Source organism: Trachypithecus francoisi, unplaced genomic scaffold (genome assembly GCF_009764315.1).
Source record: "Trachypithecus francoisi isolate TF-2019V2 unplaced genomic scaffold, Tfra_2.0 Lachesis_group6, whole genome shotgun sequence".
Taxonomy (NCBI): domain Eukaryota; kingdom Metazoa; phylum Chordata; class Mammalia; order Primates; family Cercopithecidae; genus Trachypithecus; species Trachypithecus francoisi.
This window is the reverse complement of record NW_022681471.1, coordinates 27,534,777-27,603,506: the sequence shown is the minus strand read 5'-3', so window position 1 is coordinate 27,603,506 and position 68,730 is coordinate 27,534,777. Positions and strand designations below refer to the sequence as shown.

At 52.8% G+C, this 68,730-nt stretch overlaps 4 protein-coding genes and 1 long non-coding RNA gene across 13 annotated transcripts in view; 4 read left to right on the top strand and 1 right to left on the bottom strand.

The window, feature by feature from the left end:
• The window catches only part of HAUS7 (HAUS augmin like complex subunit 7), a gene marked incomplete at its 5' end in the record, with an annotated part of 18,973 nt that extends 9,698 nt beyond the window's left edge, over positions 1-9,275 (top strand). The window contains 6 exon segments of the mRNA XM_033202014.1: positions 588-679; positions 1,162-1,320; positions 1,449-1,548; positions 2,022-2,246; positions 3,104-3,218; positions 9,031-9,275. Of these exon segments, the coding sequence (XP_033057905.1) occupies positions 588-679; positions 1,162-1,320; positions 1,449-1,548; positions 2,022-2,246; positions 3,104-3,218; positions 9,031-9,101 (762 nt within the window).
• A 466-nt stretch (positions 9,276-9,741) lies between these two features.
• Positions 9,742-12,358, top strand: TREX2 (three prime repair exonuclease 2). Of its 2 annotated transcripts, none has more exons than XM_033200921.1 (2): positions 9,742-10,588; positions 11,369-12,358. In XM_033200921.1, the coding sequence occupies exon 2, from the start codon at positions 11,403-11,405 to the stop codon at positions 12,111-12,113; it is 711 nt and encodes a 236-aa protein (XP_033056812.1). In that variant the 5' UTR covers positions 9,742-10,588; positions 11,369-11,402; the 3' UTR covers positions 12,114-12,358. The 2 variants fall into 2 exon arrangements, with proteins under 2 accessions (XP_033056812.1, XP_033056811.1); XM_033200920.1 differs by having other exon boundaries at positions 9,742-10,823.
• A 1,964-nt stretch (positions 12,359-14,322) lies between these two features.
• Positions 14,323-20,114, top strand: LOC117077269. Its single transcript, XR_004434718.1, has 3 exons — positions 14,323-15,468; positions 18,342-18,530; positions 20,066-20,114. It is a non-coding gene; the product is annotated as an uncharacterized LOC117077269 (long non-coding RNA).
• Positions 20,115-31,991: 11,877 nt separating this feature from the next.
• On the bottom strand, positions 31,992-46,781 carry ZFP92 (ZFP92 zinc finger protein). Of its 8 annotated transcripts, none has more exons than XM_033201232.1 (6): positions 46,222-46,781; positions 40,150-42,786; positions 39,983-40,033; positions 39,541-39,667; positions 38,015-38,119; positions 31,992-37,703 (listed from the first exon to the last, which is right to left on the bottom strand). In XM_033201232.1, the coding sequence occupies exons 3-6, from the start codon at positions 40,013-40,015 to the stop codon at positions 36,718-36,720; spliced, it is 1,251 nt and encodes a 416-aa protein (XP_033057123.1). In that variant the 5' UTR covers positions 40,016-40,033; positions 40,150-42,786; positions 46,222-46,781; the 3' UTR covers positions 31,992-36,717. The 8 variants fall into 8 exon arrangements, with proteins under 8 accessions (XP_033057123.1, XP_033057119.1, XP_033057120.1 ...); XM_033201228.1 differs by having other exon boundaries at positions 39,983-42,786; positions 46,222-46,270; positions 46,504-46,781; XM_033201229.1 differs by having other exon boundaries at positions 39,983-40,446; positions 46,222-46,270; positions 46,504-46,781.
• A 10,103-nt stretch (positions 46,782-56,884) lies between these two features.
• Positions 56,885-61,381, top strand: LOC117077427 (paraneoplastic antigen Ma6E-like). Its single transcript, XM_033201117.1, has 3 exons — positions 56,885-57,015; positions 59,233-60,138; positions 60,208-61,381. Exons 2-3 carry the CDS (start codon positions 59,304-59,306, stop codon positions 61,296-61,298), a joined length of 1,926 nt encoding a protein of 641 aa, XP_033057008.1. The 5' UTR covers positions 56,885-57,015; positions 59,233-59,303; the 3' UTR covers positions 61,299-61,381.
• The last annotated feature ends 7,349 nt before the right edge of the window (positions 61,382-68,730 follow it).

Here is a 68,730-nt window from a genome sequence, read left to right as displayed (position 1 = left end):
CCTGTGCTCCTCAATCTTCCTCAGTTGGATGTCATGGTGATGCCCAGTCTCTATGCTATTAGCAGTGTTGCCAGTTTTACCTTATCATTGCCCCCGCCTGCCATACACTGTTCTGAGGAATGCACCAGAACGGACTGGCTCAGCCAGCCGCTGGAAAGCAGGCTACCGCTCAGCCCCATCCTGTCAGCTTCATCTGTTCCCAGCAGGGACGGCAATCCTTGGAGGAGAACAGGCCTTGTCCTGGAGATGTCCCTGTGGACTGTGTTCTGTCACAGCAGATCCTGCTGTGGGCTGCCCGCCCACCCAGCAAGCCATGCTGTCAGCTGCACGACAGACACACGCTCTCATAGGTTTCTGCAGTGCTTGGCCCATTCCGGCATGGGGTCCCAGCATCAGTACAGCCCAAGGCAGGGAGCACTTGCTAGTCCAAGACATTGCCGGGCAGGCACAGAGTCGTTGATGGGCCAGAGCCCTCCTTTCCACTGGCTCCTGGCAGGGGTGGCATGTGGGGGCAGGGGCCCTGGGGGCAGCTGGTCTTGGCCTGGCTTAGGCGGAGCCACTGAATGCCCGCGGCCTTCCTTGCCCAGGGCTGTGCCTGCGCGCAGAAGCAGCTGCACCTCATGGACCAGTTGCTTGATGCCATCCGGAACCTGACCGTTGGCTGCTCCAGTCGCTCGAGGTAAAGGTGTGGATGGCCCAGGTGGGCAGTATTCACGGGCTTCTCTTGGTCCTAGTTCTAGAGCTTTTAGGGGCCGAGGTGTCACTCCCCCTCTGATGCTGGCTGAGGTGGGACACCCTCCTTGGGAATCTGGCTGGCCAGTCGGGCCAGGCGGAGTACAGGCAAGGGGTGGCTGTGTCCCAAGGGTGCTGGCTGCTGCCCAAGGCCCTGGGGGTGCGTGTGAAGGTGGGATGTGGGACTCAGAGCAGCGGGCCAGGCACAGAGGAGAGTGAGCACCTAGGGTGCCCCATGGGTGGGTGGGTAGGCGGACAAAAATGGAGGAGCCAGGGCAGACAGATGGGGCAGGATTCTGCGCAGTGGGGCTGGTCCTGGCCTCTGTGCCTAGTCCCGATGGGCCTCTGGGGCCTTCCCTGTGGGGCTGAGGGCCTGCTGGGCCAGTGCTCTGGCCTGTGACGGTGTGGCCCTGGGGGCTGCCTTTGCAGCCTGATGGAGCACTTCGAGGACACCAGGGAGAAGAACGAGGCCTTGCTGGGGGAGCTCTTCTCCAGCCCCCACCTGCAGATGCTCCTGAATCCAGAGTGCGACCCATGGCCCCTGGACATGCAGTCCCTCCTCAACAAGCAGAGTGATGACTGGCAGTGGTATGTGCTCCTGGAGGCCTTGGCAGCAGCACCCTGGCCTGCTATCCCAGCCCCAGGCCGCTTGGTTCTGTTACTGCAGGCAACCCTGGCAGCGGTGAGTTGCAGGTGTCCCCTTTCTCTCCCTGCAGGGCCAGTGCCTCTGCCAAGTCCGAGGAGGAGGAGAAGCTGGCGGAGCTGGCCAGGCAGCTGCAGGAGAGTGCTGCCAGGTTGCATGCGCTTAGAACAGAGGTAAGGGTGCTAGCTCCTGGGAGAGGAAAGCTTGGAGGCAAAGCCCTGCTTTGTGGCCTCCTTCAGCATGGGAGGCTTAAGTGAGGTTGCTTGTGCACTGGGCCTGACATGTTCTAGAATACTGTGGTGCTCATTCCGTGGGGAGGTGAGACGTGGGTGCTGTGGCTGGGGGAAGGGATCAGCCTCGGGTATTGGGCGGTGCCCACGCCTGAGCACATTGCCATGTGCCTTGCCGCACGTGGTCCTCCTGGCAGCCCTTGACCTGGCCTCTGTTTGATTGTGGAGGAGACCGGGGCCCACGGGAGAGTGAGTGACGGGGCTGAGGCTTGAGTTGCTCGGTACGGTTTCCCCGTCTCCCTGTTTCTGGAAGCTTTTCTTCCTTGCCCTGATTGTGCAGTGTCTGAGGTGAGGGCTGATGGCAGCCTGGCTGGCAGGCAGGGCAGCCTCGAGGGACTCTGCCTCTGGCTTTGCAGTACTTTGCACAACACGAGCAAGGGGCCGCTGCGGGCACAGCCGATGTCAGCACCCTAGACCAGAAGCTGCGTCTGGTCACCTCCGACTTCCACCAGCTAATCTTGGCTTTCCTCCAAGTCTATGACAACGAGCTGGGCGAGTGCTGCCAGCGCCCAGGCCCTGACCTTCATCCGTGTGGCCCCATCATCCAGGCCACGCACCAGAATCTGACTTCCTACAGCCAAGTAAGGGTCCCTTCCCTCCCCTCTAACTGCCCCTCCCCTGTTCACTCAGAGCTTATATCCTGCTTGGGCTCAGGGGCCTCAGCAGTCCCTGACAAGGGACCACAGGGCAGGACCAGGGGCTGAGAGGAGCTGGGCTGGGCTGGGCTCCCTGCGGGCCAGTGGCGTGGCAGGGCTCTGGGCCCCTCAGTGGGCTGGGGCAGGTGCTGCTTCTGGTCCGTGGACCTGCCCATCTCAGTGCCTGCCTGTCTGCCCATGAGCCTGCTCAGACAGGACGGGAGGAAGCAGGCTCATCAATGTTTGCTTGTTTTGTTGTTCCACATGTGAGATCCCCAGAGGCCAACCTAAAAAGCCGGCTTTAGTTATAATGACTACAGTTGTTATATGCGCAACTCTGCCCTTGGCTCAAGGATTCCGTGATGTTTATTTTGTTTTTTTAACTGAGAAGCTCCAAGCCTTCCAACCTCTAACTGGCTGGTCCTGTGAGACTCCTCGATCCGGGATGGTGAGGCCACAGGCCTCTCCTGTCCATTTTTCTTGGGACATTTATTTTCCCACCTTGCCAGTTGCTGGGGCTGGGAGGACATGCAGTGCTGGCTGGCGTGTCCCTAGGCATCGAGGGTTGCTAGAGTGACATGATAGTGTGGCATCCCCGCTGGGCCAGGAAGAGGGGACTCAGGTCTGAGAACTCTGATTGGTGACTTTCCTGCTGGGAGTTCTGTCCCTTACCCTTGGCTGTCTTTTGGGTGAGTGCCACCTGATCGTTGTGAACGGGGGTGGGAAGTAGGAGATGCCATCGCTAGGTGAGACTAGCAGCATTTAGTGCCCGCTCGCTCGCTTGCTCCCTCCCTCCCCCCCAGCTGCTGCAAGTGGTCGTGGCAGTTGCTGACACCTCTGCGAAAACCGTGGAGACGGTGAAGAAGCAGCAAGGCGAGCAGATCTGCTGGGGCGGCAGCAGCTCCGTCATGAGTCTAGGTATGTGGCCACCCTCCTGGTCCTCTGCCTGGGGCTGCCCCATGTGCAGGCTCCCTTTTCTGTGCTCCACTAACCTGGAGGAGCATTTGGGGACCGGCCCCTTCTTTTGTTTTTCATTTTCTAGTGCATGTTTTCCTTCACTTGAAAAAATGCTTTCAGTGGATTATCAAATGGAAACACTCATCGTAGAAAATTGGGGTAACCCAGTAATAGAAAATATGAAGTAAATGATAGCAAATGCCTGAATGGAATAGTATTTGACAATTAAAAATGTTACTTGGGCCAGGCGTGGTGGCTCATGCCTGTAATCCCAGCACTTTGGGAAGCGGAGGACGATGGACCATTTTGAGCCTAGGAGTTTCAGATCAGCCTGGGCAACATGGCAAAACTGCGTTTCTACTAAAGTACAGAAACTAGCTGGGCATGGTGGCATGCACCTGCAGTCTCAGCTACTTGGGAGGCTGAGGTGGGAGGGTCACTTGAGCCCACGAGAGGGAAGTTGCAGTGAGCCGAGATCACGCCACTGTACCTGGGTGACAAACTCTGTCTTTAAAAAAAAAAAAGTTAAGGAAAATGGGAAAATACTTATAATGAGGGCCATCTTCCCAGAGTTGATTTTTGCATATAGAGTGAGGTGTGGGGGTCCAGTTTCCTTGTATCCTATATGGATACGCATTTGTTGCAGCACCATTGACTGGAAATCACTCTTTCTTTCATTGATCTACAATACCATCACTCTTGTTAATTATTAAGTATCCATACATTATGTGTGGTTTCTGGGTTCTTATCTGTTCTGTTCTATTCCTTTTTTTTTTTTTTTTGCTATCCCTGCACTAATACCACATTTCAGGGGGCTAGAAAAAAAATAAACAGCAAAATAAACCCAAAGAAAGAAGGTAAAGCCAGTTTTCTACCTCTTCTAATTTATTTTTTAAATAACAGATCTACTGATTCAAATTCATATAACATAAAATCTGTCCTTTTAAAAGTGTACAATTTCATGGTCTTTAGGATATTCACAGAGTTGTGTAACCATCCTCTCATCACTATCTGAGTCCAGAACATTTTTATCACTCCCAAAAGAAACCCCACATGATTAGCAGCCAACCCCCATCCCTCCCTAGCCTCAACTCTTGGCAACCAGTGTCATAGAGATGCTGTCTGTCTCTTTGGATTTGCCTGTGCTGGACATTTCCTATAAATGGAATAACAATGTGTGGCCTTTTGTGTTTGGTGTCTTTCACTGAGCATAAAGTTTTATAAAGGTTATCCACATAGTTCATTCCTTTTCATGGTTGAATGATATTTGATTGTGTGGATATACTACATTTTGTTGTAGTTGGTAGACGTGGGTTTCTACTTTTTGGCTATGTACATTGTAAGTCTTTGTGTGAACATATTTTTCTTTTTCTTTTTCTTTCTTTTTTTTTGGAGACGGAGTCTTGCTCTGTCACCCAGGCTGGAGTGCAGTGGTGCAATCTCAGCTCACTGCAACCTCCACCTACTGGGTTGAAGTGATTCTGCCTCAGCCTCCCGAGTAGCTGGGATTACAGGCACCCACCACCACGCCTGACTAATTTTTGTATTTCTAAGTAGAGATGGGGTTTTGCCATGTTGGCTAGGCTGGTCTCAAACTGCTGACCTCAGGTCATCCATCTGTGTTGGCCTCCCAAAGTACTGGGATTATAGGCATGAGCCACCGCGCCCAGCCTCTTTAACTCTGTTTTTTAAAGTTGTTTTTTAAGTGGTTGCCTTTAGAATTACAGTTAGCACCCTAACTGAAAACAGTCTAGTACCAAATTAATTTCAATAGTATACAAAAACTTTTTCCTGTTAAAGCAAAATATGTTAGTGTTAGGTATTTTTGGTTATACCATTTTAATTCCCTTGTTTCTTTAACACTTTTTTTAAAGGTTATTTTTAAGCGGTTACCCTTTGAATTGCATTTAGCATCCTAACTGAAAACAGTATATTACCAAACTAATTTCAATTGTATACACTTTGCTCATTAGAATGAAGCTATATTAAATGTGTACATTTGTACACATTTTCATATTTATCAATGTTGTTACCTTTATTGGAGTTCTTTATTTCCTCATGTGAATTTGTGTTACTGTCTAGTGTCCTTTCATGTCAGCCTGGAGGCCTACCTTTAGTATTTCCTATAGGGAAGGCTCAGTAGTGATGAACTCCCTCATTTTTTTATCTGGGAATGTCTTCATTTCTCCTTCATCTTTGAAGGATAGTTTTGCTGGATATAGAATTCTTTTGTACTTTGAATGTGTCATTTCAGTGTCCTCTGGCTGCCAAAGCTTCTGATGTAAAGCCAGCTGGTGTATGATGAGTCTCTTCACTTTCTTTTCAAAATTCTGTTGGTCCCTGGCTTTGGACACTTTGATTATAATGTGTCTTCGTGTGAATCACTGTGAATTTATTACATTGGGAGCTTTCATCAACACTCAGCCAGGCAGTTGACAGCTGTTTCTCCTTCACGTCTTGCTTGCTCAGAACCTCAAGGTCAGCCAGAGGTGAGAGCTCAGGGCCTTCTCAGGTCTCTCTCTCTGGGATTTTCACAGCCCGGCACACGCACATGGTCTTCCAGATTCCAAGGACTGTGCCAGAGCTTTGCAGAGCCTTTGTGGACCTCTGATTCTCCAGCCCCTCCTTCTGAGCTTCTTGTTTAGTCTCTTGTTTGCCCCGGCTATTATGCACTGCCTCAGGCAGCAGCAGCTAAAGCATTTGCTGTAAATGTTTTCCACTGTTGCACCCCCAATTAGTGGTTTCAGGTCCATAGCCTCTGAGCCCTCGTTTTGGAGACTGTCTTTGAATGAACCCTCCAGCCAACTGTCTCCTCGGAGAGCCAGGCTTCTCACTGCTCTTAGCCTCGGCACATATCTGCCCCATGTATGCCAGGCCCTGAGGAGTCTCTTCTTGCCGATTGAACTGCAACAGAACCCTCCACTTTAAAATTTATTATAGCGTTTATCCTAATCACCACTGTCACTATGACTCTCTCCCCAGTTTTTATAATTGCTGTTAGTAAACTGCTTATAATCTATGCCATCATTCTTATGATGATAATTGGTATTCTTAACAGTGTGCCATCTCACCTGTGACTGTGGCACCATAGGACTGGTGGCAGGTCTTGCCTTTCAGAAAAGCCCTTTATAGCGTCTTGGCTAAGATCAAGTGTAGTGTCTGTTCTTACCAGAAAGGCACCCTTTGCATCCAGGCTGTGTGAACTGGGCAGTGCGTTGTGTACAGGGAAGTGTCTGTTCACCCTCGAGCCCCAGCCACCTCGGGGCTCTGGAGAGACGCCAGGGGAGTGGGCCCAGGGCGGGCATCGGCCTCTTTTGGGGCTTTCAACTCAGCTCTCATCAGTTCAGCATCCTGATTTGGTTTGAGATGAATTCTTAGTGTCTGGACACATCAGAGAAAGGGTCAGCATCAAATCCACGCCAAAGGCCACTCGGGACAGTTCTTTACTTGTCCCGTTTCCCATCTGACCCCTTGAGGGCCCTGGTCTCAATGGCCCTCCTCCCATTGTGGAAGGCCTGTTTCTGTGCTGTTTCCCCTCCCAGCAATCTGTATGCCCGCAGCCAGGCTCTGTTGGAGGTGTGGCACCACCTATGAAGTGAGGAGCAGCCAGTGTGACTTCTGGGCTCTTGCCGGGGGCGTGGCCTGTTGTGAGTTGGGAGGGCCTTGGCACTGTGGTTCAGCACCACCCACCAGGAGTCGCCCCCCAGGCTTCCTGAAACCTCACTGCCATGAAAACATCAATGTATTTGGAAACCAAAGCAATATTGTCAGTGCAAGAATGGGGCAGGAGAGTTGAGGGTACCAACAATGGAGAGATGCCACCGACCCTGGAAGTGGTGACGGGCTCAGCAGGCGAGGAAGGCGGCAGCCGAGAGGACAGCCCAAGGGGCAGTGGGGTGCCGGGGATGGGGCAGTGGTGAGCAGATGGAAGCAGAGGGCACAGGTGAAGCAGGTCTGGAGAGGGCCACCTGCATGGGGTGGTGGCCCCGGCGAGACCCTAGCCTGTTCTTCTGTGAAGAAAATGATGGAAATGAATAAGCAAACCAGCTCCCAAGCTGCTGGCCCGGCCCCCACAGAGCCTGAGCGGCTCCTAGCTCGGCTCTTGATGTGGCTGATGTGGCTGACGGCAGCCCGGATGAAGCCTACCTTTTCGCAGCCTCTGAGGGTCCATGGGGCAAGAGGTGACTCCTGCCTCACCTCTGTGGAACTCCTCCAAACTGTCCTCCGGAGAGATACCCCACAGGCAATGGCTCCACCACAGCGGACCAGGTGGAGTGGCAGCTACCCAGATCCTCTCCCCAGCCGCGGTGGCTCGAAAAGCAGCCCCATGCAGGAGAGAAGGAAGCCCTGGATGAGCAGGAAATCTGACCCAAAGGACTTTCCGACACTATTGAATACACTCAGTGCGACATTCAGACGTGCCTGGACAGCTGTGAAAACCCAGCCACAAGGAGACTAGAAACGAAATGAGGCTGGGATCTCTAAGAAGAGAGAAAAGAGACAGAAAAACCAGCACAAAGATCAGCGTCGTGCAGGCCCCAGCCAGGCACAGGGTCTCCAGCACAGGGGGCAGGGGAGATGGAGGGCAGGGCTCCGGAGGAGGCGGGCACACAGAACAAGCCAGGTGAGTGCAGGTGCTGAGCACAGGGCAGGTGGGACCCACCTCCTGCCATCTGGAGTACAGGGGCCAAGGGCTGGGGCCAAAGCTTCGGGAGAGACGACCTGTGGCCTCAGGAGCAGCCAGGATGCCTTACAAGCACTGAGGGCCCTGCACACCCGGCCTTGGGCTCTGGACCCTGCCAAGCTCTGCACCAAGAGTGAGGGCAGAGCAGGAAGGCTGGGATGGAGGTCTAGACGATTTGATAAGGGCAGATGCCACATGAGGGACACAGTCTGGAGCCTAGGAAAACAGTCTGGAGCGGTGCGCATTGCGGCAGGAAGCCCTTTAGCTGGGACGCCACTGGAAGCTGATGGCTAGTGGAGAGGGTCCTGGGGCAATTCCGGGCGGGCTGAGCACATTCCCCAGCTCAGTGTCACCCGGAGGCACACCCCATGATTCCTGAGCTTCAGAGTCACCCTTGGATGGGCAGAGGATGACAAATTCAGGGTTCACAGCACCTAACGTCAATGCTAATGACCTCAACATGTAAAAGGCAAAGTGCAGCTGACAGTGGGGCCATGGATGGGGAGTGGACAGGCAGGGCAGGTGAGGGGCTGTGTCGTCCTCCTCTGTCTGCTGGGGGAGGGGGATGATGGCCATGGTCTAGGGTTGGCGACTGAGAGGCAGATGTGGTTACGGCAGATAAGGTGCAGTGCAGTCACCACGCTCGCCACCCGATTGGGCAGCCAAGGCCTTAGGGCTGTCTGTGTGATTGGCTTTGTTGTGTGTGCAGTTATCCGTCTGGTTAATACTGAACGTGCCACTGAAGTCAGGACAGTCCCTGCCTCCTCACTGTGTGCCATATGCTGCCCCTGGGACTTGGGGGGCAAGGGGCAGGTGGGCGGGGGCACAGCTGGGTCAGCAGACCCTGGCCTGGGTCTCGGAACTGTGCTGCGGTTGGTGTGACCCAGCCCAGGGCTCTCAAGCTGCTGGCCTGGCCCCCACAGAGCTTGAGCAGCTCCCAGTTTGGCAGTGCCTGTCCCTTCCCTGCCGTCCTGGTGGTAGCTGGGGCTCAAGGAGGATCAGCTGAGGACATGTGCCTTGGGCAGCGGGCAGGAGGCACCTCGCCTCTTGCACCAGGCTCGCTTTCCTGTTGGTTTCTTTCCTCTGCAGCTACCAAGATGAATGAACTAATGGAGAAATACAAAGTCTTCAGTGATGGCCCACGCAAAAGCACAGGATAGTGGGGGCAGGAAGCCCTCTCCCAAGATCGAGTTGGCCGAGGATGGATGATTGTGGCAGCAGAAGCCATTGCAGCCCCAAGTTGTGCTCTAGGCAGGGACCTTTGGCCCCTTTGGGGACAGAGAGACAAGATGGGCGGTTTGATTTGGACACAAAGAAAGCCTCGTTTCTAAGCAGCCTCCTTCAGCCTGCTTTCTGCTTCTGCAGCTCCGCGTCTCTCTTCTCCCCCCAGCCTGAGCTGCTCAGGTGGCCCAGGTCTGGGCAGGCTGGCCAAGGCCTTCCTCTCATCTTGGCGGGCCTGGGCTGTGTCCTCTTCCTGTGGCTTCACTCCTCCCTGCTGTTGCCAGCCACTTGCAAGCAGAGACCCCACTGCCGCCTCCCCTGGCTGGCCTCAGGGTCCTGTGTGAGACGCACCCCTCAGCCGCCCTCCTTGAGTGCTCCTGGATCCCACACGGGGTACCTGTTTCCTGCTCCTCCCTGGCTGGGCACTCAGCTCTGGGCTGGGGAATTCAGCCTGACTGGTTGTCCAGGAAGACGCTATCTGGGTTTCCCAGGGTGACCCAGTATCTCCCTGAGGAGTGTGCCTGTCACAGCTGCCTCCCTCCCTGCGAGCACTGGAACAGGCACAACTAGTGGGGCCTCTGCCTCTTTGGGGCCATTGTTGCACCTGCTGCTGCCCCCCCACTCTGCTCCTTCCTGGTACCATCTCCTTTGCTTCCCCAAGGTCCCCGTGGGCACACAAGGCAAGGAGGCCAGAAGGAGCCAGGTGCCAGACCCCCTCCATCCCAGTTGCCTGAGGCATCCCCCAGCCACCGCTGTAAGAGGTGGGAGGCCAGGCAGGCCTGTGGTCACCACGGTCCAGGTGCACCACCTGATTTACAGGCCAAGGGACTCCTCTTGGTCACCTCTCTGTGCCCCCAGCATGGGGCTGGCCCTGCAGTGCACCCACCACCAGGGTTTACTCCAGAATGGAGTCTTCAGGGCACCACTCCTCCCAGGACCGGGAAGGACCTGGTGCCTTTTGCCTGGAGTGGGGTGGGCAGGGTGGGTCCCCGAGACGGGGGTCTGCAGGACTGGGCTTCGCTCCTCCTGTCGTCCCCGGTGCTCCCGGCCCACCCCTAACGTTGCTTGTCTCTGCACAGCTCCCAGGCCAGGCTCATCTCCCTTCCCCAGCAGCCGCAGTGGGAAATGAGCCAGCAAGCTGTGTGAGCCGGGGTGCGCGATGCGTGGGCAGCCCCGAGGCTGCCCATCCCTAGGTTTTGGGGGAGCACCCCATTCCCCTTTGGAGGCTGAGCACGGCATGTGAGCGGCACCTGATCTCCAGTGACAGGGGAGACTGAGGCCTGGCAGAGAGGACCTGCTGCTGCCTTTGTGTGACTGGCCCCAGGCCTGTCAGGCCTGGCAGCCACAGCCTGGCTGGGTGGAGGTGACTGCCTTCTGCACCACTCTGGCTTCCTCTCTGTGCCTGTGAAGAGCTCCTGGAGTCTGCGTGCGTCCCGGGGCCTGCTTCCTAATCTGTAAACACGGGGTGTGTGTCCCAGTGGCTGTGAGCTAGCAAGGGGGCGGAGAGCAAGCCGGCTGCGCAGGTCCTGCAGCCCCAGGCCTCATTGTTGGCCAACAGGCAGCTGGGGGCGGGCCGCGGCTGCTGATTAAAGGCCGCCTGGAGCAGCCTATGTGGCGACAGGTGCCCAGAAGCCCAGGAAGCCGGTCAGTGCCCGCCCCAGGTAAGCTGGTGCGGTGGGGTTGGCAAGGACAGTCGCCCCAGGAACCTGGGGGCAAGCAGGCAGAGGCCAGCTCGGGGCCAACACCTGTGTGCCAGGGACAAGGCCGGGGAGGTCGAGCCCAGGGCGAGCTGGGCGCACTGCATGGGCTCTTTTGGGTGGCTGCTTGCCTGCTTCCCCGCAGCTGGTTCCAGGGCTGGAGACCCAGCGTGCTATGCCCCAGGTTCCCAGCCAAGGCATTCCGGTGAAGGGGCTGGACCCCGCTGAGGCGTGGTCCCTGAGCTGCCTCTGCCTCTCCCAATCCCTGCTGGGGACTGTGGCTGGAGGCAGGCAGTAGAGCGCTCGGAGGCCTGCCTTTTCTGTTCGGTAGGGTGGCAGGAGTGGGGCTGATGCTCCCAGAGCCAGAGGTCACAGGCGCTGTGGTTGGGGGTGGCAGGAAGTGAGCCCCAGAAGGGTCAGAGCTTTGGCTAGGGGGAGGGTGGTACACAGCAGGGCCCGGGCGAACCCCTCTGTCCAGTCCTCAGAGTTTGTGCCTCTCGCTCTGGCAGTTTGAGGCCTGGCTATCACCGTGGGAACATCACCATGTCCGAGGCACCCCGGGCTGAGACCTTTGTCTTCCTGGACCTGGAAGCTACTGGGCTCCCCAGCATGGAGCCCGAGATTGCTGAACTGTCCCTCTTTGCTGTCCACCGCTCCTCCCTGGAGAACCTGGAGCGCGACGAATCTGGTGCCCCAGTACTGCCCCGGGTCCTGGACAAGCTCACGCTGTGCATGTGCCCAGAGCGCCCTTTCACCACCAAGGCCAGCGAGATCACTGGCCTGAGCAGCGAGGGCCTGGCGCGGTGCCGGAAGGCTGGCTTTGATGGTGCGGTGGTGCGGACGCTACAGGCCTTCCTGAGTCGCCAGGCAGGGCCCATCTGCCTTGTGGCCCACAATGGCTTTGATTATGATTTTCCCCTGCTGTGTGCCGAGCTGCGGCGCCTGGGTGCCCGCCTGCCCCGGGACACTGTCTGCCTGGACACACTGCCGGCCCTGCGGGGCCTGGACCGTGCCCACAGCCACGGCACCCGGGCCCGAGGCCGCCAGGGTTACAGCCTTGGCAGCCTCTTCCACCGCTACTTCCAGGCAGAGCCAAGCGCGGCCCACTCAGCGGAGGGCGACGTGCACACTCTGCTCCTGATCTTCCTGCACCGTGCCACAGAGCTGCTCGCCTGGGCGGATGAGCAGGCCCGTGGGTGGGCCCACATCGAGCCCATGTACTTGCCGCCCGATGACCCCAGCCTGGAGGCCTGAGCACCAGGGCCACCTCCTGTGCCACAGGCAGCGCCAGTCTCCACCGTTCAGCCGGCCTCTACCACCCCCGGCTCCTCCTATCTGGGCAGCCTCAGGTCCGTGCACCTGCCAGGCCTTCCCTGGCTGCCTGACCAGCCACAGAGCCCTGGATTCCTCTCCAGACCCCGCTTCCAGGGCCGTGCTCTCCCGGCCAGCCTGTATGCCCAGCAGAGTTTGCTGTTTCCCAATAAACTGCCAACTGCTCACCCTCTGACTCACTGGCCAGATACTAGGGGCTGGACTCCCTCGACCCCTGCTGCTCAGGGCCAGGCGGTGAGCCATGCCAGGGGCCAGCACAAGACCTCCAGGGCCGCCTCCCTATGGCCTCTTCCCGCGATGAGGTCTGCGGGTGGCTGGGTGGGGAGACGTCAAGCTCTGGTTTGGTGTGAGGGCTGATGGGTTGCGGCTGTGGGCTGAGTGCGGCTGTGGGCTGCATTGTCATCCCAGAGGCCCAAAGAAGCCATGAGTAGGGACTTAAGCCCACAGAGCCGGCCACCTGCCTGGGCACAAAGCTCAGCTGTAGTGCTCACCCGCCGTGGGACCTGGAGTCTCTGTCCCTGCTCTGTGGAGTGGTAACAGGGTAAAGTGTTAAGAAACGGTGCTGGGGAAAAGGGAGGTGCCCCCACATGCGGGCCTGCACATGTACATGCTGAGGGCTCTGAGGGTGCATGGAGCAGAGGTGGGGTGGCTGGTGCTGTGAGGGTGACACTGGAAGGGAGCCTATCTTGCACCCCGTGTCCCCCTAGGGCCAGGAGGCCGCTCGGTGGGAGGGCAGCTTCTGCCCACCACACTGCGCTTTGGGTTCCCTGCTAACCTACTTCAGGGGCCCCACCCTGAGGCACTCCCAGTCTTGTGGGGAGGCCTCATGGGTGGGGAGAGACCTGTCACCAACGCTGGGTCAGGTAAGAAGGGGTGGGGTGGCCATGCCTGAGAGTGACTCACACGAGCAAAGCCTGAGCCTCCAGCCAGCTGGACAATCCGGGAAGCCCTAAGTAGGTCAGAATGACTGGAGCCACTGCAGCGTGCACGGTGGTAGGATGGTGAGGCCAGAGCACAGGCAGTGACCACCTCAGACCTTCCTTGTGGCCCGGGCCAGGCCTGACCCAGAGGGCAGCAGGGAACCGTGGAGGGTCATGAGCAGGAGAGGGGCAAAGTCTGGTGTAGGATTCTGCCATATGCTGCTTGGGCTGCGTGCCGAGCCGTTCGCGAGTTGCTGTGAAGAAATACTTGAGGCTGGGTCATTTACAAAGACAGCGGGTTTGTTTTGGCTCAGCAGCGCCGGCGTCTGTTACTGGTGGGGCCTCAGGAAGCTTCCACTTATGGCAGAAGGCAAAGGGGGAGCAAGAGAGAGGCAGGGAGGTGAACTCACAGTGAGAATTCAACTCCTTGCGGAGGTGAGGACAGCACCAAGCCATTCATGAGGGATCCAACCCCATGACCCAAACGCCTCCCACCAAGGCCCCACCTCCAACATTGGGGGTTGCATTTCAACCTGAGATTTGGAGGTGACGAACGTCCAAACCACATCAGGTCGCTGCGTGGAGAATGGGCCGGAGAGGAGAGTGATGGCAAGCAGGCAGAAGCAGAGCGTGGAGGGCTTTGGTGGAGGGAGGGAGAGCCATGGGCCTGGCCAAGGACAGTGGCAGCGGGGAAGGGGAGGGGCACAGTCTGGGGAAGCCCCACAGGGGCTAGTTTGGGAATGTGGTTTGTAACCAGAAGATCTTGTCACAGCCAAGCTTCCCGAGGACAGCATCCACCTGGGAGAGTGTCACAAGGCCTAGGCTGGCCCTACAGAAGCTGGAGTAGGGGACACTGGGGGACACTGAGCTCCCAGATCTGCTGGTGCCCAGACAGGGCCTGCTTCTGTTTATCTGACTGGTCAGGCTCCAGCTGGGCAGCTGAATCCAGCAGGTGGTACCCTTAAAACCCTGGCCTGTTGGGCGCAGTGGCTCACGCCTATAATCCCAGCACTTTGGGAGGCCAAGGCAGGCGGATTGCTTGAGCCCAGGAGTTTGAGACTGACCTGGGCAACATAGCAAGAACCTATCTCTACAAAGATTAAAAAGAAAAATTAGGAGTGGAGGCACACATCTGTAGTCCCAGCTACTCAGGAGGTCGAGGGCCAGTGGATCACTTGAGCCTGTGAAGGTGAGGCTGCAGTGAGCCATGATGGCACCACTGCACTCCAGCCTGGGCGACAGTGAGACCCCCCTCCAGATCAAAAAACAAGAGAAAAACCCCAGTCTTGCCACTGACTTGGTAGGTAGGTGACACCAGGTGGGGCCCTTCTCATTGGGCATGCTAGAAGAGTCTCAATCCCGGGATGGGACAGGCTGGCAGGTGACAGCCTGATTTTGGCTGCTGCCGCCTCTGTGGAGGGATCTCTGGTTTTGGGCCCTCTCACCTGTCTTGAGCTGAGATGCCTCTCTCTCATCACTCTGGGCTCCCCTGGCCTCACGGTGGCCTGGCCTCAGGTGCCCTCCCTGAGTCCATGTTGAGACTGGCTAGGCCAGGCGTCTTGCGTACCATGCTTCACAGACAGGCTGTGACCTGCCTCTCTGCTGCCTCAAAGCAGCAATGGGCTTATAAATGGTTAACAACCAGCTTTCCAGGAAAGGAAATGTACACGTATGTATGTAGGCATGGATCTCTTTCCCTTCCTCCTCTGTCTCTTTCTCTGTATACACACAGGCACATGCATACATATACATGAACACACAATTTACAAATAATAAAATCCACAATATATAAAAAATGCAACAAAATGTACAATATACTCCTCACTGTAAATTGCACATGGCCAATCGATACTCACAAAATACCTTCATTGACTTTTACTGAGTTCTTGTATCTGTAGCCAGTACTTGATTGCAACGGATGGACGGGTGGTTCCCACATGTATGTTGGCTGATGTTTTCATTTATTTTAATAAGATCAACTCGAAGCAGCTAAGATGAGCAACTTCTTTGCTTAACTGGATGATAGTTTTCAAATACCAGAAATGTTTCTTTTTCTTTTTTTTTCTATTTGTAATGTAATGACCACAGACCCAGCGTTCTTCAGTTTAATCTGCAATGTTAGCATTTCCTTCATCGCTTTCTAAAGTCTAGGCAATCAACAAAGCAGTAATACATCAAGTCCTGGCATGCCGTGGCATGCCGAGCTCTGTGGTGTAATACTTCCACTTGGCCAGTCTTGAGCTACCAACATGAAGTCACTGAAAGTGACCTTGGGAAGAGATTCCAGGATTTCCACCACACACATCTGACAGATGGCAACACACAGCAACAGTAAAGCATGCTCAAATCATGAAGACGTGAGTTTTGAGTATCTCCTTTGTTTTTCATATAATTTGTCAGTTTACATAATTTAACTTTTAATAATGATAGTGTTTGTTTAGCTCTGAAAATTCCTGGACGTTTAACATCTATTAGAATGGGTAAAACAAAAACTACTGACCACACCAAGTGTTGGTTTAACACAGAGGAGATGTGGAGCACCGGGGGTACCTGTGTATTTCTGGTGGGAAGGGAAAATGGGGCAGCCACTTGGGAAAACACTTCGGCAGTGTCTGAAAACGTTAAACATGCACCTGCCACATCAGCCAACAATTCCACTCCAAGATATTTACCCAAGACAAAGGGGTTGATGTAACCATACAAAGACTCATACTCCAATGTTCACAGCAGCTTTTTCATAATAGCCCCAAACAGGAAACAGCCCAAATGTTCATCAGGTGAGTGGTTGGACAAGCCGCAGTGCATCCACACCACGGAATACTACTCAGCAGGGAGAAGTGAGCTCCCAATGTGCGAGCTCATTTTCGTGGGACTCATGGTGATGCTGCAGAGCCAACAGTGAACCGACTCCACTGCTCCAGCTCGCCCCTGGCCAGCTGCCTGCCCCTCGTCAAGCTGCGTCACTGACTGATGAGCCACATCAGGCCACCAGGGGTGTCTGCCAGTGGGGAGACAGTGGTGATCACAGAAGTGTGCCTGGGGGACATGTGACATAAGCCTATTGAAAATCGAATTCACTATGGAGAGGGATGAATACTAAAATCAAAGGCCATAGCATTTCCAGCTTGTCTTTGTGCAGAAGACAATGAATGTGAGGAGCACACTGAAAGCCGCAGCAGAAGGTTGGGGAGTGCCACGGGAACACAGCAGGATGTCTGCATTTCTTGTAAATGATATCTGCCCCTGCAAAGAATTCAAGCAGCATTGATGAGTGTCAGCTGCAGAGGTTTCATGTAGGGGACCTCCAGAAACAGTATCAGCATTGTGGGGACACTGCTTTCCTGCAGCTCAGCTTGTGAACACACCTCCCACTCACAGATGTGCACACACACACTTGCACGCATGCAGACACACTTGCACATACACCCTCACACATACACATATGCACACACACTTGTGCATACACGTGTGTGCACACACCTGCACACACTTGCACACACCTGTGAACACACACGTATACATCTGCACACTTGCACACTCACATTACCACGTGTGCACACCTGCGCACACACATATACCCACACACTCACACTCTTGCACACACCCACACACTTGTCCACACACACATACACTCACAACCACACTCAACCACTCACACATCTGAGCACATACACCCCCAAACACTTGTGGACACACACACACATGGACACATGCGCACACCTGCACACATACTTGCACACATTCGTACACCCACACACACTCGCACACACTAGCACACTCACCTGCACACAGTTGCACACACAACCACACGCATGCACATACACTTGCACATACACTCAGACACTCTCGCACACTTGTACACACTGTCAATCCATTCTAGACTTGTATTGCCATTTAATGTCTCTGGAGCATCAACCTCTTCTAAGGGATTCAGCTGGGACAAGGACCTGGGAAGTATGACTTGCATTTTGTCTTAGTCCCTATGGGCTACTATAACAGAAATACTTTAGACTGGGTGGCTTATAAACAACAAACAGTTATTGCTCACAGTTCTGGAGTCTCGGAAGGTCATGATCAAGGCACCAGCAGGTTCAGAGTCTGGCGAGGGCTGGTTCCTCAAATTGTGGAAAGGACTAGCTGGCTCACAGGGTCTCCTGTAAGGGCACTAATCTCATTCATGGTGGTGCAGCCCTCGTGACCTACTCACCTTCTAAATGCCCCACCTCCTACTACTGTCACCTTGGTTATTCAGTTTTAACATGAATTTTGGGGGTACACATGCAAGTCCCCACTCCCCCACCACATACACATGCACCCCCCACACACATCACATACCCCCACCCCCACAATCTATACATGCACACACACACATTTACACTTGTACCACACACACTCCTGTGACACATACATGCCACTCCCACACATTCACTTATGATTTGGCATAAGTGGGATCTCACTAGGTGATGCGTTTAAAAAATCATAAACACCTTGGTGGTTTAGGAGTCTTCATAGTCAATTCCCTCTAGGGTTTTAAGTGGATTGACATAATTCTTTTCATTTGTTCAGTCTCTGTAGTGATGTCTCCTCTCTCATTTCCTCATCATGTATAGTTTTCTTGTTCCTCAACAAGGATTGTAAGAGATTTATACATTTCATTGGTCTTTTTCAAATAAAAAAATAGATTTTGACTCATGTTTTCCTCCCTTTTTAATTTTCTGCTTCATTCATATTAGTTTTTTCTTTATTAATTCCATTTGTCTATTTTCTTTTGGTTTAGTTTTCATTCTTTGTTTTTAATTTCCTGAGATAAAAACTAACCTTTGCCATCTTCCTTCTTGAACAACTAAGGCACTCAAAGGCTGCAATTTCCTTCTAAATGTAGATTATTTTTTGGAATCAAAATCATGTCCTTTAATTGCCTTTTATACTTGCTATCATGCTGAACATAAATTATTTTAAGTTGCAGCATAGACATGAATCCATTTACAGCACGGCATTTCAATCAAAATACTGAGGAAGACAGCGTATGTTTGTCTGTGTATATATTTTGTGCATGGATTTTTTTTTAATCTTTAAAATTTATCCAGTATATCTTTTGGTTTTTGTAGTAAAATTGGTGTGTTATTATTGATATCAGCAATATCTTCCATGATAGAAAAGTTAAGGTTTTATGAAGTTTTGAAAACTTTTCAAAAATAAATTTAATACAGTTTCTGATAATTTCTTTAAGATTTCAGAAAGTCAAGAGTGTACAGATGTTGATTCTCAGGACCTTCATTTACCTGGCCCATCACCGAAGAGGCAGAAATGGAAGACCAGGCTGAGGGAGGCTGGGGAGAGGGGTATCCGGAGGCTCAAGAGGAAGACGATGAAGAAGATGCCGAGGAAGAATGAGAAACTGAGGTGACGGCAGCTGGCAGTGAGTGTGGGTTTCTTACTTTACAGACACACCCTGTGGCATTCTTTTTGATATGGGAACTAACTTGTAAGAGACACGCAGTTTCTCCATAGGTTTTCTAAAAGGATCTGATGGTCTGAATTTGCACTGGCTGACACATGAGGGAGCTCTTACAATGGCGCTAGTGCCACTTTTATGCTTTTGGAGTGCACGTTCAGGGCTGAAAAGCTCTGGAAGCAGGCATGTCAGTTCCTGCTCCATGCAGCCTCATGCGTTAAATGACACCCACGGGTCACTGGATAAGGTCATTCAAAATATATCCTCTGGGGGTATCCAGTTGTCCATCAGCTTGGCAGATCTCTGCGTGGTGAGGAAGAGAGCTGTTTTCTATGCCTGTTAGGAGAGCCAAATTGTTTTCTATGTGTAAAACTTTTAAAATTACAAATACCATCCACTGACTACATTCCTATTTCAATAGGGAGCAGCAGTATATGTGGGCATAGCATTGGCTGGGTGAATACAATTTCATACTTTCATATTCCAAAGCTACAGATAGTTTTTATTTTTATTTTTATTTTTTATTTTTTGAGACAGAGTCTCGCTCTGTCGCCTGGGCTGGAGTGCAGCGGCCGGATCTCAGCTCACGGCAAGCTCCGCCTCCCGGGTTCACGCCATTCTCCTGCCTCAGCCTCCCATAGCTGGGACTTCAGGCGCCCGCCACCGCGCCCGGCTAGTTTTTTGTATTTTTTAGTAGAGACGGGGTTTCACCGTGTTAGCCAGGATGGTCTCGAACTCCTGACCTCGTGATCCGCCCGTCTCGGCCTCCCAAAGTGCTGGGATTACAGGCTTGAGCCACCGCGCCCGGCCTACAGATAGTTTTTAAAGGTAATTATATGTTTAAAGAGAAGTGTCCAATCTTTTTTTTTTTTTTTTTTTTTTTTTGAGATGGAGTTTCGCTCTGGTCACCCAGGCTGGAATGCAATGGCACAATCTTGACTCACTGTAACCTTTGCCTCCTGGGTTCAAGCGATTCTCTTGCCTCAGCCTCCCGAGTAGCTGGGATTACAGGTGCATGCCACCATGCCCAGCTAATTTTTGTAGTTTTAGTAGAGACAGGGTTTTGCCATGTTAGCCAGGCTGGTGTCCACCTGACCTCAGGTGATCCACCCACCTTGGCCTCCCAAAGTGCTGGGATTACAGGCATGAGCCACCGCGCCCAGCCGAATCTTTTAAAACTTTGATGTATTAGTATCTTTTGAGTGATATGGGTATTTCAAGTTAAAGTGTGTATTCAATCTGTACCCTAAACATTATGGCCAGTGATGTATTTGGTGTTGAAATTGTATCTGTCAATAAGCTTGACACTTTATTATCGCTAAATGCAGATTTTACCGTGTCCTATAAGTTTGCTATTAAGCATTCTTCTTTGCTTTGCTTTAGGGATAGACTGTAATTTTGCTTTCCATTCCCTTCTTGATTTCATGCTTATATAGTGCAGTTTATCTTAATTTCTGAGTAATTATGATTTCATGATTTTTTTCTTTTTTTTGAGACAGGGTCTCATTGTCACCCAGGCTGGAGTGCACTGTTGCGATCTTGGCTCACTGCGACTTCTGCCTCCCGGGCTCAAAGGATCTTTCCACCTCAGCCTCCCAAGTAGCGGGGACTACAGGCATGCGCCACCACAGCCTGCCAATTTTTGTTATTTATTGTAGAGATGGGGTTTTGCCATGTTGCCCTCTGGTCTTGAATTCCTGAGCTCAAGTGATCAACCCTCCTCGGCCTCCCAAAGGGCTGGGATTACAGGCATGAGCTACCACACCCAGCCAATCATGTTTTGTTGTGTATTTTAGTTCTATTGGATAATAATCTGAGGATGTGTTGCTTAAAATATCACCTTTTCGAATTAAGGTAGTTTGGGGGCTGCTTGAGTTCTCTAGGGATGCCACAGCAAAGTTCCATAAGCTAGGGGCTTCAACAGCAGAAATGGACTGTTTCTCAGTTCTGGAGGCCAGAAGTCAGAGATGGAGGTGTTGGCAGGGCAGGGTTCCTCCTGGGGGCTGTGAGGGAGAATCTATTCCAGGTCTTTCCCCAGCTTCCAGGACTTTGCTGGCCATCTTTGGTGTTCCTTGATTTGTGGCAGCCTCTCCCCAATCTCTGCTTCATCTTCACACAGCCCTCTTTCTCCCTGCATAGAAGGTGCTGTGTCCACATTTCTTCTTTTTATAATGACACAGTCATATTGGATTATAGCCCACCCTAATGACCTCATTTTAACTTCATATCTTTTTTTAGGGGGGAGACACAATTCAACGGATAACAGAGGCTGAATACATAAATAATTGTAAAAAGTGTTACAGACTCTGAAACATGCATCTCCTTCAGAGATGCAGGCTTTTCTATATATCTCTAAAATCTGGTTGACAATTGTACTATTCAATTTCCTTTACATTTTTACTTTTTTGTTGACTATATCTGTCTGATTTAATGACAATATATTACAACATTCCATTGTAATTACATTTTCTTGAAGTCTTCCTTCATGTCTAGTCATTTTTCTTTATGCATTTAGTTGCTGTGTGTTTGTGCTTACTGCATTATGACTGTATTAGAGCTCTAACACACATATATACACGACACATATATACTGATGAATACATGATACATATTATAGCCAGGCACTGTGGCTCATGCCTGTAATCCCAGCACTTTGGGAGGCTGAGGCAGGCAGATCACTTGAGGCTAGGAGTTCGAGACCAGCCTGGTCAACATGGTGAAACCCTGACTCTACTAAACATAACAAAAATTGGCCGGGTGTGGTGGTGAGCCTGGGCGACAGAGCAAGACTCGGTCTCAAAAAAAAAAAAAAATCCAAAAAACCACACCAAAAATACACATTATATCCATGCCATGTATATAATATATATCATATCGTGTGCATGTGCGCGCGCGTGTGTGTGTGTGTGTGCGTGTGTGTGTGTGTGTGTGGAGAGAGAGAGAGATTTTAAGGAATCAGCTCACGTGACATGGAGGTTGGCAAGTCACTGGAGACTCAGGGAAGACTTTAGTTTGAGTCCAAAGGCTCGAGTTGGAGGCAGAATTCCTTCCTCTTTGGGTGACCTCAGTCATTTTCTCTTAAGTCCTTCAACTGATTGGATGAAGCCCACCCACAGCATGGAGAACAATCTGCTGTACTCACTCTTCTCATTTAGATGCTAATTTTATTTAAAAACACCCTCACCACCACCTCTAGACTGGTGTTTGACCAAAACTGGGTACTGTAGACTGGCCAGGTTGATGCATAAACCTTCCCAGTCACTACTGCATGGTCTGGTCTTTGTTCTCTGGAATTTTCTTTGTGCAGAACCCCCACGAATCTGTACTTGATCCTTACAGACAGCCCAGTCAGCCCCTCTGTCATCACTCGTTTCAACTGCACACTTTGCAAGGGTGGCTGCCCACCACCTCCTCTCTGAGGCCTCTGTTCTGTTGCAGGGGTTGTTTAGTCTTGCAGCTTTGCAGTGAGCAGATGTTTGCAGAATGTAACCGACTCAAGTCTGGCCACTTGCTGTTTGGAGACCAGAATACAAGAAGCAAGGTGCGGTGAAAGCAGCTTTTTTTGTTTTTTTTTCAGAATCTCGCTCTGTCCCCCAGGCTGGAGCGCAGCGGCACAATCTTGGCTCACTGCAACCTCCGCCTCCTGGGTTCAGGCAATTCTCCTTCCTCAGCCTCCTGAGTAGCTGGGATTATAGGCACGCACTACCATGCCTGGCTAATTTTTGTATTTTTTGTAGAGACAGGGTTTTGCCATGTTGGATAGGCTGGCCTCAAACTCCTGACCTCAAGTGATCCACCCACCTTGGCCTCCCAAAGTCCTGCGATTACAGGCGTGAGCCACCACTCCTGGCCGAAAGCAGCTTTTACTCGAGTGCTAGCAGGTGGGAGAATGGCCAGGCTGGCCAGGCTCAAGCCTCAAAGGAACCATCTCAAGCTTTATGCAGGCGAGAGGGGTAAAAGGGAGCCTGGAATGGGAGACATGCAGGTGGGGCACTGGGCACAAGGTCTGTGTGCCTTGCTTCCTTGGCTATCTTGAGTCATGGTCCACCAGGAGCACGGGCCAGCATCATCTCTACAATGGCCAGGTTGTAGACTGACCACCTGGAGTTTCACAGCTGGATTTCCATGCTCGGTTTTTCTCAAGATTAGCCCCCTGGCACTACTAAGTAAGCACAAAATTAGGTAAGTGAGCAGTGCAAGGGAGTGTCTGGTGGAAAGGGAGGGAAACAAGGAGTTTCAAAGTATTTAAGGCTGAAAGCAAGAAAGGAAAGAAGTTTCAAAATGCATTTTGAAGCTAACCTGGTTGGTCATAAGGATTCTTACTTTCCTTCCCTGCTGGGTGAGTGGTGTTTGGGATGAGGATCTGCGGGCTACCAGAGTTGCACAGGGAAGCTGGTCCACTCGGATCCGTTTCTGCTATTGCTAGTTCTTTCTGTTTGGAAGCTTCTGAGATGCTCCTGTTGTCCTGGGAGTTTGGGAGTGTTTGCCAGGCAAAGCCCAGTTCCCTGACAATCGGGTCTGGAGTGGAGCTCAGCTAGCTCTCCTGAGGTGGAGATGGGCTTTGGCCTCCTCTGGGAGGCCTTCTTCAGTCAAGGGCTGACCTGTGTGTCCTCTGCCCCTGCTCCTCACTTCTTGTTTGCTGGCCAGCATCCTCCCAATTTCCATCTTCTTGTTTCTAGCTGGATTTGTAGAAGCAGCAGCAACCCCTTAAGTGGTGTGAGGTGTGACAGTCGCCACAGTCCCAGCGGAAGCCCCAGCCTCCTGGGTTGTCAGTTACCCAGGTACCTCCACAGGCCCAGCTCATCCCGGGTGGCTGGATGCCAGTCCTCACCCCGGGCCCGGGATCCATGGCCTCCACTCAGCCCCTCCCACCTCTGGATCCTGGGCGCTCCATCCCTGCATGTACTGGGAAGACTGGAGGTCCTGCCAGCCCGGGGAGCCCTCTCCACAATGGGGGAAAGAAGGCAAAGGTGAGCTCAGCTGCAATGGGCATCACAGGCCGGGAAGGAAACCTCATCCTTTGCGCAGTGCACGTCAGCTACCCTTTGATCTAGTCAGGCAGATGCCATCTCAAGATGCCCTGCTGCACGTTCCCATCCATCGTGAGTGCACCCGGTCAGCAGTGTGGCCATTCTGCGCTAGTGAGTTACCTGTATCCAAAGGAAAATGAAAGCTTTCTCTTGGCAGTTAGGGCTTGGAGCTGGGACCTAGGCTAAGCTCCCAGGAAGGCAGGGAGCTAGGGGTGCTAGCTTTATGTTTGCATTTCAAAGAGATGTGTCCGGGGGCCCTGCAGACACACCTCCCTGGGCCCTAAGCCTAGCGGGAGCTGTATTGAAAAGGTTTACAAAGTCTCCTTCCAACCTGGAAATCCGGCACGTGCAGCATTCCCTCTCCTGCCGGGAACTGGAAGCTCTGCAAAAGAACCCTTGGCCTTTCCCAGGTCCCCTGGGGCAGAGAGAGGACTCAGCATTTGTGGTCCCCTCCCTCAAGGTCCAGGGCTGAAAGGGACCCAAGCCGTCGGGAGGGGGCCTCAGCTAGTGATGACAGCCTGGGTGCCAGGCCTCACCCCCAACGCCCAACTCTGTGACTGGCAGAAATGACCTCACAACCTGGCCTCAGTTTCCTCATCTGTAAAATGGAAACAATACAGTGATCCTGGGAGGGTGGGTCATGCCCGGGGGCCGGTACATAGCACAGGTACAGTGCATGTCAGCTACGGTGACAGCTCCTGTTGTGTCTGAGCCCGTGCACCTCTTGTCATGCCCTCTGAGCCCTATATGACTGTCCCTGGCCCTGCCACCCTCATCCCTCCCCACTGCTCCTGGGAGGCCCACTGGGCTCCAGCCACACAGGCCTCAAATACACCAAGCCTGTTCCTGCCTGTGCTGGGTTGAAGGCAGCCCCCAAAAGATGTGTTCGTGTCCTAATCTCTGCCCCCTGTTAGTGGGACCTTATTTGGAGAAAGGGTCTTGCAGAAGTAATTACATTAAAGATCTTGAGACAGGGTCATCCTGGATTACCCGGGTGTGCCCTAAACCCATTGACAAGTGTCCTTAGGAGAGACGCAGAGTGGAGGCACACAGTGGGAAGACGAGGCCACTTGAAGACTGAGCCCGGGGTTGTGGCGATGCAGCCAAAACCCAGGGAAGTCTGGGGCCACCAGCAGCTGGAAAAGGCAGGGAGGGGTCCTCTGGCTCTACAACAATAAGAGTAAATTTCTGGTGTTTTAAGCCACCTGGTTTGTGGTTCCTGTCTCTCTCTTCCCTCCCTCCCTCTTTCCCTCCCTCCTCCCTCCCTTCCCTCCCTCCTCCCTCCCTCCCCAACTTCCTTCCTCTCTCTCTCCCTCTCTCCTTTCTTTCTTTCTTTCTTTTTGGATGGAGTCTTGCTCTGTTGCCCAGGCTGGAGTGCAATGGCGCGATCTCGGCTCACTGCAACCTCTGCCTCTTGGGTTCAAGGGATTGTCCTGCCTCAGCCTCCTGAGTAGCTGGGACTTACAGGCACGCACCACCATGCCCGGCTAATTTTTGTATTTTTAGTAGAGAGGGGTTTTTGCCACGTTGGCCAGGCTGGTCTGAAACTCCTGACCTCAAGTGATCCTCCAGCCTTGGCCTCCCAAAGTTCTGGGATTACAGGCGTGAGTCACCCTGTCTGGCCCAGTTTGTGGCACTTTGTTACGGCAGGAAACCAACACAGGAAACGAACCCACTGCCTCAGGGCCCTTGCATTGGCTGTGTCTCCACCTGGACTGCGTTGCTTCTAACATCCACCTCAACTGGGTCTCTGCTTGAGTGTCCCCTGCCCCAAGAGAGACCCTGTCTGACCACTGCCTCCCTTCTACCCACACAGAAGGCAGCCCTCCAGTCACACTTTCTCTCCTTCCTCTTGGTGTGTGTCCCTTCATTGGGAAAAAGGCCAGCTCTGAGGGCAGGACTTGGTCTTGCTCACTGCTCCCCAGCACCAGCCAGGGGCTGGCATGGAGCAGTACCCCAGTGTGGATTCGCTGAATGAGAGGATGGATGGAGGCTCTTTCATCTTCATCACAATGGGGAGCTGTGGGTCCCCTCCATCTTTTTTTTTTTTTTGAGATGGAGTCTCACTCTGTTGCCTAGGCTGGAGTGCAGTAGCGTGATCTTGGCTCACTGAAACCTCCGTCTCCTGGGTTCAAGCGATTCTCCTGCCTCAGCTTCCCAAATAGCTGGGACTACAGGCATGCACCACCATGCCCGGCTAATTTTTGCATTTTTAGTACAGACGGGGTTTTGTCATGTTGGCCAGGCTGGTCTTGAACTCCTGACCTCAGGCAATTTGCCCGCCTCAGTCTCCCAAAGTGCTGGGATTACAGACGTAAGCCACCACACCTGGCCCCCTCGGTCTTACAGAAAGGAAACGAAGGTGCATGGCATCCGGAGTGACCAATGGTGGGCAAGGGATGGAAGAAAGTACAGGTGGCAGGGCTCCTGAGAGTCTCACCAGCTGAGAACCTAGATGGTGCAGGGGCGGGGAGGGGGATGACCAAACACTTTCCCAATTCCAAGGCAGGATTTAACCTTTGGCTTCTTTCCTTTTGTACAACCTTTTCCAGAAAATCAAATGATTTTTATCTTTGGTTATGGCCAACTTATGGGCATCATCTCTCCAAATGGGTAAAGTTAGGAAAATGGTAAAGGCGACTGGATTCCCTCTAGTTTGGGGGCAGAGTTCACACAGCTGCTCTCCCTGGTTAACTGGAGTGAGCAGTAATGCTGGAGTCCCGGAACTTGGGCACGAATCTGTCGCCGCTTGCTAGTGGTGATCTCCAGACAATTCCTTCCATCTTTAAGCCTCAGTTTCCACATCTGTAAATGGTAATCAGGATGCGACCAGTGGGAGGGGCTTGAGCAAGGCTGGCCTCCTCCCCCTCGCCCCCAGCCTTCCAGGGTTCAGGTATAAAGAGCTGAGGGCCCTCAGGTTGATACCTAGGTGTGGGCAGGGCTGAGCTCCCTCCAGAGGCTCTAGGGGAGGGTCCTTCTGCCTCTTCCAGCTTCTGGTGGCCCCGGGTGTTCCTTGGCTCCTGGCCTCATCACTCCTATCCCTGTCTCTGTCTTCACATGGTCTTCTCCCTGTGTATCTGTTCCTTTGCATGGCATTCTCCTCTCTTTGTAAGGACGGCAGTCATATTGGATTAGGGGTGCACCCTACTCTGGTATGACCTTATTTTAAATATTTACATCAACAATGACCCTATTTCCAAATATGGTCACATTCTGAGGTACTGGGGGTTAGGACTTCAACCTACTTTTTTGGGGATATAATTTGACTTATAACACCACCCAATCTGCATCCTAACCTTTTTCTCTGGGGATAAGACCCCCAACTTTGTTCAAGGCATCAGTGGGCTCAGCCCCAGGTGATAAATCCATCCCATCCCCAACTTTCTCAGCCTCTCTTGAGGTTAGGGGTGGCCACATGATCTAGTTCTGGCTCCTGAGATCTAACTGGAAGTCTGCCAGGCTAGTTTCTGGGAAAATTGTTGCTTCCTTGATAAAAGGGGACAGAGTGTCTGTCTTTGCCTCTTCCTCCTTCTGTCTAATGCATATGTGATGGCTGGAGCTTCAGCAGCCATTTTGTGATCACACAGCAAAGCCAAGCAAATCAGAAAGATGCTGGGTACTGCCAAAAGCTCTGCTGCTGAACCGATGCCAGAAAGCTATCCCAGAGTCCTTAGGTGAGAAAACAAAGCTTCTAATTATTTAATCCACCATAGTCAGGTTTTCTACTACTTGTGGCCACTTTCCTAACTGATACGCTGTGTTATTTCTTCCTCCATCCCATTTCCATAACCAGAGGAGACCCTGTGATCTGAATGTTCAGTCACGGCAGTCAAGCTGCTCTCCTCCTCACCTGTGCCCTCCTCTTTCCTCCTTTGTCATTCTCTACCTCCTCTTACCTTGTTCTCATGTAACCAGCTAGAATATGGAAGGAAAATACATTATATAGTAGGTGAGGAATATTTTCATCAAAAAAATGAAAAAAAATTAATTCTTACTTTCTTATTTTGATTTGATTTGAGCCCTCACAGCTCTGGAGGCTAAAAAGTCTAATGTCAACGTGCCAGTAGATCTGGTTCTTGGTGAGGTTCTGTCAGAAGCCTTTTCCAGAAAATGGTACTTAAAAATTCTTGGAGCCTGGGCAACATAATGAGACCCCATCTCTACAAAAAATAATTAAAAAATTAGCCAGGTGGCCGGGCAAGGTGGCTCATTCCTGTAATCCCAAGAACTTTGGGAGGCTGAGGTGGGCAGATCACATGAGGTGTGGAGTTTGAGACCAGCTGATCAACATGGTGAAATCCCGTCTCTACTAAAAATACAAAATTAGCCAGGTGTGGTGGCAGGCACCTGTAGTCCCAGCTACACGGGAGGCTGAGGCAGGAGAATTGCTTGAACCCAGGAGGTGGAGGTTGCAATGAGCCAAGATCGCGCCACTGGACTCCAGCCTGGGCGACAGAGTGAGACTCATCTAAAAAAAAAAAAAAAAATTAGCCAGGTGTGGTGGCACATGCCTGTAGTCCCAGCTATTTAGGAGGTGAAGGTAGAGGCAGGAGGATCGCTTGAGCCAGGAGGGCAAGACTGCAGTGAGCCATGACTGAACCACTGCACTCCAGTCTAGGCAACAGAGCAAGACTCTATTTCCAAAAAAAAAAAAAAATTGGACACAGCTAAAAAATCTTGGACACACAGACACACATAATATAAAACACAACTCTGGGCTGGGCACAGTGGCTCACACCTGTAATCCCAGCACTTTGGGAGGCCGAGGCAGGCGGATCACGAGGTCAGGAGATCGAGACCATTCTGGCTAACATGGTGGAACCCTGTCTCTACTAAAAAAAAAAAAAAATACAAAAATTAGCTGGGCATGGCGATGTGTGCCTGTAATCCCAGCTACTCAGGAGGCTGATGCAGGAGAATTGCTTGAACCTGGGAGGTGGAGGTTGTAGTGAGCCAAGATCGCCTCACTGCACTCCAGCCTGGTGACAAAGCCAGACTCTGTCAAAAAAACCCACAAAAACACAAAAACACAGCACAACAAAACAAAACTCTGGCCAGGTGTGGTGGCTCATGTCTTTAATCCCAGCACTCTGGGAGGCTAAGGCGGACAGATCACCTGAGGCCAGGAGTTCGAGACCAGCCTGGCCAACATGGCAAAACCTCGTCTCTACTAAAAATACAAAAATTAGCTGGATGTGGTGGCATGAACCTGTAATCCCAGCTACTCAAGAGACTGAGGTATGAGAATCGCTCAAACCCAGGAGGTGGAGGTTGCAGTGAACCAAGATCGCATGACTGCACTCCAGCCTCCAGGGATAGAGCGAGACTCTGTCTCCAAAACAAACAAAGAAACAAACGGACAAAGAAACAAAAAAATAGCTCTGTCTTATATTATGGCTGAGGCTGCAGTCAAATATGGGCTGGGCTAAACAAAAACATCATAGGAACAAACAAATACACCTAATTCTGTCATCCTCATTCTCATATCGCAGCACACAGTTAACTGTTCAGTCTATATATCTGTTAGATAAATGAATGACTAAATGAGAATGCAGGGTTACTAGGAATGGTTGAAACAATACCCATAAACTCAATAACCATATGTAGGGATCTACTAATTATTTAATCCACTCTAGTAGGTTCTCTAGCAACCCATATCCGAGGTCTAGACATTGAAACTACAACCCATTGTTGAGAGAAATTAAGAAGGCTCCCAACATGGAGAGATACACCATGTTCACAGATTGAAAGGCTCAATATTGTTAAAGATATCGATCCTCCCTCAAATGGTTTACAGATTCAATGCAATCCGTCAAAACCCCAGTAGGCTTTTTCCCCCCATAGAAATTGGCAGGGTATTCTAAAACTCATGTGAAAGTGTGACAAACTTTGAATAGACAAAACAATTTTGAAAATGAAGAACAGCAATGGAGAACTCACAGTACATGATTTCAAGACGTGTTACAAAGCTACAGTAGTCAAGAGAGTGTGGCATTGGCATCAAGATAGACATTGTCTCAAATTGCTTGGGCTGCTATAGCAAAATACCACAGACTGGGTGGCTTAAACAACAGACATTTATTTCTCACAGTTCTGGAGGCTAAAAGTCGAAGGACAAGGTGCCAGCAGATTTGGTTCTTGGTAATAGTTCTCTTTGGCTTGGACACAGCTGCCTTCTTGCTATATCCTCACACACAGTGGAGAAAGGAAGCCCTAGTGTCTCTTCCTCTTGTTGTTGGGAACCAATCCCATCATGAGGGTCCCACCCTCATGACCTCATCTAAACCTAATCAGCTCCCAAAGGCCCCACCTCCTAATGCCATGTGATATGGTTTGGCTGTGTTCCCACCCAAATTTCATCTGAATTGTGGCTCCCACGATTTCCATGAGTCACATGAGGGTCCCAGTGGGAGGTAATTGAATCACGGGGGCGGGTCTTTCCTGTGCTGTTCTCGTGATAGTAAGTCTCACAAGATCTGATGGTTTTATAATGGGCAGTTCCCCTGCACAAGTTCTCTCTTCCCTGCCACCATGTAAGATGTGACTTTGCTCCTCCTTGCCTCCCACCATGATTGTGAAGCCTCCCTCACCACGTGGCCCTGAGAGTCAATTAAACTTCTTTTTCTTTATAAATTACCCAGTCTCGATATGTCTTTATTAGCAGCATGAAAATGGATTAATACACCATCCCACTGGGGATCAGGGCTTTCACATATGAATTTTCAGGGGACACAAACATTCAGTCCATAGTGCTGACTGATGAGGTACCATGAAGAGTCCAGAAATAGACTCACACACATGTGGCCAACTGATTTTCCACAAAGGGGCTAAGGTAACTCAACTGGAGAAAAGATAATCTTTTCAACAAATGGTGCTAGAAAAACTGGGTATCCATATATAAAAAAGCGAATTGTGAATTTGCCTCACACCATACATAAAATGGATCATAGACCTAAATGTAAGAGTTAAGATTATACAACTTCTATAAGGAAATACGTCTATGTTCTTTTCTTTTCTTTTTTCTTTTTCTTTTCTTTTTTTTTTTTTTTTGAGACGGAGTCTTGCTCTGTCGCCCAGGCTGGAGTGCAGTGGCCGGATCTCAGCTCACTGCAAGCTCCGCCTCCCGGGTTTACGCCATTCTCCTGCCTCAGCCTCCCGAGTAGCTGGGACTACAGGCGCCCGCCACCTCGCCCGGCTAGTTTTTTGTATTTTTAGTAGAGACGGGGTTTCACCATGTTAGCCAGGATGGTCTCGATCTCCTGACCTCGTGATCTGCCCGTCTCGGCCTCCCAAAGTGCTGGGATTACAGGCTTGAGCCACCGCGCCCGGCCACGTCTATGTTTTTATAAGAAGACACTGGATAAAGTCTTAGTGACTTGAGTTTTGCAAAGATTTCTTAACTATGACACAAAAAGCACAAACTATAAAATTTAAAAGTCCATACCTTAGACTCCAGCAACATAATGCAACTTCTGCTCTTTAAAATGCACTGTTATGCAAATGGAAAGGCAAGCCAGAGTTTGGAAGAAAAATATTGCAAAATACATATCTGACAAAGGACTTGTGTCTAGAGCTCTTACAACTTAATAAGAAGACAAACATTCTCTTTTAAAAATGGGCAAAAGACTTGAACAAATACTTCCTCAAAGAAGACATATGAATGGCCAATGGCACATGAAAAGATGCTCAACATCATTAGTTATCAGGGAAATGCAAATCAAAACCACAATGAAATACCACACCACACCCACTGGGATGGCTATAATGAAAAGACAGACAGTAACAAGTGTTAGTGTATTAGTCCGTCCTTGCATTGTTATGAAGAAATACCTGAGATTGGGTAATTTATAAAGAAAAGAGGTTTAATTGGCTCACGGTTTTTCAGGCTGTACAGGAAGCATGGTAGCATCTGCTTCTGGGGAAGCCTCAGGGGCTTTTACTCATGGTGGAATGCAAAGCAGGAGCAGGCACATCGTGCTGCCAGACCAGAAGCAAGAGAGAGAAGGGGGAGGTGCCACACATCTTTAAAGGACCATCTCTCGTGAGAACTCAATCACTGTCATGAGGACAACACCAAGAGGATGGTACTAAACTATTGGTGAGAACCCTGTCCCCATGATCCAGTAACCTCCCACCAGGCCCCACCTTCAACATTGGAGATTATAATTCAACATGAGATTTGGGCGGGGTCACAGATCAAAACTTTATCAGTTGGTGAGGATATGGAGAAATTGAAACGCTTGTACGCTGCTGGTGGGGACATAAAATGGTGCAGCTGCTGTGGAAAAGCTTGGCGGTTCCTCCCACAGTTAAACACAGAGTTACCACATGACCCAGCAATTCCACTCCTAGCCGTATATCCAAGAGAAATGAAAACATATGTCTACGCAGAAACTGGTACACAAATGTTCACAGTAGCTTTATTTGTCATGGCCAAAACCTGGTAACAACCCAAATGTCCATCAACAGGCATTCAGCAGGTATTGTGGTCCACCCATACAATGGGATCCTACCAACAATGAAAATATGAAGTATTGACATGCACAAAAACATCTGACGAAAAAGTAATTGTGCTGAGTGAAAGAGGCCAGACGTACACTGTATGAGTCCATTTCTATGGAATTCTAGAAAATGGAAATTAATCTATAGTGACAGCAAGCCAAGCAGTGGCAGTTCGGATGGGGGACAGTGAGGAGCAGGAAAGAGGGGTTGCTGGGGGTGCAAGGCCACTTTTGGGAGTGGTGGATCAATTCACTGTCTCGATTATGGGGGAGGTTTCATGGGTGTACACACATGCCCCAAACCCTCCAACTGTACACTTTAAAGACGTGCAGTTTCTTGTATACCCGCTATACCTTCATAATGCTGTCAAAGAAAGATTAAACCATCACTGACCTTCAGGTCTGCAGCAGGCCTCCATTTCCCACATGAATATTCCCCGCGAAGGATCTCGTTTGGTCTTCCTGAACACAAAAGGAGGGCACTGCGCTCCTCTCAAAAGTCCAAGGACTTCAATTAAAGGTGTTTAAGAATCTGCAGAGCAGCTGTCCAGAACTCCTGGAGGACCCCCGTTTTGTGAAGACAGTGACAGGTGCACTGGGGTTGGCATCAGATGGAACCAGCTGCAAGTTCCATGGCAAGTGGGAGCCCCTGAGACACGTGGCTGGGGCCCTTGTGTCAAAGCTGTCCCCTCTCACGCTGCCTCAGCCTCATCATGCCCCCAGCCCAACACCTCATGGGCACCACAACCATCCGGACGACTACAGTTATAAAATCTGTGGTGGTCAGTGTGTAAATTCAAACCCTGTGGTAGTCACAATTTACATTAACTTCCCTTTGTCATTCTTAGAATAATTCTTTCATGTTTTGGAAAATTGCTCCTCATCAGGAGCCTATTAGAGCCCAGACTTTTGTATATGGCATCCCAGACTCACCACACTCTGGTTCTAACTGACCTTTTAGCTCATACATGTCCTACCAAAACCTCTCTGCCCTTCTAAGCTTCCCTGAACACACCTCATACCTTCCCTTCTTCCCTGCCTGTCCCAACCCAAGTACTTCCCAGCCAAGGACTCCCTTCCTTTCCCTCTACCTCCACTTCTGTCTCCAGAGCTGCCCTTGCAACTACACTGGTAAGTAAGTGTGGGAGCTGTCATGTTGCCTGAAGTCTGGTAACAGAAACGACTGGAAAGAACACACAGCTGTGTTCTCAGGAGACTGATGTGGCACTTTGCTGGGGAACACAGGGGATTAGGTCCAGCCTCCCTTCCCTCTGGTCTCAGAGTCATGGTGTCTGAGTGGCCTCGGGTGGCTGCCAGTGGTACCAGTCAGAGAAGCCTGCGCTCCTGGGCTGACCCGAGGCAGTTCACCCACAAGGCCTTTCTGTGTCACCTTCACAGGGACCCCCCAAGGAACACCCAAGGCCCGGCTCTGGCCATTTCCCACAATCCCAGGCTTACAGCCTTTCCTATAACCTTGAACCCAATGTCTTCCCATGTAGTTTAAACCCTCAGAATAGCCCCTCTACACTAGAGGGCTCATTTCCAGGCCAATGCTCACAGACCTTCCTTACTTGCAACCAAAGTAAATGAGAACAATTCCATTTCACAACGAATCCAGCCAGGACAAGTTACTAGTTACATGGAGACACTGCCAGAGCATTTATGCGGCTCTTGAAGCATTCACAGTTTCAAAGGGCAAAAAGCCCAAAGGCAAAGGGGATCCAGGTTGGCATCCAGGAAAGTTCCTGGGTGGCGGGCTGGAGGAAGCCTTGGAAAACAGGCCAGACTTTCCCGATAGTTTAAGCTTTTACATTCTAGCTGTCCATCACAAAGCAAACATGGGTTACCCTCCCAGTTCCCCACATAGCGAGAGGGAGGGAGCCCAATTTCAAGGCACCATTGAAGGAAAAACACAAATGTCCTTTTCGGACATTCTGACTTTAATTCCATGTGAAACCCGTTCAGTTCACGTGGCATACCTAACTGCCACACCCAAAAGAAAATGATAGCAATGACCACCTTTCAGTAAGAATGTCATTAAGAGGAGCTAAATTAGACCAAGCAATGATAAAAGGCTGCACTATTTTAAATGCCATTTATCTAAGTAAGCACTGGGGACCCTGGAGCTTTTCTGGGCACTCCAAAGTCACAGTGCAAGTGCCCAGCATATCTCCTGGCAACTCCACTTTCTGTTGAAAACTCCTGTACCTTGTCCTGCCTGTATCTAGTCAGTCTTGGGCGCAGGTCCTGAGGCGGAAAAAAAAGGAGCTTCCGTTAAAAACAGAGTTTGCTTATGCATCAGAACCAACAGCATGGCAAGATACTAAGGAGTTGACTCTTCTTTAGTGAAAGCTGGCCATTGCATGGCCTCCTGCCACGGGCACCTACTCTGCATGAGGATTGTGTTCCTGGACCCATGCCAGCCCTTGCAAAGACTGTCTGCACAGCAGAAAAACCCAGACTTCCCAATGGCCTCATCAGGGACCTCAAATACACCATTCCTAATACTTCTTTTTCTGGAAAATCCAAAGTCGTAGATGCTTCCGATTGCCTCAAGGCAAGGCTGGAGCCGACGATGGTCCCAAGCCTGAGTCTGAGGTGTTAGGACTGCAAGATCCATTTCACTCATGCTTACTGATTACCAGCACTGGGCCTGGCATCAAGGACACGGGGACAGGCATGACACACACTTGTGGGCTTATGAGACAAGCTTGCAGACAAGAACACAATCACAGGACAGGGGACAGGGACCTGCTGAAGGACGCTACGGTATAAGTGCAACTTACAAGAACTCTAGAAGTTTTCAAAAAAAATATATATATATATATATAAAACCTGTGTGTGTGTGTGTGTGTGTGTGTGTGTGTATAACATTTCTGGAGTTGTCCTAGTGACTGGCACTCCAAGCAGTATTCTCCGAGGGAATCCTGTATGTTCGGTCTTCCCACACTCTCCTGATAGGAGCCAGCTGTCTTTGAGCCTCCTCCACCTCCACCACACCTACCACCCACCTGCCCTCAGGCCTTGTGAATGACAAACCCCCTCTCCCCTGGGAGGGGACAGGGCTGGAAGGAGGTGGCCGCTGACCAGGACGCTGGGCTGAGAGCACCAAGGGGCAGAGCTTGTGAGCCCAGCTCTGGGGACAGTGCTGGGGGACTAGGATAAGGCCTGCCAGCAGCTGCCTCTGCCAGCCCCGAGCCTTTTCCTTGAGAATTCCCCTTGGCTTTCAGTAAAGTGCCATTTGAAGGGTCTGCCCTGTTTCTGCAGGGCTAAGGGGAAGAGGGGTGGACTGCATCGTTGTAGGGAGAAGAGGGGTCAGGCTTGCCACCACAGTCATCGGTCTGGGGGGCAGGCCTGGAGTGGCCCCCTTTCTCCTGCCTGAGGTCTTCTCAGAGGGCTGGGGGAACTCTCATTTAGGCAGTGATTCCCTGATACTCCGATATGGCAAAATCTCTCTTTTCAAAGTACATTACCCCTGAATACAAAAACATTCAAAGCAACGGAATGTCCAATATTCTACAAAATGTCACGCAAAAGACATTCGATGAAAGATTTGTTCCTGGGCTTGCTCTGTTGCCTAAGTGCAAATTCCTAACCCGTCTGGCTTTCCTCCTAATCGTCACCAGCCACAAGAGAGGCTGCCTGATGGGGAGGAGCAGGTAAGTGTGAAGCTTTAGGCACTGGTGGTGGGGCGGGGCAGGCGGACAGGGGACAGAGAGGCCAGGGTGGCCTTTGCTGGTGGGGTCTGGGGGGCAGAAGGTAGTGGGCGGGCAGGGGGGAAACCAAAGTCAGCAGGGTGGCTAGCTACAAATGTCCAATTGTGAGTGACCTGAAGGGTCTTATCCTCTCTGCAGGGCCTGGGCTAGCCATTCCCAGAACCACAGGTGCTCAGGGATGATGGGGCCTGGGCGCTACTCCTCCTTCCAGAAGCAGCTGGGGGCACCCAGACAAGGCGGGAGCTTTCCGGCACAGCCCCCCATCCTGTACCCACATTCAGGGAGTCTCTTGCCTCTGTGCTAACTTTAGCGCCTCCTCCACCTCCATATAAGCGCTTAAAGGATTAAAGTGCTTTCAGTAGCTTCTACCTGGGAACACTAACAACTCTTAGGACGAGAGGAACGACCCCCAGGGAGGAAATGGACCACTCCTCTATAACTCAAAGCCAGCGTGCCCCCCGGCTGGCTGGCCTCACTGGCCTCACGCGGCCTCCCCGCTACCCGCAGCAGGCGATTCTGATGCAAATCGGGGAGGTGGTTCGTGCATCCCCTCCACACACGCCTGTACACACACAATAGTACCTGTGGCTCAGGGACGAGTGGCCCAGGTGCTGTCTCTATGCCTCAGTTGCAAGGCCCAGGACGCAGGAGGGAGTAGAGGGCCTCCATTCCCAGCCTACACTGCCGTTAATGGAGGAGCCAGGTCAGGCGGCAGTCCTCGGTTTTGAGTCCTTCCTGCGTTTCTCAACTTCAGGGTGAGGCTCTGCCTGTGGTCTTCTGATGACCAAAGAGGTCAGGGCTGTGGCCGAAATCGAGGCCCTGGGAGGGCAGTCTTCCCATCTGAAGGGGGCTGAGCCTCGACGTCCCCTAGAAGGCCCCCCAAGCAGACCGGCCCCATGGGTAGTCAGCGGCGACTGGGCCTGGAAGGCCTGGCGGCCGCGCTCGGCCGCGGGGGGCTGCTGGCCGCCAGCGCGCTCCCAGGGCCACCGCTCCCAGGGCCCGCTCTCCGCCGCGCGGTCTCCACTTTCGCGGGGCGCCTGGCGCCGTGCACTGCCTGGTGCTTGAATAGGTTGGCGCGCCGGCCGAAGGCCTTGCCGCAGTCGCTGCACTCGTAGGGCTTCTCACCGCTGTGCACGCGCCGGTGCTGGCTGAGGCCCGAACGACCACGGAAGGCCTTGCCACACTCGCGGCACGCGAAGGGGCGCTCGCCGCTGTGGCTGCGCTGGTGGTGGATCAGCTGCGAGACACCCTTGAAGGCCTTGGCGCACTGGCGGCAGGCGTAGGGCTTCTCGCCGCGGTGCGTGCGCTGGTGCTCTATGAGGTTGGAGCTGCGGCTGAAGGCCTTGCCGCACTCGGGGCACGCGTAGGGCCGCTCACCACTGTGCACGCGCGCGTGCTCCAGGAGCGCGAAGCTGCGGCGGAACAGTTTGCCGCAGTCGCCGCAGGCGAAGGGCCGCTCGCCGCTGTGGATGACCTGGTGCTTGATGAGGTTGGAGCTGCGCGTGAAGGTCTTGCTGCACTCGGGGCAGGCGTAGGGCTTCTCGCCGCTGTGGATGCGCTGGTGCTCTAGGAGCGCGAAGCTGCGGCGGAACAGCTTGCCGCACTCACGGCACGCGTAAGGTTTCTCGCCACTGTGGATGATACGGTGCTTGATGAGGTTGGAGCTGCGGCTGAAGGCCTTCCCGCACTGCTGGCACAGGTATCGCTTCTCTGCGCCTTTGGGGCCCTGCGGCCCCGCGGCCGAGCTTGGCCCCAAGCCCTGGGAACCTCTCTGGAGCACAGACGACCTCGCCTCCTGTCCCTCCTTGCTACCTTGTGAATCTACCCCGGGGAGTTGTCGTCCAGAATGCTTCTGCGTTGAAGTCGAAGTCTCGCTCTGTGTTCTGTCACCTGGAAAGACAGTGCACCAGGCAGTGTCACCCTCATGCCAAGGCATGAGAGAGATGAATGAGCAGGAGGTGAGGACATAGGAGGATGGAGCAAGGTGACCACAGAACATAAAATAATCACACAGGCAGACAGGAGAGATGAAGGGGCGGGAGGATGGGCTGGAGACAGCGGGGCTGCTGTGACACCTGGAGATTGACACCTGCCTCCAAAGAGGATTTCCCACCCAAAGCGGCAGCGTACCCTCCCCCGCCCCCTTTGCCACTGCTATTTCTTTTCCCCCTGACGGGGAGCTGGTTGAGCACCTCACTCACCTATGTGCAATCCTGCGGTGGTCCAGGTTCTGGGGATGTCTGCTACCCAGGGTCCTTCCCCTCGCTCCAATTGAGAGATCAGGTGAGGCTTGGAGAAGGAAAATCCTGGGCGTGGAATATGAAGCAGGTCAGGACCACTATGGCTAAGGACAGGATCGCTCCTGAACTCAGGGCATTCTCAGTATCTTCAGGTAACAGAGAATAAAGAACTCTCTAAAGACCACTATGGGAAGGCCCAGAGAAAGGGCCGAGTCCTTCTGGGAGGGCAAGGGCTCCCGCGCGTCCAGGGCCAGGTGGGCACGGAGATCTTCAGTAGCTGGTGATTTGAGCCATGAGGACAACTGTGTTTGTCACCTGGCCTGCAGGGAGGCTGAGAAGCTCATGAGAACTCGGGAATGTGTGTGGGGACCCTGAGGGACAGAAGAAGGGCTTGCAAGCCCCAGGGAGTATTGGGAGGCCAACAGCCATGTGCCCCGAAAGCTGAAATGCCCTGTTTCATAATCCAGCTCCACTGAGGATCCCAGACCCCTCCCTGGAACCCCAGGTCTGCCTGGTGAGGGTCAGAAGGAATCCAGGGGATGAAGCTGCTTTCCCTCTATGGGGCTAGATTATAGAGGCAAAAATCTGTGGAGTCAGACCCCCACAACCCCAAAGGCAGTAGGGTTCAATGTTGAAGCCCCTCTGGATTTTCCGTCCAGCGGCAAGGGGAAATGGACTGTTTCCATTTCCACTGGGAAGTGGAGTGTCTGAGCTAAGCTGCAGCAGCTAACCTTGCTGGGCACACTGGGGGAAAGACCAGAGGCCCAGTCCCACTCTGTCTCATGCATGCATCTCTCATCAGCTGCGCGAGGCAGGGGCAAGTCACTGGCACCCTCAGAGGTTCTGCGCCCCACCTGAAAACATTCCTGAGTGCTCCGGCCCCTATCTGTCTAGCCTGTGAATCCTGCTTTTGCCTTTTAATTGGCAAAATTGCTGCCCCTTCTGGCAGTGGGGGTGCACTGGCATGGAAGGGGAGAGCAGCGTACTCCAAGCTGCCCCAGCTCCTCCAGGGACTTCTCAAGGCTTGACATCCAAGTCTACACTTTGTCCTTATGTGGGACCTCCCTGGTCTATGGAAGGAAAAAATGTTGCTAAATTTTATAAAGTGGAATGGATGCAAAACGCAGCCGTCATAGAAACAAATTAAGTCTAAAAGAGTGCACATAAATATTCCAGCAGAATTTGCATCTCTCTTTTGAGTAGAAAAAGATTTAGTCGATTCATGATTTTGTATACAAGATAAGTCTGATACTGAAACTTACAGGCCAAAGCATTTACCTAAAACATTTACAGACCACTTAGCTAAAAAGCATCTGACTGAGATGGCAGCTGGCCTGCAATGGATTACTGGTATTACTGGCCTGATGGAGAAATGCATTTATTCTTGGGCTCATAGCAACCAATAAACAGGAAACTCAGAAATAAATTGAGCCCAGAGACAGAGTAGGTGGGACTGGGTGTGTGTATGTCATGGGGGGATCACTTACCCAGTGACACCAAATGGCTATAGTTCTCCAGCATCACCCGCTTGTAGAGGACCTTTTGTCTGAGGTCCAGAAGCTTCCATTCTGTCTTTGTGAAGTACACGGACACGTCCTCAAAAGATACTGGCACCTAAAAGAAGGCATTCTTGTGGCCACAGGGGAATTCAACCCCCTGGGCCCCTGGAGGAGCTGACAGAAACAAAATGTGGGGTTGGGGGAGCCCTGGAAGGCTCAGCAGGTGGAAAGGCTCAGGTTGCATGAGTTGTAAGACAGAAAAACAGGCAGCACAGCCGACAGAGGCAGGAAGCCCAGATTGTGGGCCTCAGGAAATGAGAACGATGCTAAGGGCAGCCTAAGCTCAGCCCAGTTGGACAGGCTCGGGCATGAGGAGGCAGCAGACAGGGGCTGCCAGGGGGAGAGGCCAGGGAGAGGGGCCACCACTCACCTTGGGTCTCGTGGTCAGAAGAATGGCCGCCATCCCCAGGGCACAGAGGAGCTAAGGGAAATGCAAAGAGCCCCCTGTGAGCCCAGGCCAGCCTGGAGCAGCCAATCTGTGACCTGCTTCAAGACCCTGCTTAGTTTTTCTTGTGAAATAAGAAGCACAGCAGCCACCTGTGGTGTTCTCACTCCTGCAGCTTCACCAAGGGCACCTGACTATCAGACCTTCTGTATGGCTTCCTGGGGCGGCCATAACAAGGACTACAAATCGGGGCCTTTAAGCAACACACATTTTTCTCTCCTGGTTCTGGAGGTCAGAAGTCCAAGATCCAGGTGCTGGGAGGCCCCCGCTCCACTGAAGCCCCTTCCTCGCCTCTTTTAGCTTCTGGTGGTTGCCAGCAATCCTTCTCGGCCTCTGTCTTGGTGCAGCCATCCTCTCTGTGTGTGTGTCTGTGTCCAAATTTCCCTGGTCTGTTGAGAATGCCAGTCACTGGATTAGGGCTCACCCTGCTCCTACAGTATGACCTCATCTTACCTTGATTACAGCTGCAAAGACTCCCTTTCCAAATGAGGTCACAGTCACAGATACCAGGATCTTGAGACTTCAATATGTCTTTTTGGGGGGCACCATTCAAACCCAGGACACTTTCTGCAACTGAGCTGCCATGCCCACTTCCCATACTGGCACTTGCCTGACCAGGCTTTCAAGGGAGCCCATTCCTTCTTTCCTTTCTTCTTTTGCTGCTTTTCCTAGCTGTCTCCCCATGTGGCCAGTGCTCCCTGACCCCAACTTTTCAGCCATTCCTAGAAGCTCCACTGCCAATCCCCTTCCCCCAGGTTGGGATTCTTAAGGAAACTCCAAATGCACACATACCACCTCCCCTTGTGACATGAGACTTGCTTTCAAGGAAGAGAAGAGAGGTGAGGGCAGTGCAGAATCAAGGGGGACCTACAGTAGTGAGGGTGCTCTCTGAAGGGGTGACATTCAGGCGGAGAGCTGGAGGCTAAGAGTGGCAAAGAGAGTAGCCAGCCAATAGCACAGCACATGCCCTGGCCCTCAGATGGTCCTGCATTTGGCATTCATGGTGCTGAAAATTAGGAACAGGCACAGAGGATGACACCACGTGGGACCGTGGGGGGACAGCAGGAAGTTGAGTTTCAGGCTAAGAGTAGGGAACATGAAATTGACAAAGTGGACAAAATTCATCTTGGCCTCAGGACTTCTCCATATCAGTTCTCAATGCCAGATGACAGTCAGTGCTGTGGGTTGGATATCTGAGCCTCCAAACGTCACGTTGCAATTTGATCCCCAATGTTGGAGGTGGGGCCTCATAGGAGTTGTTTGGGTCATGGGGGTGAGTCCCTCATGAACAGGTTAATGCCCTCCCTCAGGAGTGAGTGAGTCCTTGCTCTGTGAGAGCTGGTTGTTAAAAGAGCCTGGCCCCTCCCCTCATCTTGCATCCCCTCTGGCCACGTGATCTCTGCACATGTGCCACCAGCTCCCCTTCGACTCCCACCCTGAGTGGAAGTAGCTTGAGGCTCTCACTAGATGCAGACGCCCGGTCTTGAACTTTCCAGCCAGCAAAATCCTGAGCTAAAGAAACCTTTTCTCTTTATAAATTACCCAGCCTCTGGTATTTCCTTTACAGCAACACAGGAGGACTAGGACAGGGGGTAAAAGATTGTTCCTTTCTCAGCACACACCCCCACCAACTACTTCCTGGTTTCTCTGCTTCTCTGTCTGGGATTTCCATTTTGTTGGTCTCCAAGCTTTTATTGATGTTCCAATGGGTGACTACAACAGTTTGTGCCAACAACACCACAGGAGAGAGGGAGAGGGGACAGGGTCCCAGGAGCATAGAGAAGGACAGCTATAGTATTCACTTGGCATTTAAATTGCTCCAAAGTCCCTTATCATCCATGATGACCTGCCAGCCAACATTGGTCCAAGATACATAAGCTGATGTTCTGAATGCCTGAGGGTGGAATGGATGCTAAACCATTAGGTTAAAGACTGAGAGAGAAAGGAGTATCATATATCAAAATGCCATCCTGTGATTATTTGAGGGCTGCAAGAGAGTAAACGCAGCCTTGGCACTCAATGTCCAGTGTCCAGAGGCCCTTGGGAATAGATGACACCACGAGGAAGCACCTGCCTGACCCAGAAAGTGGGCTGTTCCACAGAGCAACGGGTCCAGTATCCTCTGCAAATCGGTGTCATGGGGGGAGGAAGGAGACTGGCGAGAGAGGCTGTTCCAGATGAAAAGAGATTTAAGGGGCCCAGCACCCAAGTGCAAGAGGGGTTGTCAATTAGATGCTGGCGTAAATGAGAGAGTCGTCAAAGGCATTAGGGATCACTGGGAGGGGGTGACTATGGGGTGGCCCTCAGAAGACAGTAGGGGATCATTACTGCTCTTGTGTTGGATAGATAGTGGCAATGGGTCATGGAAAAATGTCCCTTTTAAAGAAATGAATATTGAAGCATTTGGGGGAGGGAATGACATGCAACTTACTTTAAAACCTTTCACAAAGAGAAAGAGAAAAAAGCTGACACAAAAAAGGCAAGATGGTGATTAAAAAGAAGAAAAAAAGGAACTATGGAAAACAGACTGGTAGCTTGTCAGTGAGTTAAACGTAATTACCGTATGACCCAGCAATTCCACTTCTGGGTATATACCCCCAAAGAATTGAAAAGAGGTGGTTCACACAAACCTTTGCGCACCCGTGTTCACAGCAGCATTAATCACTACAGCCGAAAGGTGGAAGCAGCCCGAATGTCCATTGATGGATGGATGGACCAACACCATGAGTCTATATATATAATGGAAGAGTATTTGGCCATAGAAAGAAAGGAAATTCTGACACATGCTACCATGTGGATGAACCCTGAGGACACTACTCAGTGAAAGAAGCCAGATGGAGACTTGAAAGGTCACATATTGTATGATTCCATTTTGTGATGTAACATCACATTTCCCAAGAGCCGTCTTGACCTAGTTTTGAAATAGTGGCTAAAACCTCTCATCTCTATGCCCTTCGAGGGCAGTTTGCTAAGTCCCCACTCCCACCATTTTTCTACAATTTCCCTCTCTCCGGGTCCACCAAACACACACCCAAATGGCCCCTGCCTCATTGAGCCCCCACACTCTGGGGCCAAGGCACCAGACGAATAGGGACAGCCCCTATGCCCTGGAGCCTGAAAACTTATGCAACTCAATCAATCCAAAGGAAGTCCGAGAAACCTAGCCACCCGCCTCTGCTGGCCCCTCCAGCCCCAGCTGCTGTTTCCCTGTCCCCAGGTCTAACCCCTGTGTGGCCCTGCCTGGCAGCCTTCTTGCGTTCAGAGCTATACAGAACAAAAAGCTGAGCCTTTCATCTATCCCAGGGTCCTGCCATCCAAAGAACCTTTAACTCTCATAAAACATGTTTGTCCAGATCTGGTAAATCCATCGTGTCAGAAGGCAGATTGGTGGGTGCCAGGGGCTGGGGGGATGGGGAGTGACTGCTAATGGGTCTAGAGGTTTCCTTATGGGGCAATGAGAATGTTCTGGAGCTAGATAGGGGTGGTGACTGCACAACATGGTGAATGTACTAAATGGCCTCTGAATTGTTCTCTTTAAAATGGTTAATTTGGCCAGACGTGGTGGCTCACACCTGTAATCCCAGCACTTTGGGAGGCTGAGGTGGGTGAATCACTTGAGCTCAGGAGTTGGAGACCAGCCTGGCCAACATAGTGAGACCCCATCTCTACAAAAAATACATAAAATTAGCTTGGCGTGGTGGCATGTGTCTGTAGTCCCAGATACTTGGGAGGCTGAGGTGGGGTGATGGCTTGAACTGGGAAGGTTGAGGCTGCAGCGAGCCGTGATTGCACCACTGTACTCCAGCCTGGGCGACAGGGTGAGACTCTGTCTCAAAAAGTTAATTTTTATGTTTTGTGAATCTCACCTCAATCAAAAAGGAGGAAAAAGAAATGTTCCTGTAAGGTAAAATCATTCTAATGTCCGCGGGCAACACCTCATTTCACTGGGAGTCCTGTAAAACTAAAAGTGCAGGGGGAGGTGCTACTGATAATTTGCCAGTGCTTTCAGACTAGTATAAAATTATTGTTTTGAAAAGCAACATAAGCTCATTTTTTTCCCTACCATAACAGTACTGAAAGTTCACTACCCATTTTGGACAAGTTGAAAAGGGGAGGAGTTATCTCTAGTCCCTCCACCCCAAGATGTACTGAGGCAGGTCTGAGCCCCAAGGGAGCACAGCACTGTTGAGTGGTGACCCCCTGAGTGAACACCCCATCGGCAGGAGTCCGCCCAGAGACAGAGACCCGCACTCAAGTGCAGCATCGGAAGACCCAGCGGAGGTGCTGGTCACACCAAGCCATCACGCAGAGCAGTGCCTGTCCTTGAGAACTAGTTCCCGAAAATCATCTACAATTTCAACTCCTGGAAAGAAAGACACGACAAACCCTGTGCCCATAGAACTTAAGTAACACCCAGGCGGGCACTGCTCTGTGCATCTGAGGACAAGCACCTGGAAGGCGCCTGGTGGAACTAGAGAGCAGCTTCTTCCAGCTGGACCGGAAAGACCCTGTGACCTTTGGGGACCAGCAGAGCAGAGGCCAAGCAGAAGGATAATCCTGGGCTCCGAAGCCAGGCTCCCCCGAGGCGCAGCATTGGGCACACAGGTGAGAATCCACCAGACCTCGGCGCCTCAGGTAAAAAGCCAGGAAGGCCCATCAACCTGGGTGACCCGTGCCACTGCCAGTCCCTCCATGGCTGCTCCACCTCTGTGAGGGGCCTCGGACCCGAGACCCCTGCTTGTGGACCTTAGCCTATGGGTGGAACTGAGTATGCAGAGTGCTCCACACGGGGAGGGCCGGGAAGGGGATGAGTGCAGGGCCACTGCTGGCAAGGAAGCCTGGCCAACCGAGGGGAGAGCTGGCTCCAGCAGGATGGCTTAAGACGACCACTAGATGGGGAGATATTCCCAGAAAAAGAAAAAAGAACCCACACAGACAAACAACATTCAGAAAAGCATCTAGCAGTCCCACTCAGTGGGAGCAGGAATTGGAGCTTTTTCATCCACAACAAGGGACAGGCATGGCCACTTTGGTTGGGTTTCTTCCATCCTGGGAGATCTTGCTTTTCTCAGCGCCACCAGCTTTCCTTGGCTTGAGGCCCTAGCTACCTGCTGCCCACCTGGCAGAACGGCTGGAGAAGGAAACTGGAGAAAGCCGGAGCCAAGGCCTGGCCTGGGTCCTGCATGGGTCGACCAGGGCCCTCCATGCAGCCTAGACTGAAAAAGTCCTCTGAGGAGCTTCCTTGCAGCTGGGCAGGCCTTGCCCTCTGGGGGCAGAGGCTAACCTAGCCAAAAGGGGGCCACCCAGGCTGCTGAGGGATCCTTCTAAGAGGCGGGTCGGGTCCTGTCCTGCTCTGCTCACAGTTATCCCTGGGCTGCCCATGTCACTCAGAGTAAACTCACACAGCCCTTCCTGACCTTGCCCACCCTCCTCCCACCTCTGCACCTCCCTCCGCTCCGCCACACTCTTGCCCCCGTGAGCCAGGCCAGTCCTGCCTCAGGGCCTTTGCACAGGGGATTCCCTGTGCCTAGAATGCTCTTCCAAAACCATAACCACATGCCTCGCTCTTTCACCACCTTCGAGTTTTGGTAGAAATGTCGCCTTTGAAATGAGACTTATTCTAACCACACCACCTAAACTGGCAACCAGACCTCCCTTCCCCAGCTCTTACTGCCTTTTAACAGACTCTGTAATTACTAATGGAAAACATTTTCTGCTTATTGTCTGCGCTCAGCCACTAGAATGAGAACCACAGGGCAGGGCTTACTACCGCTGTGTCCCTGGCAGATCTCAAATGCTTGCTCAGGAGGTATCTGTGGGATTGAATCAGTGGCAACTAGCCCTGCAGGGAAGCGCTGGGCGCTGCTTTCTGCCCAGCTCGACTGGCTCCTTCTCTCACCCTTGCCCACCACCTTCCATAGGCCCTTCGCTTCCTCCTTGGCTTGGCTAAGCTTATGCTTTTCCATGGTATGCCAGTCACCTGGTCAACACCCTGCGCCACCGCGAGGCACCAGCCCCCACCTGATACCCTCTGGAGCACAATTTTGGGCATCGTGCCCCCATCTGGAGACCCTCAGGGCCGGTGCCTGGGCAGCAGTGCCACAACCTCACAATACCAGTATGCCCAGCACTCTCACACCCAGAGGTGCAAAATCCAAACTCACCAGGCGGATCAGCGACGGGATGCTCTTTAGCCAGCCTCGGGACCGGTGGCTGGAAACCAATCAGGAGAGAAATTGACAAACACGGGCCGCGGCTCCCAGCGCCCAGCGCTGGATGGCTCTTCTCCCCTGGCGCCCCTGGTACGGGGCGGCCCCGAGGGCTGGTTCGGCTGCTCAGTGCTAGCCCGCCTCCCAGGGCGTCCCTGCCTGTCGCCGCCGCCGCCGCCGCTCCCTCATCCCCCTCGCCACCTGCACCCTGCCGAGACGGACCCCTTATCCGCTTACCCGCACCCCTGCGGCCCAGCTCGGCCCTCCTACCTGGGCTCGGCGGGCGGCTGAGGGAGTCGGCCTCCCTTCCCGCCCCCGGCAGGCCCGAGGCCAAGGCCGCCACCTCCTCCGAGAAGCCCTCGGAGGCCGCGTCCCCAGGAAACGGGGGCGGGGGTGAGGGCTCCCAGGAGTGTCTCGACCTCGCCTCTGGGTACCGCTCGCGAGGAGCGTCCTGAAGGGGAGTCTCCGTCCGGTGCAGGGAGCGGGCGGGGCCGGGGCGGCGGCAGCGTGGGAACGGGGCGCGGGGGGGTGGGGGGCATGGAGCATGCGCGGCGCGGCGGGATGGCGGCCCGCCCCGCGCCAGCCCCGCAGGGGCGTCTGGCCTCGCTCCCCACGCGCCCCGAGGCACTTCCGCTTTCTGTCTGGGCTGCTCCGAAGGCTGGAGTCGAAGTGGTCAGCGCACCGCGGTTCCTGAAGGGGACAGGGGAGGGACCCGCGTTGACAGAACACCTCATAATGGGCTAGACCCCTGGGCATTATTACGTCCATTGATTCAGTTATTCATCTCGCTGGGATCCCCCGGACCTCTGCAGGGCAGCTAGCACCAAGTGGCCCGGCCACGGTCGTTCAGTAAAGGAGCATCCCTGGTGACCCAGGATGGCAAGGATCGGAAAGTGGGGAAGAGGTGAAAGGTGACTCGGGGAGGATGGTCTGGAGACAAAGGGAGGTCAGGGAAGCGCAAGAAGCCAAGACCTTTTGGGTGCATCTGGCTTTCCCTCAGGTTACCACAGGGGATCGCACCTGGAGTTTGTCCTTTTCCAACGGGTCATGCTCCACGTGGTACAGCCGGGATTGAAATCCAAGGCTGGTTGGGCTGTTGCTCTGTTGACAATTGTGAGATCCTTAACAAATAGTGAAGTGTATGAAAAAGACCGTAAAAGAAAAGTAACAGGGAAAAATCAGCCACATCACATATCCCAGCCCCAGCCACTGGGAACTAAGCACGAGGTGGGAGCCCCCTTGGCCTCTGAACCAGAGCTCAGAGGTTTCTTTTCTTCAGAGACCCTGGGCCCTGGCCAGGAGCACTTAGCCCACAGCAAGGAGCCCTCTGCAGGCCTGTGCTCCCAGAACAAAAGCTGTCCATCCGGGGCGTAGAGGAAGGGCGAGGACGTGCTCAGGAAATCCCCGGTTGCAGGGAGCAGGGCCCCCAGGGGGCCCAGTGCAGGGACAGCTTCCGAGTCCCTTTCCCACAGCAGGGCAGGGAGGCTCCCGGTGGCCCTCGGCTGTGTGTCCTGGTGCCCAAGCTTGTCCCTTCACCAGGGCGCTGTGGCTGGGGCCTGGGCTGTTGAGATGTTGTGGGGTGACTGGTTGGTGCCCCCTGAAAGATACGTCTGTATCTTGACACCCGGGCCCTATGAACAGGGCCTTATATGCGAAAAAAGGGTGTCTGCAGATGTCATTAAACTGAGGATGTGGAGATGAGAGCAACCTAGAGGATCCAGGGGGACCCAAATCCAAGGACAATTTCCTTAGAAGAGACAGGAGAGAGAGAGACAGAGAAGGCCATGTGGAGGCAAAGGTGGGGAGTGCCTAGAGTCCCCAGAAGCTGGAAGAGGTGGGTGGATCCTCCCCCAGAGCCACAGGAGGAAGCGCCCGATTCTGGACTCCGGCCTCCAGAACTGGGAGAGTCAATTCCTTTTGGCTGAAGCCACGCAGTTTGTGGTCATTTGCCTCGGCAGCCCAGGCCACTCTGACACGAGGGAATGGGCTGAGCCCAGAGTCTTCCTGGGCTGTGGAGGCGGGTGGCAGGGGGATCTTTGCACCCACGTTGTCCAGTAACCTGGTGGGGACTGGGGCAACCTTGGGAAGGCAGCTCCTGTTGTCCTTGGCTCATTTCCAGAGAGCGTGAGCGGCCAACCTTCATGGAGGCTGGGGAGTGTGTGCCTTGGGGAGGGGAAGGGGGCCCTTGGGAGTGCACCCCACTTCCATTGCAAGAGAAAGGGCCATGTGCACTGGGCTGCGGGTCCCACACAAGCCTAGAAATGGGGGAGCAGGGGCCGCCGTGTGCACCATTGCCTGCACTGCGTGTGCGGACACATTGGTGGTGGAGGTGGCACTGCGGTCAGCTGAAGAGCACGATGCCTAGAGCAAGTGAAGGGGGCCTTGACAAGCCCATGATCCTGTTGGGAGATCAATCTCCCTTCCAGCATGTTTTCAGTTTTTTACTGTAAAGAATTGCAAACACACGCCCAGCCTACAGAGGATGACAGGGCACACTGGCCCCTCTGGCGGTCCTCACACGGCCCTCTCTCCTCCTCTCCCCTCCCCTTATTGTGGCCCTGAGGCCTGGGGCCTCCTGAGAGAGGCATCTCCATCCCCGCTTTAGGTAGGGACAGGGCCTCCTAGGCAGCAAACCTGGATTCAGCACCTGGGGAGGAAGAGTTGGGGTCTGGAAATGGGGACATCTCCTCTCCTCCCTGGGTTCCCACCACCCCAGCCCTCTCCCAGTCTAGCTGGCCTGGCTGCTCCCCAGCTCCAGTTTCCTGTTCTCCTCTTGTCCCAGGCTGGCCCAGGACGGGCAGTTGAGGTAGCCGGGGGACAGGGGAGTGGGCGCTTTCCCACAGCTGTGGTGCTGCCCACTGTGCTGTGGGCCCCCGCCAGGCCACAGGCAGCCCCCTCCTGGGGGCAGGTTGGCAGCAGGTCTCCCAAGCCACAGAAGGTGCCCAGGGGCCCAGCAGGGAGGCCCAGGGTGAAGCCAAGCTGTCTGTGGGAAGTGAGCGAGCAAGTGGGGGAAGGTCAGACCAAAGGGGACTGTAAGCCACCTTCACAGCAGGGCAAGGGTCAGGGCGGCACCTCTCCCAGGGGTCAGCTGGGCTGTGGTTGACTGCTCCGCTGGCGCGCCCTTGGAGGGAGGTGGTCTTAGGCTGCATGCAGAGCCTTGGGAATATGCTGCCAGCCTCAGATATCCATTGAGGGTGATAGCGACTGTGAGCTCCTGTAGGGACAGGATGTGTGTCTGGATTGGTTGAACTGTTTTTGTGCAACTCCTGCCCCCGCCCCCTGCCAGAAAAGTGCTGTAGATGGGGTGTAGCTAATGAGTGGAGGAGGGGATGTCCAGGCTGCAGTCCCAGGAGACAGTGGCTCTGGGGAAAGCAGGGGATGGAAGGCACGCGGCAATGCCTCAGGCCACGCAGGCTGCTCCTTGACCCTGCAGAAGGGTTGGAGTACTGCGTGGCTCATGGCGTGGAGAATGCCTTGTGTCATGTGGGGCAGTTTGTCCAACCCTGGGACCCTTGAGGCTTGATGGGACCCTCAGGGTGAGGTGGGTAGGGGCAATAGTGTCAGGCCTGGGTGCCAGGAGGGAGCAATGCCCAGGCCTCAGGGCAGGCCATCTTGGCCTTCAGAAGCCTGAGGGCCTGCAGCTTAGCTGGGCACATGCCCCAGGAGGTGGTCTTCCACTGCTGGTGTGGCAGCTTCTCCTATGGCTGCAGCTGTGGCTCCAGTTCCTGAATGTCCCAGAGGGGAGCCACCACTGGCCCTCTGCTGACCCTCTTTAGAGTGGCCACTATCATTCTCACTGTCCCTCCCAGGACGGCCTCCCTCTCCCTTCACTGACACTCCCAGTCTGATCATAACTGTTTCTCAACTATCCCTCTCAGTGTGGCTACAGCTATCCTTATCGTGCCCCCTCTAGTGGCTTCACTGTCCTGAGCTGTCACCCAGGCCCCAGCCTCTTTCCAACCTCAAGTCTTAGCTCTGGCTTCAGGCTGCTGCCTGTGTGCTGGAGAATGTTTGTCAGTGTCCGCTGGGATCATGTACTTCCTTGTTCCTGCTCAAGGAAAGAGAGGCCCCTCTTCTGTGGATAAAATCTAAAACCTTCCCTTTGGTCTGACTGGGCCGTTTGGACCATGGACTGCTCGGATCACTAACAGTTGCCCCAGGAACACATATGCAGCTGCATTTGAACCAATCAGGGCCACCTGTTGATTTGGGGATGGGAGTCACCATGCCCTGAGCCATGTGGCTAGTGATGAGGGAGGGACGGAGGCTGGAACAAAAAGGAGGTTCTAGCTGGCACGGTGGCTCACGCCTGTAATCTCATCACTTTGGGAGGCTGAGGCAGGAGGACTGCTTGAGACCAGGAATTTGAGACCAGCCTGGGCAACATGGTGAGACCCCATCTCTACAAAACATAAGACAATTTTAGCTGGGCACAGTGGCATGCACCTGTAGTCCAAGCTACTTGGGAAGCTGAAGTGGCAGAATTGCGGGAACCCAGGAGTTTGAGGCTGCAGTGAGCTATTATGGCCCCACTGCACTCCAGCCTGGGCAGCAGGGTGAGACCCCGACTCTACAACAAGCGGGAGTCCACTGAGGAAAAAAGAGGGGGAATGGCTGCTGGGAGGGCAGCCAGCAGCGTCTAGTCTCCAGACATTCCTTCAGGTGATAGGGACCAAAGCCAGGAGGGTCACCAAAGGTAAGGAGCTGAAGAGTCACCCAGCCTTGCCAAGACATCCTGGCATAGGAGAAGGCTTAGCCATCTACTGGCCTGGAGGCTGAGCTGGAGTGTGACTGTGCCTGGCCTCTTGGCTGGCCTCCCCAGCCTCAGTGCCTGGCATGCCCCCACCTGGATGCACCTGCTTTTTTGGTATTTGCACTTGGATGCGCCAATGCACACATCCAAAACTGAGCTTGTGATCTCGTGCCAGGGCTAGTGCTCTTACCAAGTCCCCAGCTGCAGTAAGTGGAACACGCCCATGTCAAAGGCCAGAAGGTGGGGATACATCCCTTGCCCACCCTCCATCTCCCGTCATTCACGGTGTCTGCTTAGTTCTCTGCATGGTTTAGATCTGTTAAATGGACCCTCTATATCTGCTCCATGACACTGCCCTTGCTGTAATCTAGGCTAGTCATCTCTCACAGGACAACTCCAGCCACCTTTGCTAGTCTTACTGTATCCACTCAGCTCCCCACATCATTTCTCCACAAAGAAACCAGAGATAACTCTTTAAAATGCAATGAGCTTGTGTCACTCACACAAATACATGTCTGTGCATGCATGTGCAGCACTGGCTTCACATCTGTCAGTGAGTTCTCAGCTTTTTCAGGATGAAGATGAAACCCCTCCGAGGTCCATGAGGCCTGCACCGTCTGGCCTCCGCAGCATCGGTGCGTGGCATCCCCCTGCAGTCACACCAACCTTTCAGCCCAGTATTCTCCTTGTCCCTTCCAGCTCCAGGACCTTTGCACATGCAATTCTCTCACCTGATGGGGAGCTTCCCTCCCAAAAGAGGAGTGAAAAATGTCTGGGCTTTCCCAGCTTCCCTTGTAGCTACGGCATGGGCACCTAACCCAGGCTCTACCAATCAGATGCACCCGCTACCCACTGAGTGTGGGGCCCAAGGTGCGCCTGTGGTATACCCTCTAGCTGGCTTCCCCTGGGCTTCCATCAGCCAGTCTGTTCCTGTTGTGTGCAACTAAGAACCCCGAGGGACTAGCTCTCCCTCAATGCTGTCGGATCTCCCGCTGCTTTAAATGCTCCCCTCCCCAGGCTCAGGATGCCACTGGCCCTTGGTTTGCTTCTCAGAACTTGAGCAGCTCTCTGCAGAGTCCTTTTTTGACTCTTGTTACTTCATCTTTCCTCTAAGACTGGTGTCTGTTCATGGTTGTGAATATTTAGAGGCTTCATATTACTTGTGGGATTGATGATCCAGCCGACAATGCCTCCCTGGGTGACTTTTGGTGCCATTTACTAAGACAATGCTGCTCAGAAGAGTAGGCTTGGAGGAAATCTCACCGTGCTGCTGTAGACTGCTGGGCATTAAGGGGATATTAGAATCTTAGTTATCTATCGTTACATAACAAATTACTCCCGATGGCTTAGCTGAGGGGTTCTGGCTTAGGGTCACTCACGAGGCGACAGTGAAACTGTCATCCAGGACAGCAGCCTCTGAGACTTAACTGGGGCTGAGGGATCCACTTCCAGGCTTACTCACGTGGCTACGTGGCTATTGGCAAGTAGCTCAGTTCCTCAGCACGTAGGCCTCTCCACAGGGCTGCTCATAGCAGGGCTTCCTGCAAAACAGTGATCTATTTTGGGGGGTGAGGGAGAGAGAGAGAGAGTGAGAGAGGCAGGGGGATCTATGTGTGTGTGGGGAGACAGAGTGAGGGGTGGGGAAAGGGAGAGGGAGGGAGGAAGGCGGGGGAGGAAAGGAGAAAGGGGAAACAAGTGCAAGAAGGTGAAAAGAGAGCACCCAAGACACACGCTGCCTTCTCTGAGAAGCCATGCTTGCCAGTTACAGCCCACGGATTCTGCTGAACTCTATTTGTGACTAAGTCTAGACTCCACTCAAGGGGAGAGGGATCCAGCTACACCCCTTGAAAGGGGAGTATCACAGAGTTTGTGGACGTATTCTTCAAATCCTCTTTTTAGTCACCTATGATAACTGCATCAGGTCCCATGAATGAGAGGATGGGTTGGATAGGCAACAACACTTGAAGGAAAGTGGGGGGTAGAGTCTCAGTTATCTGTCACTACCTAACAAATTACTCCTGGTGGCTTAGCTGGGAGGTTCTGGGTTAGGGTCACTCACAAGGCGACAGTGAAACTGTCATCCAGGGCATCTTGTTAAAACTTGCCGTAGTGTTGGCCCCAGGGATCTTAAGTCAGGTTCTGCCTTCAGCAATGGTGGAGTCACTCCTATCAGATCAACCCTCCCACAGATGACACCTATGAAACCAGAAATACTAACAACAAAACCTTCTGATGGCATGAGGGACTAAGCAGTAGAGGCAGAAACCATAAGGGGTTAACACCTGGAAGAAGGGACCGGCACTAGGTGAGTTTCTTGCATGTGAGCATGGGCCACAGAGAACGCCATGCTGGGTGACCAAAACTCAGAGACCCAGAGAGCAGGCTTTGGGGTGGCCATGGGAGAGGGAAAGCAGGAGGGGTATCACCTGGGAGCAGAGAAGCACCATGTGGAGGAGCCCCATGTTTGGCCTGTATATTCTGCCCAAATCTCTGGCTGACCCCAGAGCTATTAATACACAAGGCAGAGTCTGAGAAAAGAACTGAGCAGAGGTTTCGGCTGATGCCCAATACCGTGGAAACGGAGTCTGGAGATTGCAGTTGGTACCCAATACAGGGGAGACTTAGTGTGAGTTTAGCTAGGTTAGTTGTCTACTAAGACAACAAACCACTGTCACCACCACCACCACCACCACAACAACAGCAACAATAACAAACAATGACCCATCTTTGGAGAAATATAATAGAAGCCAAGAAGCCAAAGCTACTAGAACTCATTATGGACAGTGTCCAGGATATAATGCTCGGTTACTAAAAGAAATAAGAATTGTCCTGATACTCAAGGAAAAAAGCATTCAAGAGAATCCAAACCCTGAGGTGACCCCAGTAATTCACAATATTAAAAAAAAATATTCTTAAGGAGATAAAGCACACTTCTGCCTGTAATCCCAGCACTTTGGAAGGCTGAGGTGGGTGGATTGCTTGAGCCTAGGAGTTTGAGGCCAGCCTGGGCAACATGGTGAAACTCTGTCTCTACAAAACATACAAAAAATGTAGCTGGGCATTGTGACATGCACCTGTAGTCCCAGCTACCTGGGAGGTTGAGGTAGGAGGATTGTTTGAGCCTGGGAGGTGGAGGTTGCAGTGAGCCATAATCACACAATTGCACACCAGCCTGGGCAACAGAGTGATGCTGTGTAAAAAAATAAAATAAAATTTAAAAAAGCATGCTCCTAACACTTTATTTATTTATTTATTTATTTATTTATTTATTTTGAGGCAGAGTTTTGCTCTGTTACCCAGGCTGGAGTGCAGTGGTATGATCATGGCTCACTGCAACCTCCACCTTTCAGGCTCAAGCAATCCTCCCATCTCAGCCTCCCAGGTAGCTGGGATTACAGGCATGTGCCACCACACCCAGCTAATTTTTGTATTTTTTGTAGAGATGGAGTTTCTCCATGCTGCCCAGGCTGGTCTCAAACTCCTGACCTCAAGTGATCTGCCCCCTTCAGCCTCCCAAAATGCTGGGATTACAGGTGTGAGCCACCATGCCCAGCCACCTAACAATTTTTTTAAAACCCATCTCACTGCTCACTGATTATGATTTTTTAAAATAGGACATTTCAGAAGATAAACAGAAACTATAGATGTTCCTTGACTTACTGTGGTTAAGTCCTGACAAACCAGCAGTAAGTCAAAAATATGGTAATTTGAAAATGCATTTAATATCCCAATAAACCCAGGTGCTCCTTGACTTAGGATGGGGTGATGTCCCAGTAAAGCCAGTGTAAAGTTGAAAAATCATAAGTCAAACCATCATAAATCAAGGACTGTGTAAGTTGTAAGTAAAGAACTAAGTGTGAGTTCTAAACTGAAAAACAACATCGGAAGTAAAATCTTCATTGGATGATCTTAATCACTTTGTAGATGACAGGTGAGTTGCAAACTTACAGATAAATAGAAATAATCCTTTCTGAAAAACCGAGAGAAAAAAAGAGTTTTCAAAAATGAAAAGGGCACCTCAGTGAGCTGTGGGACAATATATAGAGGTTTAATGAATGTGTATATGGCCTCCTAGGAGAGAAGGGAGAGAATGGGGAAGAAAAACTACTTGAAGAAATAATGGCTGAAATTTCCAAAATTTGGAGATAGACATAATTTACAGATTCAAGGAGCTCAGTGAATTCTAAGGAGGATAAATACAAAGAAAAAACACATGTAGGCACATTGCAGTCAAAGTACTGAAAACAAAGAGTAATGAGTGAATTGTGAAAACAGTAAAATGCAACTCGAAAAAGAACAGAACATTCACAAGTTCTACCAAATTCTCATTAGAAGTAATGGAAACCAGGAGAAAATGGAACAGGATCTTTACAGTGGTGAGAGAAAAAACAAATAAACAAACAATCCTTTCAACTCAGAACTCTGTATCTATATCCAGGAAAATACTCCTCAAGAATGGAGGTGAAATAAGGATGCTTGAGACACATGAAAGCTAAGAGAATTCATCAACAGGCTTGCATTAAAATAAATGCTACAGAAAGTCTTTTGATCTTAAGGAAAAGAGGGAAATCTCGATCTTTGGTTAGAAATGAATAACAAATTATGTGGGTAAATATTAAGGAATATTTATTTTATCTTTATAAGTTCTTTATGATACACATGACGGTTTAAGGTAAAATTATAAATAATGTATTGTAGGGTTTATAACATGTAGATATAATATATATGACAACTATAGCATAAAGGATGGGGTGCAGGGGGAAGTAATCTATATAACGAAAATGGTCTTAAATTTAGGTGATGTGGTACAATGTAAACTGTAAGTAGAGAGTGAAAAGTAAAGGATATATACAGGAATCCCTAGAGCAACCACTAGAAAACAATGCAAAATGTTATTGCCGAAAAGGTAAAATAAAAGGTAATAATGATACAAGGATCGATTAATCAGGAACACATCGAATTCATACATATGTTTGCACCCAATGACAGAGCTTCAGAGCTTTAAAATATATAAAACAAAAGTTGACAGAATAAAGAGAGAACGGCATCTTCACAACTATAATTGGAGATTTTAATACTCCTGCCCCAGTCATTGTTACTACTAGAAAAGGGATCAATAAAAACATAGGGCCTGTAATCCCAGCACTTTGGGAGGCCGAGGTGGGCGGATCACCAGGTCAAGAGATCGAGACCATCCTGGTTAACATGGTGAAACCCCGTCTCTACTGAAAATATCAAAATTAGCTGGGCGTGGTGGCACGCACCTGTAGTCCCAGCTACTCTCCTGCTGAGGCAGGAGAATCACTTGAACCTGGGAGGCGGAGGTTGCAGCGAGCCGAAATTGCACCACTGCAGCCTGGCAACAGAGCGAGACTCAGTCTAAAAAAAAAAAAAAAAAAAAAAAATTCCAGCCTGGCGACAGAGCAAGACTCAGTCTAACAAACAAAAACAAAAACAAAACAAAAACAAAACAAAACAAAAACACCAAAGACAAAAAACCAAAACAAAACATAGTATCTCTTTATGACATTACCAACCACATTGGAAAGCAAACAGTGGAGAAAATTGGATCGATTACCGCAACGAACTTTCGCTTTGCAAATGTACTCCCTCAATCCTCGTGGGCAGGCCTTTCCATTGGCGGAGGGGCAATGGTGTGCCTGCCGCTTCTGGGCTTCAAGCCTTTCCACCTTTTGATTCACGTGTAGTCGCCGTGATTACAACAGTGCATTCCCACGTGCTCCTCTCTCGTGCTCTCCCTGTCCAATCATTTGCCTTGCATAGCAACACTGGCCTGGGACTTTCTTTCGGAACTCCCTGTGGCTTCTGGGAGAACCAGGGGTTTCTGGGAGCCCGGGTGGCCGTTGGCGCCAAGTGGCTCAGAGAACCATACGCTTCCACACTGCGGAGCTGAGGTGATCTCTTCAGACCCTTGGGAGAGACCCAGACATCTGACTTCCCACTGAGAGACCTGGAATTGCCCAGAGTTTGAGAAAGTGAGTAGACCGCGGGGGTTTGCCAGGACCCAGGCCCAGGAGGTGTTGCCGGAGCCCAGGATGGCGGCCCAGAAGGTTCCTGGGGTTGGGGTGGGAGCGGGCGGTGTGGCAGGCCGCGAGGAGCCGGTTGTGGAGCTGGGGGGCGGTGGTCCCGCCTGGCCCGATTTAGGCGCAGCGTGGGTGTCACCGTGGGCTTCTCGCCAAGGAAGGCCCCCTTGGGAGGGCGGTTGGAAGGAGGGCTGAGGGGAGGGGTTCCCCAGTGTGAGGTGGCCAGAGGAGGACCCCTGGGTCCAGTGCTGGGGTTAGGGGGCATCGAGGGCTTCCGGCTGTGGGGCTGGGGTCGGTAGGGAGCTCCCTGGGGTGGGAGGGCGAGGGGGCCGCAGGGTGCCACGTGGGAGAGGAGGCTGGCGGGCTCCCAGCGTGGGGCGGCGGGGATGGAGGGTGGCCCAGCCTGAGTCTGAGGCACGAGATGGAAGGGCCCATGGCTGGTGCCGTGGTCAGGTCCCAGGGGTGGGTGGGTGAGGGCAGAGGTGATTCCCAAACCTGGTGGAGGGCCGACCAGAGCGGAGGGCGCCCTGCCTCTGTGGGCTATGGGGGCTCCTGACTTGGGGGTGTGGGGCGGGACTGTCGGGCCCCCCACTGTGGGGAAGCCTCTGAGGGAGGCTCATGTCTAAGCACGTGGGACGCCCTGCTGCCCGGGGCTACACCGGATTGCTGCCAGCTGGGCGTAGGGGGCGCCCGGTGTGAAAGGGCACGTTGGAGGCAAGAAGGGACTGTCCCCGGTGTGCGGTGGGGGATGGGCTGGAAGGAGGGCCAATGCCTGAGAGTGCACCGGGTGCGGAGCCGCAGGCTGCCTGGCAGCCAGTGGCACAGGCGACGGTGAGCGCCCCCTGGAGGCTGTCGGATGTGGCAGTGCCGTGAGGAGCCTGGCCCCCTACAGGTGGAATTGGAAAGGCTTCAGGTCGCCTCTTCCATGGGGAACGGCGACAGGAGTTGCAGTGGTTAGAGGGGGCAGACCTTGGCCTCTGTAGAAAATACGGATTCATTACAAGGGCAAATTGTACATTCACTTAGATAGACCATATGTCGAGCCATTTAAAAATCCTCAGAAACTGAAAAGGATCGCACGTTTTCATAAGTTCTCCGATCACAGTGGAATTTTATTTGAAATTAATAACAATAACATATGTCTAAATATTTTGAAATCCATGGGTCAAAGATGAAATCACCAAGGAACTTACAAGATATTTCAAACTGCACAAAACATTCAACTTACCCAAATTACTAGCCATTTGGAAGGAAGTGGTCAGAGGAAAATTTCTTGCTTTCAGTGCTTAGAACAGAAAACTAGAACATAAAATCAATGGCCGAACAGTCCATTTAAAGAAGCTCGAAAAAGAACAAAAGTAAACACAGAATGAGTCAAATAAAGAAATAACAGAGATAAAAAGGACAATCAGTAAACCCCGGCTTTTTAGAGTACCGAAATTAATGAACCCTAGCAAGACTAATTAAGATGAGAGAGGACTGGGCACAGTGGCTCATGCCTGTAATCTCAGCACTTTGGGAGGCTGAGGTGGGAGGATTGCCTGAACCCAGGAGTTCAAGACCAGCCTAGGTGACATAGTGAGACCCCTTCTCTACAAAAAATACAAAAAATTAGCCAGGTGTGTTAGTGTGTGCCTGTAGTCCCAGCTACTCAGGAGGCTGAGGTGGGAGGATCGTTTGAGCTCAGGAGGTGGAGGCTGCACTGAACATAGATCGAGCTGCTGCACTCCAGCCTGGGTGACAGAGTGAGACCCTGCCTCAAAAAACAAACAAACAAACAAACAAAAAACAACACACACAACACACACAAGAGAAAATGAACACTAATCAATGTCAGGAATGAAGGATAGGATATTACTACAGATCTTATAGACATTAAAAAGATAATGAGGGAATATTGTGAACAGGTTTTTATCAAAAGTTCTGAAAACTTAGATAAGCTTCCCACCAGGATAGGTAAGCTTGGCACCAGGTAACATAGAAAATGTGACTAGCCCTGTATCTTGCAAATAAATTTAATTTGCCATTGAATTTTCACTAAAATCAAAGCGACAAAAGAAGGAGGCAGAGGAGCTCCAGCCCTGCTCCCCCACCTCAACACATGTAGGGGCAGATGAGTGGTGGGAGTGAGTGTTTGGCACAAACAAGCTTCTCTCTTTGCACTCACAGGCTGCATCAGAGACTGCAGCAGTCAGCACACATTCCTGTCTGATCAGGCTCCCTCCCTCAAGTCCTCTGCGATGGCTCTGGCGATGCTTCGGGACTGGTGCAGGTGGATGGGTGCGAACGCAGAGCGCTCCCTGCTCATCCTGGATATCCCTGACGACTGTGAGGACCATGAGTTCCAGGAGGCCGTGCGGGCTGCCCTGTCGCCCCTGGGCAGGTATCAAGTGCTCACCAAGCACTTCAGAAAGGAGCTCGGGGCCAAGGCAGCCTTGGTGGAGTTCGCTGAGTATTTAAACCGAAGCTTGATTCCCCGCCAAATACCAGGCAATGGGGGCCCCTGGAAAGTGATCTTCCTGCCCCAAGTACCTGATGTTGAGTTTCAGGATATGCCCAGTTTCCCTGCACAGCCCCAGGGGCAAGCAGTGGCAAAAGTTGCAGGTGAGGCAGGAGGCACAGGTGAGGGAGGAGCAGCAGGTGAGGCAGGAGGTGCAGGTGAGGGAGGAGCAGCAGGTGCGGCAGGAGGTGCAGGTGAGGGAGGAGCAGCAGGTGCGGCAGGAGGTGCAGGTGAGGGAGGAGCAGCAGGTGAGGCAGGAGGCGCAGGTGAGGCAGGAGGTGCAGGTGAGGCAGGAGGTGCAGGTGAGGGAGGAGCAGCAGGTGAGGCAAGAGGCGCAGCCAAGGCAGGAGGTGCAGCTGAGGGAGGAGCAGCAGGTGAGGCAGGAGGTGCAGGTGAGGCAGGAGGTGCAGCTGAGGCAGGAGGTGCAGCAGGTGAGGCAGGAGGTGCAGGTGAGGCAGGAGGTGCAGCTGAGGGAGGAGCAGCAGGTGAGGCAGGAGGTGCAGGTGAGGCAGGAGGTGCAGGTGAGGGAGGAGCAGCAGGTGAGGCAGGAGGTGCAGGTGAGGCAGGAGGCGCAGGTGAGGGAGGAGCTGGAGATGAGTTGAGAGTTGTAGAAGAGGCAAGAGAGTCAGATGAGGGAGCCGCAGGTGATATAGGAACTGCAGGTGAGGCAGGAACTGTGGGTGAGGCAGGAGGGACAAGAGCCTGGGTCCAGCCTTGGCGCTGCACCCTACAGGCTGTGCTGGAAAACAGGGCCTACCGGGAACTGAGATCCTTTTCAGGGAGGGAGCAGCCAGGCTGCGAGGAAGAGTCCTTTGAGAGCTGGGTGGAGCACGCCAGGGATATGCTGCAGCTGCGGTACTATGCGTCGGAAAGGGAGAGGAAGAGGTGGCTGCTGGAGAGGTTGGACGGCCCGGCCCTGGACGTCGTGAGCGGCCTCCTGGAGGAAGATCCCAACTTGTCCGCGCTGGACTGCCTGGCGGCGCTGGGGCAGGTATTTAGGAACCAGGACACTCGAATGACTTCGAGGCTGAAGTTCCTGACCTGCACGCAGGGGCCCCAGGAGGGGCTGTTTGCCTTCGTGGTGCGCCTGGAAGGCCTGCTGCAGAGGGCTGTGGAGAAGGGGGCCGTCCACCCAGCCTTGGCCAACTACGTGCGATTGCGGCAGGTGCTGTCTCGGGCCCGCCTCAGCGAGGCACTCCAGGATACCCTGAGGGGGATGCAGCTGGAGAGGAGGCCACCTGGCTTCCTGGGGCTGCTCCGGCTCATCCGGAAGATGGAGGCGTGGGCAGCTTCCCCAGCGAGGAGCCAGCAGGGTGTGGCCTGGCCAGCGGTCCCAGTGGAGAGTGAAGACCCAGCTGCTGCCCAGGCCTCCTCAGCCCAGGGGGATGCCAGCGAGTCTGATCCTGGAGTGGAAGATGCTGCCGAGGCCGCTTCTGCCACCAAAGAGGCTGCAAAGGGAGCCCCTGCCGCTGGGGAAGGTGAAAGTGCCCCTGCAGACCTCGAAGGCCTAGGTCAGGCAAGGCCCTGGAGCTCCTCCCCAGCCCGGATGAGCAGTGCTGCCTGGGTGTTCCCAGGAGGTCCTAGCTGGGGTCCAGAGGGCCTCATCCAGGTGAGAGGCCAGGAAGCCAGGAATCCCCCACTGGCGGGGCTCCAGACCATCTTGGAGGACCCCGAAAGCGAGAATGAGGACGGGGCTGGGGATGCGGGCCAGTCCAAGTCCTCCCAGGGCAAATAGGCTCCTAGGGCCCTGGGGCCTCCTCTCCTCTCAGGCAGTAGTGCCTTGGAGGCAGACGGAGGCCAGGCCAGGGCCAGTCTCTCACCCCACATCAGGAGTAAGAGCCCCCCCACCTCCCCCAAGGGGCTCTGGCCTCCACCCCCATTCCTTTCCCGTGACCCAGATGACCAGGTTTGATACAAAATGGGGTGGGGAGAGATGCCCCTCCTTCCCTCCCTTGCACCCAGCACACCCAGCCCCAGCCCCAAACCCTGCTGCCACAGGGAACTGGCTTGGAGGGAGCCCTGAGTGGCCAGCTGTGGCCTGGGTGGGAGCACCTGAAGATGTCTGCCCCCGACCCAGGCCCTGAGTTGGGAGAGACAGGGGGAAAGAGGCCCTCTCAATGGTGCCAGCTGCCTGGGTCTTTCAAGAGGGGTCCACCCACTTGCCATCCCTGGGGCAGGCTGCCCCCTGTTCCGGGAAGCTCACCGTCACCTGTGTAGGCCCTGTGTGACCCACGCGCCCAGCAGACGCCCACCCACTGCTAGCCATCACTCCTGCGAAACGTCATGTACTGTGCGCCCATGCAGGCGGCCGCCTCTGGGCCTGGGGCACCTGCTGTGAGCTTCCTGCGAGCCCGGCTCTGCTCGCTGCTGTCCCGCATCATGAGCACCACCTCTGCTTTCCTGGCATAGATCTAGGCCAGGGACTGCTTGTTCTTATGGAGCTGTGTGTGTTCTCTGAGCACCTTCTCCCTGGAGGCCCCCAGCGCAGTCCCAGGAGATGGCGGGAAGGAGGAGCCAGGGCACGGTGGACGCTCACCCCGTGACCGTGATGGTGACCGTGACTGTGGGAAGAAGAACCAGACCTGGGGCAGAGTGGGGCTGCGTGAGGCTCCATAGGGACTATGCTTTGGCATTCCACCCCTGTTGTTACTTGTGACTCAGTTTCCTCAGCTTGGTGAGGTGTTCCCTGGTATTTCCCAGTGTTCTGTGACTGTTCTGTGAGGGCCATAGGGATGGGTTCAGGAGGGGGCTCCCTGAAGCCAGTGGACACTGCCAGAGTCCACTGTCCTGGCAAAAGGCAGACTCTGGGGCCCTCGGGAAGGAGGGAGGTGGCAGCAGGGGCAGCAGCGGGAGGGGAAGCAGATGAGGCACCTTGCCAGGAACCCCAGGAGGAGGGGGCCCAGGACCTGTGGCCTGTGGTGGCCGTTTGCAGTTTCTCTCTGTATTGTGGTTTCCTTCTCTTCAATAGTTTCACTATATGTTTCTCTTCAATAAATTTCATTCCGTGTTCCAGCCGGTCTCGCGTCTGCTGTGGGAAACTAGGGGAGGGGGATTGGCTGGGGATGGGGTGGGCATGGAGGAGAGGAAAAATATTCCTGCCCAGCACCCCTGGGGGACATCTCCAAAAAGAGTTAAGTGAGAGCACTTTGACCAACATGAGAGGGCATGGCAAGGGCTTTTCTTATATTTTATAGGTGAATTGTCAAGTTTGGGGTTTCATTCATCCTTAAATTTGTGTTGTCCTGTTCCCTGCAGCTTTTAAAAATGTGTGGGGATGATGCTGGTTTTTTTTTTTTTTTTTTTTTTTTTTTTTTTTTGAGACGGAGTCTCGCTCTGCCGCCCAGGCTGGAGTGCAGTGGCCGGTCTCAGCTCACTGCAAGCTCCGCCTCCTGGGTTCACGCCATTCTCCTGCCTCAGCCTCCCAAGCAGCTGGGACTACAGGCGCCCGCCATGTCGCCCGGCTAGTTTTTTGTATTTTTTAGTAGAGACGGGGTTTCACCATGTTAGCCAGGATGGTCTCGATCTCCTGACCTCGTGATCCGCCCGTCTCGGCCTCCCAAAGTGCTGGGATTACAGGCTTGAGCCACCGCGCCCGGCCGATGCTGGTTGTTTACTCGACTCGGAGGAAGGTGCCACTGGCATTCCGTCCTTAGGGTTCAGGACTTCTGAATGTGGGTCACGTGTTTCTGAGGCCATGCAAGAAAGATCAGTCCTGCCCACAAGCTCAATAGCACCCACAACGAGAAAGCCAGTATTAGAGTTACAGGGGCTTCCTAAAACCCCCAGATGATTGAAAACTTGAGATATCCTAAAACTTGAAAATGTCACCATGGAACAATAATGAGCAACTTCAAATCTCTAGAGCCCAGTGGGGCTTCCGGGAGGATGGGTGCGAACATTCATCTGACCTCCACCTAAGACTGGAGATGCGCTATCCAGGAAGAGGAGAGGCAAGGGGGGTACAGAATGAAGGGGGGACCTGCAGGAGCCCGGGTGCTCTCTGAAGCGGTGACACTCAGGCTGAGAGCTGGAGGCTGCGAGTGGGCAAAGACTGGCAGTCTGTTCAAAGAAAAAGTTTAGACGAAAGTTTATTTGAGCATGAAAGGGTTCAAGGATCAAGCAATATTGGTGATGGGGAGTTCAGAGAGCTGTGCTGCAGCCGTGTAAAGAGTGGGAGGAGGAATGTGGAGGCAGAGAAAGGAGTTCCTGGATCGGCTGCAGTGAGGCGTTTGCCTCATATGGGTGTGATACGGTGGGAGGTCCCTAGTTAGAGGTTAGATGTCAGTTTCTCCTTGGCCAAACTTGTGTTTTGGTTTACGTTGGGCTTAAGTTTGCTTGTGTAGGAATCCAGGGCATGGGAGCTGTCTCAGCCTATTGGTCTAATTACATTTCTTTTTAATAAGGTCAAGGGCATGACACATACCCTGGTTCCCAGAAGGGCTGGAGCTTGGCATTTTTGTGCTGAAAATTGAGGAAATAGGGTGCAGAGGAAAAGACTATTTGGGGCCCTGTGGGGATGGGGAGGAGTCAGCTTTAATTCTCAGGGCAGCAGGGTGCTGTTGGCCGATTTAGGCCTCTCACGAGGAGCAGAAAATGCCAAGTCTGTATTCTCCCAGCTTCTCCTGCAGCGATGGCTTTGGTGCATGACCTGGGCTCTGCCAATCAGATGCACCCACTGCCTACTGAGTCTGAGGCCCAAGGTGTGAAGAAGCAGGGGCCACACATTCCATGGATCAGTGGTGGCTGCATTAGGCCACTCTTGCATGGCCATAAGGAAATAACTGAGACTGGGTAATTTGTAAAGAAGAGAGGTTTAAATGCAGGCTGTACACGAAGCATGGTACAAGCATCTACTTCTGGGGAGGCCTCAGGAAGCTTTTACTCATGTGGAAGGGGGAGAGGGAGCAGACACTTCACGTGGTAAAAGCAGGAGTGAGCAAGCGAGCATGCCAGACACACACACACACACACACACACACACACACACACACACACAGAGTGCACGAGAGAGTGAGCTGGGGAGGAGGAGCCACACACTTTTAATTGACCAGATCTTGTGAATTCAGAGCGAAAGCTCACTCATCAGCAAGGGGATAGTCCAAGCCATTCATGAGGGATCCGCCCCCATGACTCAAACACCTCCCACTAGGCCCCACCTCCAACACTGGGGATTACAATTCCACGTGAGATTTGGGCGGGGACAAACATCCAAATTATATGACCATGATTCTCGTGGCAGCACCCTGAGTCCCACAGTGTCTGTGCCCACTCAGTCATGGGTGGGAGCCACAGGGGAGCCCTCCCCTGCCCAGCACTCGTGGGGTTTGGAACCTCATTCCTCTCTGCAAAGCCTCCTAGCCTGGTTCTCCAGCCCTCCCCAGACCAATCTTGGGATAGTGTCCTAGGCCTGGCAGTTCTTCTGGACCCGCTGTTGTTAGCTACCCAGAATGCAGTGGCCCTTCCTCTTAGTTCTCGTAGGGATTTTGGGAGAATCCCTCACTGTTTCCAATTTTGGTGGAAAGTAGGGCCCTGTCACACCATTGAAGGCACAGGGACCAGCTCTTTTCTTTCTGCTTGGGCCCAGCCAGGGGGTGGGCATGTGACTTGGGCTTGGCTAATCAAATGCCTTGTCCTGGGTCTCTGAATCTGAACCTGAGGTGCCTGGACAGGGGTGGCTGGAGGCCTGGACCCAGGTGGTGGCAGCAGCATGCCTGTCCTTGCCCTTGGCCTATGCTCTGGTTTTGGAAGCCCTGGGGGAATTCCAGCATTCCAAACCCAGTTCCTGGTCTCCTGCCCTTTCCGTAAGCCCCCGGGAACCAGACATGTAGTCCTCATTGTGCCTCAGAGAGCCACAGGCTGTCCCGGTGCAAGCTGGTCACTGACTGGCACATGCTGCCCGCTCTCTTGGTTGCCATGTGGTCCTTTCGAGGCAGCTGCCCTCCCTCAACTCTACTAAATCCTCAGCACCAGCTCAAAGTGTCCCCTAGGTGGGAGCAGCTGGAGGGCAGGGGTGTATCTTGCTCATCCCTGTGTTGGGCATAGCCAGACAGGGGCGGGGGCAGTGGTTCCTCGGGGAGTTTGTGAAGGTGACTCTACCGGCTCGGGCTGACCCTATCTGAGCACACTTGCCCTGACATTTGCAGCCCCTCCTGGGCAGTCCCACGTGACTAAGCCCCCAACCTTCTTCAAACGAAGAAGCTCCTCACACGTCCCAACTGGGGCCATCGTGCTCCATGAGCCCCAGAGAGTGGTCAGCCAGTGAGTAAGTCTGGGGCTGGCCTGCATGTAGCAACACAGCCAATGGTGAGTTCTCCATTTTCAGGTCTGGGGCTCCACCTGTGCCTGAGTTCCCCCTTTCAGAGGAAAGAAAGCAACTCAATGCCTCTGGCTCCCTCCCACTTTCCTCTGCCGCTGCCCTGGAAGGGCCATAGACACTCCATGGCCACCATGGACTGCAGAGCTGCTGCCCACTTGTGACCTGGCGGAGGCAGAGTGCTGGTGCTGAGGCCCGTTGGGTGGGCAGGTCTGGGGAAAGCTCTCGGAGCTGAAGGTGAGGGCCTTGGGGAGCCCCTAGTCCAGTGTAAGCCCTGCTGGAGAAGCCTTCCCAGCCCCAGTTACAGTTGGGCCCTTCCCACAGACACTGCTGCCAGCTAGGTGGCACCAGTCCACAGGAAGGGGGCGTCTGGCATCTGGCAATGCTTCGGTGGTGGGGGTGGGGTTGTAGGAGTGGCTGTGCCATGTGAGTGTGCGTGGTGTGCGTGGTGTGCATGGTGTGCGGTGTGTTTTGGGCAGGGTGGCTTTTCTCTCAGCTGGTCTCATCTTCTCTGACTGGAGCTGGAGACTTCGGTGGCTTCCCTCTTGCCCACCAACCACAGCAAGGGCATGAGGCCACCTCCAGCCCAGGGTGGCATGCCTCCCTTGCTAAGCTCAGCCAACTAGGGGGCACAGCAGGCTGGCTGCTGGGGAGTGCTCTGTCACCAATTCCCCACCCTGCTGCCCCTGCCCGAAGCTTCTGGGACGTAAGTAAAACACCAGAAACTTTGAGGGACAAGGTGAGAGATTTCTCCACAGGCCTCGATGACACCATTCACATTTCCTTCTCAGTCTCCATGCTGTGCCCTCTGTCTGGACTTGAGGTCCAAATCCATGTTGGCCTGACCCCTTCCTGCGCCCACCTGCAGATCCTGCACCCTACCCACCCACCCCGTCCACCGAGAGTGTCAGGTCCCAGAGTTGATGCAGGCCGAGAGCCACAACTTGGAGAGGGTAAAGCACCTTGCAGCACAGTGGACAGCCTCCCTTGAAGCCCAGTAGACTCTGCTGGGGTACCCTTCTATGTCTCCATGTCTTTTGAAGGTTTGGGGCTGGAGAAGCCACCAAAGCCCTGCTCCCAGGCAGGACACGCCCCAGAATCGTTGTGTAAGTGCACAGCTGTCTTGCTGGCTTTGCTCCCAATGGCCTGGGTGTGGGCCGCTCCCTGCTCAGTGGCTTCCAAGGAACTCTGGATCCTCTTTGGGTGGGAAGTGTGGCATTAGGTTCGGCTGCGCGGTGCAGGTGGCACGCCCGGCAAAGCAGGATGTGGAGGCTTGGGAACCTCTGAAGGAGAAGGCTGATGTCCCTGGCTGCACATACAGAGGGGCCAGCAAGGGTTAATTGTGTGGCATCCCCTGGGCTGCACTGGCGCGAGTCTTCTCAGAATACCTGTTCTTAATGGTCCCAGGTTAGGGTTGGGCAAGGAGAAATTTGCTTGAGATGTGGAAAGGAGAAATGAAGCCAAAGCTGTTTTTCCTTTAAACACCCAGAAGGTCGTGGTAGGCCGGGAGCCATTGCAGACCCTCTGCCACCTTCATCTACTGCCCCCATCACACCCCTGCTTTCCACTTCTTCCAGCATGGGGTGGGCGTGACTCCTGCTGCTCCCTGGTTGCGGAGATTTGAGGTGCTCCACCTCAGCTCTGTGATAACTGTGATCCCACAACACGTCACTGCATCACTCAGGTGGGAGTTCTGCTTGGGACTAAACCTTAGCCAGCACACCACAGGCCTGGGCTGGAGTCAAGTTTGTTCCCAGGGCACCTTCAACTACTCTGCCTGCAGGGCCCTCCTGCCCTGGCCTGCCCCGGCCTGGCCCCCTCCCCGAGCCTGGGACTCCTCACCTTCCCTGCTCTGCTCTGTACTCCTGGGACTCTTGAGAGCTGCTTGCAGTCAGGGCACCCGCTCTCCTTGCCCGCGGGCCTCACTGCCTTGGCCTTTCAGGAGTGACTCCAGGCCACATCCTCTTTAATGTCTTCCCAAGTGGATTGAAGGTCCTTGATCCAATGTCCCAGGTCACAGTTTAAGAAACAGTCCAGAGTTGCCTGAGAAGCCTCATCTTGCCCAGCTGAGATAGACTGGGTCTTCCTGGCCTGGAGTAGCCTTCAAGCAGGAGCTACAGATGCCCCCTCCCCAGTCCAGAGCTCCTGGCAGTTTGCCTCCCAGTGACTGATATGGCCTGGGAACAGATGGAGCTGAGCACTGCATGTTATATATAGGTATGGCCTATGATGTTATCTGCTTGCAAAAGATACAGACTAAAGAAACAACATTCCTTCATGGTCTTAGCACTTTTCTTTTTTAGTTATACAGAAAAATGATGGGCTGGCCTTGCTTCAAATACAACTTCAAAGAGAAAAATACCATCGAAAACTGCTACAACCTCAGACCACAAATTAGCCAGAGGCCCAGCCTCACATTGCTAAGTCTGGACAGGGAGTAGAGAACAAGCCGAGCCGAGCCAGCAATGCCTCCTCAGAACTGAGGCAGAAATCAGATCGCCCCCAAGCTAAGGGTCACGTCCCCAGAGTAATAGAACACTTGAAAACAAATCTCTGACTAGATTAATGAAATTGAAGGCCACAGGCCACTGGTGTGGCAGAACATCCTGGTCAGATGATGCGGACGAGGGAGATGATGGGAAGATGCTGGTGAAATCCAGTGCCTTTGCAAACCAACGCAGGTTTTACACATATGATGGCAACAGCAACAACGGCAAAAACAATAGGTGGAAGGGAGAGCTAAGAGCAGATGAAAACTACAAGGGGGAATTACGAAAAAACACAGAAAGCCCCCAGACAAAAAATGTTCCATGGACTCAGAGGAAGTCCCGAAAACATGACTCTCAGAACAAAA

Coding starts and splice junctions, on each gene's coding strand:
- TREX2 (XM_033200921.1), top strand. CDS start 11,403: ATGTCCGAGGCACCCCGGGCTGAGACCTTTGTCTTCCTGGACCTGGAA.
- LOC117077427 (XM_033201117.1), top strand. CDS start 59,304: ATGGCTCTGGCGATGCTTCGGGACTGGTGCAGGTGGATGGGTGCGAAC. Junction 60,139..60,207: donor AGGTGAGGCAGGAGGCGCAG/GTGAGGGAGGAG, acceptor AGGGAGCCGCAG/GTGATATAGGAACTGCAGGT.
- ZFP92 (XM_033201232.1), bottom strand. CDS start 40,015: ATGGCGGCCATTCTTCTGACCACGAGACCCAAG. Junction 39,668..39,982: donor TTCTGACCACGAGACCCAAG/GTGAGTGGTGGC, acceptor GCCTTCTTTTAG/GTGCCAGTATCTTTTGAGGA. Junction 37,704..38,014: donor CACCGCAGGATTGCACATAG/GTGAGTGAGGTG, acceptor CTGTCTTTCCAG/GTGACAGAACACAGAGCGAG.